The 72,089-nt window shown below is 39.2% G+C and overlaps 4 protein-coding genes across 6 annotated transcripts in view; all 4 read right to left on the reverse strand.

Moving 5' to 3' along the window:
• Positions 1-6,070: 6,070 nt before the first annotated feature.
• On the reverse strand, positions 6,071-33,697 carry hibch (3-hydroxyisobutyryl-CoA hydrolase). 2 transcript variants are annotated; one of them, XR_006106172.1, is made up of 15 exons: positions 33,571-33,697; positions 33,165-33,207; positions 32,031-32,162; positions 30,431-30,515; positions 29,032-29,112; positions 28,801-28,853; positions 19,448-19,526; positions 14,237-14,382; positions 13,310-13,396; positions 12,238-12,296; positions 11,671-11,752; positions 10,066-10,185; positions 7,915-7,948; positions 6,839-7,056; positions 6,071-6,358 (listed from the first exon to the last, which is right to left on the reverse strand). XR_006106172.1 is itself a non-coding variant. In XM_042494019.1 (14 exons), the coding sequence occupies exons 1-14, from the start codon at positions 33,600-33,602 to the stop codon at positions 6,941-6,943; spliced, it is 1,149 nt and encodes a 382-aa protein (XP_042349953.1). In that variant the 5' UTR covers positions 33,603-33,697; the 3' UTR covers positions 6,071-6,940. The 2 variants fall into 2 exon arrangements, 1 of the variants encoding a protein (XP_042349953.1); XM_042494019.1 differs by having other exon boundaries at positions 6,071-7,056.
• Positions 33,698-41,560: 7,863 nt separating this feature from the next.
• On the reverse strand, positions 41,561-44,443 carry LOC121949606 (zinc transporter 7-like). The gene is made up of 4 exons (XM_042495345.1): positions 44,371-44,443; positions 44,164-44,190; positions 42,403-42,584; positions 41,561-42,072 (listed from the first exon to the last, which is right to left on the reverse strand). The coding sequence occupies exons 2-4, from the start codon at positions 44,177-44,179 to the stop codon at positions 42,016-42,018; spliced, it is 255 nt and encodes an 84-aa protein (XP_042351279.1). The 5' UTR covers positions 44,180-44,190; positions 44,371-44,443; the 3' UTR covers positions 41,561-42,015.
• Positions 44,444-53,034: 8,591 nt separating this feature from the next.
• On the reverse strand, positions 53,035-69,319 carry lss (lanosterol synthase (2,3-oxidosqualene-lanosterol cyclase)). Of its 2 annotated transcripts, XM_042494903.1 has the most exons (22): positions 69,291-69,319; positions 68,313-68,481; positions 67,962-68,100; positions 67,310-67,418; positions 66,901-67,022; positions 66,227-66,323; positions 65,105-65,240; positions 64,067-64,175; positions 63,701-63,819; positions 63,340-63,437; positions 63,089-63,116; positions 62,719-62,775; positions 61,637-61,708; positions 61,367-61,417; positions 61,089-61,238; positions 58,557-58,653; positions 57,625-57,730; positions 56,395-56,460; positions 56,223-56,303; positions 55,894-56,064; positions 55,032-55,110; positions 53,035-53,952 (listed from the first exon to the last, which is right to left on the reverse strand). In XM_042494903.1, the coding sequence occupies exons 1-22, from the start codon at positions 69,302-69,304 to the stop codon at positions 53,815-53,817; spliced, it is 2,208 nt and encodes a 735-aa protein (XP_042350837.1). In that variant the 5' UTR covers positions 69,305-69,319; the 3' UTR covers positions 53,035-53,814. The 2 variants fall into 2 exon arrangements, 1 of the variants encoding a protein (XP_042350837.1); XR_006106221.1 differs by lacking the exon at positions 53,035-53,952 and having other exon boundaries at positions 55,094-55,110; positions 55,826-56,064.
• A 372-nt stretch (positions 69,320-69,691) lies between these two features.
• The window catches only part of LOC121949399 (minichromosome maintenance complex component 3 associated protein), a 21,609-nt gene continuing 19,211 nt past the window's right edge, over positions 69,692-72,089 (reverse strand). The window contains exons 26-28 of the mRNA XM_042495072.1: positions 70,843-71,028; positions 70,600-70,738; positions 69,692-70,399 (exon numbers count right to left, since the gene is read on the reverse strand). Coding sequence (XP_042351006.1) covers positions 70,232-70,399; positions 70,600-70,738; positions 70,843-71,028 — 493 coding nt within the window. The 3' untranslated portion in view covers positions 69,692-70,231. The remainder of the gene's footprint in view (positions 70,400-70,599; positions 70,739-70,842; positions 71,029-72,089) is intronic.

Genomic DNA, 72,089 nt, shown 5'->3' on the forward strand with positions numbered 1-72,089 from the left:
TCGACAGCAGTTCACTTGACCACTTGAATGCCATTACCTTGAGATCTCAAGTTAATTATTTTGTCATCTCAAGATAAGAAATCTAATTTTCTCACAATAACAGGGTTCATTTTTTTATTTTGAGAAATCAAAATATTGATTTCTCGAGATAATGATGTGATTCATCACAAGAAATTGACTTCTGTTTTCTTAAAATCACATTGTAATTATAGGCTTCAGCAGTCAGTGAGGCGTTATCAATTTTAAAAGAACTTTTTTCTCTTTTTCGAGAAACTATCCTTTTTGATTTTGAGAATCAACATGAATTTACCCCGTTATAATGAGAAACACATTCCTAATCTCTAGATTTTGAAATTAATAACCTGCGATCATGAGAAATAACATTAAAATAATAGCAAGCACAGCCGTTTTTGGCTTCCGTACAAAACAATGTCATTGGGATATACCCAAAATTCATGTCCCAGTGCTAGCTACAGAAATGCATTTAAGACGATACTATACTGCCACAATGATTTCCAGTGATAACAATTTTGAAGAGTGTTTAAGTAATGAAAGAACCATACCAGTACGGACCAGTAACCCTAAGAATACTTCAATACAAGCTGATAAGCCATATTAAACAGTGGCAGGGTATTTTTCTCTCCACTTGCCTTCTCCCTAGTTCTTCTCTTACGACACTAATTGTTTCAGTTGGCCAACACTAATGCAGGTCACACTGTATTGGGAAGTCTAACCAACATAGAAGCTGTTTCAGTGCTATCTGAAACTCTGCCCTTTACAGGGAAAAGTTGCATCATTCAAAAAGTCCTTGCTAATGGCATTATAAAGTTTACAGGCGTTAAGTGATGATTAATCGAAGGGCTGCTGACAGAGAGGTTTCTCTACAGAAACATGATGCGTGTAATGAAACACTTTCCCATCATGCTGAAAATCAACTCATAAAACAGAACTTGCACTAATCTACGTGGACAGATTAATCTGTCGGGGTCATCCAAAACATGTTGTGAACACACTGAAGATTAGAGATGACACGCCATATTCCTAATTCTTAATCTGGTGCCATTTGTTTAGTTTCAAATCAAATGATAAAGGCTAATCCCCCTGGCTGTGCTGAACATTGTTTGCTGTCAATGTTGGAATTCAAAAACAGCAAAAGGCCTACAGCACACGAAAGAGCTGATAACAGAGAATGTCATCGCCAGATTTTAGTCAGTTTATGCTATTAAACTTGCACATTTTCTTTATAGTCCACATGCCGGAGGATGAGTCGTGCCATTTTACATGTTGATTTTAGTGATATTGGGAATTCTGACCCCAAACTTGGTGATGGTAAAGTTTTTACAGATTGTGGTATCACCGATTTTTACAACTTCACAAGAGATCCAGTATTATAACTCATGTTGTCTAAAGAAAACCAATGCATTGGATTGTCTTTGTGCAGACAGCCATGGAGGGATCGTGTCTGCACCACAAAGAGTTAAAACTGGGATCAAACATTAACGCCTGTCTACAGCCAATCATCTGTGTCTTCCAGTTGACGCTTTTAGCTCTGACTGAAAGGTTGCCAATGCTCCCTTTTGGAAATCTGTAGTTTTTTAAAGGTCACTCATTTTAAATTATTTGACAGCAGCAGGTGTTTGCACAGAGATGGGAGATGCTGCCAAACTTGCCAACTACTGAAGGATTTATTCATCTCAAGGTGGACAGATTCCCTGGAAGGCTGTTAAGACCTTTGGTACAGATTAAATTAGGGCTGCCACTAACAATTATTTTCATGATCAGTGAATCTGTCAATTAAATTCTTGGTTAACCTTTTCATCTATAACATCTCAGAAAATAGTGAAAGGTGGGAGTGGGAAAAAGTGGGAGACAGTGAACGGGGAGGAAACAAAATTAAAGGCCAAAAGAAAAATCGCACTCGATACACACTCAAACTCAGAGTTCCACCCATAACAAAAAACACACAGAGCCAACTGAAGGTGCTGTCCCTCTGGAGACACACAACCAACTGAGAAGGAAAACCAAACCTCCCTATAAAACCTCTCAGCCTGGCTGATCACCAGCAGCTGAGGAGAACATCACAGTTGCACCCAGTCCCTCCTGATTAGCACACCTGGGACCTAGATTTTGGATCTCTGTGGATCTATGACCATAACAAAAGTATTTCAGTCAACCAAGATTTTCTTTGGTTTATTTAAAGCCCAAGTCTAGAACCCACTTCATATTGGAATTAACCCTTTGGAAACCTGAGCAAATTTGCTTGATTTCTTTTAAAAACATGGGAAGAAGGCAATGAGCAATAAAAGAAAAATAAATGGCCAAAAAATAAGACAAAGGAAAAAAAAAAACAAACTATAAACGAATTAATAAAAAGTACAAGACAATTGGGTGGAAATTAGTCCCAAAAAATTAATAAATAAATAAAAGAAAGTTGAAAAAGATCAATGATGATGTGGAAGAAAGTGCTTTGAAAAAATATAAATATATGAATATACTTTTTCATTAGCTTTTTTCCCTCTAGACATTTAGCTTTTTAAAACTTTTTTTCTAAAGTTACTAATTTCTTGCATTTTGATGAACATGTATCTTACCAAGTAGGTCATTGTCTTGTTTCCTATGTTTTTGAAAGAAATCAATACCAGTTCTCTCAGGGTTCAAAGCTTTAAATAATTGTGAAAGGTGTCTGAAAGCAGCACGAGAAAAGAGGTGTCATTTCAGGTTTCAAAGGGTTAAATGGCTCATTCTGAGGTAATGCAAACACAATAATCCTTAGCTTTAGGTGATTATATACTAATGAAATCATTTCTGAATAATATATTCATTTTCTGCCGATAAATGCCCATAAAATCCTTCACACTGACATGTAATTCCATAAACTACTCATTTTATGCTGCTTGGCAAAGTCAATCAAGTGAATGATCTCTCTTTAATTTTTGACAGACAGCACAGTGGTGTAAAATTATTCTGCTATAGAAATTGAAACCCCTGTACCCATGATGCCTCTGATGTGCCAGTGAGTGACAGCAGCCATAGATAGAAGAAGTCATAGTGCAGTGGAGTTGATGCATAAAAAGATGAGCTGACTTGACTATAAAGTGAAACCCAAGCAGCAGCCAGGACCCTCCTGCATTGTTTCCATGACTTCTCTGCCAAATAAGTGAGAAACGGCCTCCAGGAAGCAGCTGTGTAAGATGATACCTGTCAGCCTGTGAATACATCATCATCAAATAACATAAAATGTGTGACTTTTTGCTTATTCCTGTAGTCCAATATTCATCAAACTGTACATACAGTATGTGTAAAAACTGATGATGCCAATAAATCAGATTTATGCCTTCTATCATTATTGAAACACTTTAATATTTATTTCTTAATTACTGCTTCAGGGCAACCTCACACCTGTGCTTTTTAACATATTAGTGGCACATTTAAAAGGGACAGTTCACCCCAAAATATATATTTTTTCTTCTTACCTGTTGTGCTATCTATTAGTCTAGATTGTTTTGGTGTGAGCCACTGATTGTTGGAGATATCGGCTGTAGAAATGTCTGCCCTCTTTCCAATATAATGGAACTAGATGGCACTCGGCTTGTGGTGCTCAAAGCACCCTAAAATAAATAAAAATTAAAATATAAGAATAAGAAGTCATGATGTTACTCAAGATAATCCATAGGCCTTTTTGTAAGCAATTTCATGTACACTGTTAGGCTTACTAAAAAACAATTTGTTTTTACGTAAAAAAAAATAGGGTCTGAGCTGCCTTAGAATTTTAAGTTGACTGAATTAGAGAAGACAAGTTAATGTTATTTTATAAGGATTCAACTGGTTTTCTCAAATTCAGTCAACTTAAAAATTAAGAGCAGCTCGGACACTGACTTTTGTAAGTTAAAACAAGTGCTTTATTTTTACTCCATATGAAGTATTAGTATTAGTATTATAAGTCCATGAGTAGATCCATGCTTCTGTGGTGTGCTTCTGTGGAGCTCGATAGTAAGAAAGATCTACGGAAAAAATGAAAGTTTTGGTCACTTTGACCACCACAAGCTAAGTGCCGTCTAGTTCCATTATTGAAGAGAAGACAAACATCTCTACAGCCAATATCTCCACCACTCTGCAGGTCACACCGAAACAATCTGAACTGATAGATTGCACTACGGGTAAGAAAAAACATATCTATGTTTGATTTGGGGGTGAGCTGCCCCTTTAAAGTCCCGGTCAAACATGCTGCATCCTGTAAGAGAGCGAACACACAGCAGGTTTAAAGTTCAGCGGCATGAAGAACAAACAAAAAGGATTTGGAAGTGACTGCTGGCCAGCGCTTGTTTGAAGAGCCATAAAGCATGAGGGTTTATCAGTGACGCACAGAGAAAGACTCAGACGCTGTCCTCGGTGTTTATGGCAGTTTATTGTCTCCAGTACGTGGAGGTCGTCCTGTCTGCCCACTGAGACGGCTGAGAGCGCCTCAGACTGCTGTGACAGGCCTGCTGCTGCCTGATGAATGTGGCACACAAACTAGAAGAGGCTGCTGCAGAAATAAAATGTGTGTCACTGAGTCAGACTGTGAATGTGAAGGCAGGAAGAGAAGCCAGGCAATGTTATGAAAAAAGTATAAAAAAAATTGAAATAAGATGCAATGATAAGTAACCACCCATTATCATCTGAAGTAATAATCATAAATACACGTAATAAATTGCCATTGTTATTACTGCTGGCTCTATTACAGTGTACTGCAGTTGTGTGTGTGGTGAGAACACACTCCAGCAGAAGCTGTTGCTTGACTGCTGTGTGCAGGTGCACTCAAGGACAAACACTGTGTGCTGTCTCTATTTCATTACTTTCAAATGTATTAAAAGGTGGAAAACTAAAATGTGAAATAGAAATGTTATATTGGCTATATCACTGTCAACTGTTATAGTTTTTGTTAAGTGTAAATATCACCAAAAGTAGTATAACCTGTTAAAAAAAAAAAAGTCAATGCGTGGCCTTCAATCATATGATCCCTAAAATAAATGGAGATATATTTGTGTCAATATTATTTGTTTGAGGAAAGAGAACAACTTCTACAAATACAAAAAAAAGTTGTAAACTCACAATTTTTGTTCAAACATATCTGCAAATACACAAATTCCACAAATTTAAATAAAAGTAATTGTAAAATGCAAATCTGCAAGAGTAGCATCGAGATTCATGAATAAAAACTGGATTCACAAATATCTGTTAGAATGTTGTAAATGTAGGAAAATCATCACAGATGCCTTTCATTCATTTGTAAATTAACTGAATGTATTTGCAGATATATATATTTTTTAATTTCTGGAAAATGTTTGTGCTTTTGCAGATCAATTTTCTATTCACATTTGGGGGTTTTGCGCATTGTATTAGCAAACTGTGTTTTATATTCACAGATTACACTTGAAAAAACTGATTGTCGACCTCTCCACACAAATAACATAAGTAATCTAAATAATAAGTTGTAATAATAATAATAACAATAATAAATGCAATACATGTAATATAAATAATAATATAAGACAAATAAATCTCCATAAATATGGCACTTAGTAATAAAAGCTATGATAGGGTTTCAAAATGCTCTAAAATGGTCTGTTTATCTGGCAAGTTTTTTTTTTTAAATTTTCTGAGGGGAATTTCCCCCCCAGAACCCCCAAATTAAAGAAGTTGTGAGGTAAAGGTGCTCCAAATCACAAAAACCTGTTCAGAAGCCTGCTTCATGTGTTATCTGTTATTTGTAGATCCATCACACATGTTAGAAGTGCTCATTTATTTGCAACAGACTGCTCTGTAACGATCTTATAGACAGTCACAGAAAATATGTAGCACTTCCTGCCAACACTCGAGGTAAAACAGAGCAGTTTACAACCCGACATGCAGCTAAAATAAATATTTATTTTCCAGAGTTCATATTTGAGCAGCAGCTTAGTGCTGATAACAAAGGCACTTTCTAAAAACCCTGCCACTGTTTCACAAGAACATTTTAAGCAGGTCATAAAAGATCCTACTCTCAACAGCTGCAGTCCTTCAAAACATAAATGAACAAGAACACACAACATTTCAGATTACATTACCAACTCTCTTTATTGCCCTTTGTTCCAGCAATAATGCCTAATCTGACTGGTTATCTCATAAATACTGCAGCTATGAGGACTCAAGTTTAGGGAGGTGATTTGATACCAACTGAAAAACAGTGACGTGTCCATCAGATAAGGTAAATGATAAAAACACAAGACAAAAATGCAATGTAACATGTAAAGGCACTTAGAAGCAATAATGTTAGAAATCTGCCATTTGTCTTAGGAGTGTTGTGTGGAAATGTCAGAAAACCTTTTTTTTTATCCCACTGAAAAGAAAAGAAACAGAGACACATTATCGGAATTAGTGACCACACTGTAGAAATACAGATGATACTGATGGGTGTCACATCAACAAACACCCACAGGAAATGTATGAAAGCACTCAGCGGTGAGATCATTCTCCTCCCGTGTCCTCCTGTTAATGCTGCTGTGCGGCAGATTCCTTGCATTCGCAGCAGCAGAGTTACTGCTGTATGACTTATGTAAAATAGAGAAAAAAACACTCCACTTCCACTGCAGAGCAAGTTTACACTAAACATTTTTCAGGTGGGACACGCAGGGCATCTGTTAGCTGCCTCTTCTACTACTATTTTTGATATCTGGCTGTGATGAATCAGAGCTCCTTCTCCTCAGCAGCAGAGAAGCAGCCTCGATCTTCTTCTATAATGTTTCACTGTATTTAATAGTGCCGAGTCCAACTATATGACCTGTGGATGTGCGTGTTGTGCAATAACAGACTTTCTTACATCCTCAGCAGCACAGTGCTCTCACTGGCTGACCATTACAGGCTGTGGGAACCGCAGGCTTGGAGAGGGCTCAGTGGGGAGTGTGTTTAAAGGCGAGGAGCATCAGAAAGTCAGCTCCTTGTCTCCCAGCGAGGAGAAGCACTGCTCCACCGCCTGATCAGACACCTCCTCCAGTGTTGACGGCTTCCATTTGGGATTCTGGTCCTTGTCAACCAGCACTGGAAACAAAGAAAACTATTCATTATTTATCCTTTAACAGCACTTATTATCAATTTTTTCCCATTATGCTTTGTTGTTCATAGCTGTCTTTGCAATCTCTATTAACCCTTAGGGACTGTTTGGTGAATTTTAGATGCTTTTGATTCTTCTTTTGTTTGATAATTTTGGCTGTGTTCATGCAAATGGCATACATTATGGCAAGATTTTGTATTTTTGTTAAATCTTGGAATTTCCAGCTCAGCTCCTACAATAACTCTAAAATACACGCAAGTGCAAGAAATGCTCCATTGCAACCCATTCAAACAGACATTTTTGGTCCCAAAGCATAAAAATATGCAGTGTATTATTCTGGGCCTGGAATTTGTTTTTTTTTTTTTACTATTTTCCACCTGATGATGTTTTTTTTTTTAACCATATTTGGCATATCGATTTCCACTAGGTGCACTGTCACAATCAATGTTGCAAATCATTGCCATATCCCAGGCTGTGATAATAAAAAAAAACAACAAACAAAAAAAAACCCTCATTTGCACTTAGTACATTGAAAATAATTCCATCAAAAAATATGGTGGCATCATGACAAAACCCTGGCATTTAAAGGGTTAAAATTCTGAAAATTTACGAATATTTGATATTTATGATTAAGACTTGGTTAAAAGAAATGAACTCCACAAAAGTAGAAAACAATATTTTTGTATAATATTTTTTAAGCTTAATTTTGAAAAGTGCATTTTGTGCGCAGCGTGATGCGAGTGTGTGTAATATTCCAGCGGGCCTTAAGGGTTAATGATGCTACATCAGTGAAATTCACATCCACCCTTCTCCACTTTTGTTGACCATGGACTGCAGCGACTTACCTGCTCGTACACCTTCATAAAAGTCGTAGCCCCTCTGCAAAACAACAAAAACAAACCCATGAGATTAAAAAAAATCTCAGATTCCAGGTCACAGCTGAACTGAAACAAATGTGGCAGATAACACATTTAAGTTCCATGTGATATTATTGTTGGCACCACTGTTGCCAACTAGATCTCTTTCCATTTTCCTCTGAGCCTCAGCAACAAAGCTCTTTTTCTTTTGCCAGGTAGAGTTTCCACTGTTATTTCAGTTGTTCCATCATCCGCCATTCCTGCTACGAGGGATGGTAACGTACTGATACAGAGAAAACAAGAGTGCTAACCTCTTCCTGTTTTGGTTTTGCAGTGGTTAACGCACTTCTTTGTGTCATAGTCCAGCCTTCATTTTCCCGGGACATCGTACCCGTCGGCAGACAGAATTGCACAGTGCCAGGGAGCTAATTTAAACGCCAGTGGTGTCATTATTCTGCAGCCATGACACTGTGCAATCAACATTTACTTCATAATGATAAGTTAAAGCTAAAGAATTGCTAGAATTACCGATTCCTGGTTGTATGCCTTGGTGGACCACTAGTTATGATGTAAAGGCCAGAAAAGTGTTTTTGCAGTACATTATGATTTCACAGTGAAGCTGACCTTTGACCTTTTGGATATAAAATGTCATCACGTCATCCTTCCTTCATCCCATTAGTCGTTTGTGTGAAATTCATATTTAGTGTACGAGTTCCAGAGTTATGTCCAAAAACATGTTTGTGAGGTCACAGTGATATTTGACCTTCAGCCACCAGATTATAATCAGTTCATCGATGAGCCCAAATAGACGTTCGTGCCAAATTTGAGGAAATTCCCTCAAGGCTTTCTTGAGGTATTGTGTTCACAAGAATGACAGATGGAAGGTCACAGTGATCTTGACTTTTGACCTTCAAATTTGAATGAATTTATCACTGATTCTCGATATCAGTGGCAAATTTGGAGAAATTTCCACGAGGTGTTCCTAATATGTCACTTTCAAGAGAGTGAGACGGATGCAAAGTCACAGTGACCTTGACTTTTGACCACCAAAATCTAATAGGTTAATCTGTGAGTCCAAGTTGATGTTTTTGCCTAATTTGATAAAAATTCTCAAGGTGTTCTTGAGATATCACGTTTATGAGAATGGGACAGACGGTCAAACAGACAACCTGAAAATGTAATGCTTCCTGCCGCCACTATCGCCAGTGTGGAGGCATGAAAACACGCCTGTTTGCACTTTAATGATTCATGTAGGTTAATATGTTAAAGACTGTGCAGGACAACCACCGCTGGATTCATCTTGGCGCAGTGCTGAAAACATCAGCAACTTCCACACACTTCCATCTATGTAGCAGAGCTCAGATCGTGCCCCAAAAAAATCAGGCCCAACCCTTTATATGAACAACACACAGTTTCTATCCAAGGTCGACCCCAGCCTGACCTATGGCAGCAGTTTTAGGCCCAAAGTCAGTTAAAAAAACACATTTGTACTATAAAGACAGGCCTATAGTCTATAGCATTTTATATATTATAAAATGGAATTTTATACAACTTTTTTTTGTATTAAAACATGTATTATCATACATATATTCTCTCATTTTCCGTCCCTCTCTCGCCTGCGCTCTCTCCAGTTCTCCACGTGTTCTGTCACTTTCTCTCTCTCCTCTCTCTTTCTCTCTCTTTCCCTCTTAATTCAGCCCATTAAACCTCCTTCCGAAGTCCCAGTTAAGCACGGGACAGTTCATATCAGTTTCATTAAAAAAAATGGAATATTTAAATGGGCCCGATTCATGCACGAGTGAACAGTGAGAAATTACAGCCCGCATCAGGCGGGTTGGGCCAGGCAGAGAATCTAAGCTCTACTATGCAGTGATTCTCTTAATCCTGAGCTTTTGGTCAGTCAGTTCTTCATCAGAGCATCCATGAATCAGCCATGTTTCTCCACTGCATAGATGGAAATGTGCAGAAATCTTTGCTACCATCATGTTAAAGAAAGATAATAAGTTATTCTAAGCAACGGGATCCATATCTTGGATCCCGTTGCTTAGCATAACTTATTATCTTCCACATTTTGTTCAATGCAGATTACTAGTGATACTGATGGATGTTGATAATTTGAATGGGTGTGTGGGTTTTTACCATGCAGGCCTGGCTCAGTCGATACTCCATCGCCAACACATCCTGCAGGCTCAGAGTCGCACCCGCCTGCAGCTGCTTGTAGGTGATCTTCAGGGATGTGGGAGACATTCTGGACAGTGTCTGGAAGAAGAGACACAGAGGCAGTGATGGGCTGCTTTATTTGCCTTTAGATTAATAAGAAAATCTGCAAATGATTAAATAAAATTATGGATAAAACAAGCAAAGCAACATGCAAAAACAAAGACAGCTCTGTATTTTTAATGTTGGAGGCGAGACGGTGAGTCAGAGGTGTAGTAGTAACAGAGGAAGTGGGTTTATGATAAATATTTGATGCGCGAGCTGACCCCCCTTTGACTCTGATTCAGATCTTCATGGTTTGAAAGGATACAGGAAGTGTTTGCATGTTTGTTGGCTGCAGCAGAATGGAAGCAGCCAAGGAAATATTTGCTAAGCCTTCAATATGAAGCATACTTCAAATGTTACAAATCAAAAATAATAAACAGATTATGGCAGATAACAGCTGACTGCTGGTACAGTATCATAAATCCTCGGGGACAGTGAGGAGAGGGTGGGGCCTATGAGGGAGGGAGGGAGGTCTAATCTGGAGCATGTGCGCTGTTACGTAAGCTCCTTCCCTGGTTTGATCTTATTGGACCATCTGCATGGAAATGACAAAAAAAGATGGGAAAAAGTCACATCTACAAAGAGTCAGATTTTAGAATAATTAAGGAAAATTCGCAGAATGAAGACACCTTTCACAAATGTGCAAGCTACCCATGATGCCATGGGCACTCTGTAGTGATATCCTTTATATAATCATATTGGTTTATATGCAGTGCCACCTGAGGGGTCAAGGGTCATAAGCACTCATGTTTGGTTGTCAGCCTTGCCCCTTGAGCGCAGAGATTTATCCCAATCGTCTGAATCTTTAGATGATAAAATGGATTATAGATTGTAAAAATCAATACATTCCTTGCTATTGTGTGTTGGGAATAGTTGCTATCTAATTGTCAGACTGTTTTTCACAAAGTGAACATCCTGGCTTGTTAAGTGCTGAGTCTTTTAGGGACGCTCCTTTTATACTCAGTCATACTAAAAGTCACAGTAAAGCAGGTCGTCTAAAATAGTAAATAAAAAATGACATAGTATATAATACACTATACTTTATTCAGTTACAAATGAACCTTTTTACCTGTAATTTTTTTCAAACTGGTGTTTTTGAGTCTTCCACAACCTTTCCAGTCTTTTGTTGCTGAATGTCTTTGAAATGTGTTGAAGGCATCAGATTTAAAATAAGTGTATATTTAACAAAAAACCCCCCAAGAAAACGCATCAGTCCGACTATTTCATATCTTATCTCTGTGCTGTATTAAACTGAATGTAAGTTAAAAAAAATTACATATCAGTGCATTCTGCTTTCATTTAAGTTTTACACAATGTCCCAACTTTTTGGGAATATGGGTTGTACTTTGTATGGCCAGTAACTGTACACAGTTGATGGTTAAAACTGACAAACACTACATTCATGCACAATTAAAATGAGATAAAATGTCAGTCAAAGCTGGTTGTCAGTGATTCTGATAAAGCTGCGGGTCAAGGTCATACCTCAGCTTGTTTGTTGGCGAACTCTGAGCCATCTGCCTTCAGGTTCTGCACGATGCCCTCCACACTGCTGGAGCTGAACAGCCTGACGGGAGAGGAGGCCCAAAATGAGTTTTCAGGTTACGTCAGTCATTTAAACTGAGATCATAAAGTTGCTTCAAAAATTTCATTTTCTCTGCTTTCAATGCCCATCTTGTAAGGGTAAGGCTGGCAATATTCTATACATTTCTTGAATTAAAAAAACAACAACACATAAATAAACCAAAACTAAAAATGATTTGATTCTACTACGTGAAATGAGTATTTTTTGTGTGACCAAAGCTTGATATATTCTCTATATACTGTACTCCTGTTAGAGTAACATCTGCAAAAATGACACATTATAGTGAGAGATTGCAAGACGAAGTAACATATTGTTGGTTTTGGTCTTTTCATGGCATTAGTTGACAATAACAGAATCTAAAATATCAAAATCTTATCCTTTAGGTATCTAGCTGTTTACTTGTTCTTCTGTCACACCCATCAGATTAGGTTTATACTTATTTGGGGACACAAAGATTCAAGGCTTACCTGTCAATATCAGACATGTGCTTGTCCAACACAAAAGGCTTCTCAGAATCCAGACTGCTCTGTGGACAGAGAGAGAGCACAGACATACACTAAAACTGTTTACATGAAAACAGATGCCAGAGGGCAACTCACTGCTATATCTAAAGGAATAGTTCTGATTTTTTGCAGTGGGTGGTTGTATATGGTTCTTATCCATAGTCAGTGTATTACCTGTAGGAGATGTCAGTTGGCATGCCCCCAGTTTGGAGAAGCAGACAGGAGTACCGCCATTGAATCTATGTAATGTACTGCTGTGGATGGGGGCAGCAGCAAAATGTATTTTAGCCACCTAAAAAAACAATATCAGTTTGAGTGTTTGAGTGTACTATATTGGGCATGTTGTCACTGCGTCACCTTTCTGCAAGGCAGCACCTCCTGACGGGAAACTGAAACTTATGTGCTTTATGCTTTCTTCGAAGCCACCAGACTCCATTGACGAAAACGTTAATTTTACCTTACAGAACACAGGAGTTGCTGGTGTACAGCTGCCACAATCGGTTTGTTTGTGTTATTGTGTGACTTAAATGGATCCAAACTAAGTGCTCTAAAGCGCAAAGTCAATTAATAACACTAACTAACTTACTGATCATGGCAACAGTAGACCAGCAGCTCTTGTGTTCTGTGAGGTAAAATTACTTTTTTTTAATGGAATCTGGTAGCTTTGATGAGAGTATAGATAAGTTTCGGTTCAGATTAGCTCTACGTTGGAAAGGGCTGTCAGTACAATAAAGCAGTGAATATTCTAATATAGATTCTATATAATACACTTAAACTGATTGATACTGATTTTCTTAGGTGGCTAAAATGTGTTTTGCTGCTGGCCTATTCCATAAGGAGCAAACTGCTTATCTTCTATGGTGGTATTCCTGCCTGCTTCTCCAGACTGGGGTCATGTTGACTGTATTTATACACAGACTTTGGATTAGTACCACATACAAACCCACTTCAGAAGATCAACACTATCCCTTTAAACTGTTTTAGGTATTTCAAGTTTAGCATTAGTTGTATGGATCGCACATTTAAGGCTTCTAACCTGCTTCTGGTAGCTGTCTAGCACTCTGGAGACGTCTTCAGCAGAGGGAGACTTCAGATCCACCAGCTCCTTCTCCAGGTCTGGGATCTGTTAAACAGAGGGCTTTACATTCAAACTGGCCCTGAAACAATGGCTGTAAATCTGCTTGTTTGTGCGCAGTCGACTGTGAATTTAACAAGCCACAAGGCTCGAACTAGTCATTTTAAAAATAATCAAAATATTGAATGCAGGCAGTCTTTCCCTTTTGGTTCCACCAAGGACATATTCAAAGGACTGAGTAATCTGGATTGCAGATTTTTTTGACTTTATATCCTTACATCTAATAGTTTTCAAATTGTGGGTCTACTTTGATTCAATCTGAAAATAACACATGAAAAGCGACAGATATAGAGATATTTTTGCAGCCTTGTTTTCGGTCAAACTGCTGTAGAAGTTGTACAAATAAACTAACTCCCCCCCGCTGCTCTTCTGTCCTAACAGTCAAGGTTACAGTCTTGAACAAACTTTGCCGCCCACTGCTCTGACCTCACGGCAGCAGCAGGACAAACACAACCTGCCGCTGGACCAGCCAGGGTTTGTTGGCACCTTTAAACATGAGTGAGACACTCTGTGACTCAGCATCCGGCTTTCCAGAGGAGCTTTAACCTCAGCCCCTCCCCACCACCATGCTCCTGCCCTGCACTCGCCCCTGCAGCATCACCAACACGCACACAGTCGGGTGGATTAGATAATGAACTGAGAGCAATATACCAGAGAATCTTGACTGTTTGACTCATCACGTGTTTGTCTGCAGTCTTGTATAATACATGTTGTATATATAACAGCAGTACTCCTTCATAGCTCAGGATGTTGCGATAAATAAAAAGACAAACATCCCAGTACAAATTCCTGTGAGGACGCTGAGTTTAATCTCCTGACTCCAGTTACCTTCTTTGACTCCACAAAGTGAGTGGCAACTCCAGCTCTTTGCACGTCACGTCCCTTAAGACGGAAGCCCGTCAAGGCCAGAAAGAGTCCCAGCTTCCCCTGGAGCCTCGGCAGAAAATAGCCACCTCCCACGTCTGGGAAAAGCCCTGTCAAAATAAAACATAAAACATGGTTTTCATACAGATGCACAGCATGAAGCAACATTACCACCTGTCACTGTTCACCCTGTCAAAACACAAACCAATGAACAATTCACCATGTCATCAGAGCCAGAGTGACACTGGATTTTTGTGGATGACAATAATATTTCACAGTTGAAGATATTAAATATTATCTAGAGTGTGCTGGGTGTGTATGTGGGTTTTGGTCTTTTTTTCATTTCATTTCATCTTGTACACTGTTATCTATTTTGGTGTATAGCTTTACTTTTTATTTAATTCAGATTTGTATTATTTTTGCTGGCATTCTTTTAATTTAATTCAAATCAATTCAATTCAATTTAATTTAATGACTTAGGATATCGCACACGGAATAAATATATCAGACATGATAGAGTTTGGGGTGGGTAAGTGGTAATCTAGGGTGTGCTGGGTGCATATTAAGGTTTTGGTTTAGGGTAATGTTAATCTGTTTATGTATGTTATTTGTATATTTTTATGTGTGGACTCAGGAAGAATAGTTGCTACCCACGTAGCAACTAATTTCACACATTAACAAATAAACTAACTAAACAAATAAACTGCTGCTGCACAGTAACCATTTAAACCAGCATACTGTCGCATTTCTTTTGCAAATTATACCAGCATTGCCCTCCACATTGCCCTCTTTCTTTAAATATCCTTTCACCTCACCCAGAGGTGGTTTACGTCCAGTGTGATTAAGTACAGCCATTAACAAAACAAATGATTGTTGCACAGCGCAAAACATGTGGCTTATGAGCATTTATGGTTATGAAAAACACACTGCCTTAATCTGTAGAGAATCTATTCTGTATTCATTCAATAATATTTCCATTTGACTTCTGCATTTCATTGCTTATGTCAATGTTTCTGACAGGAGATGAGATTCCACTGGTCACAGTAGGTTTTCTGATGGCTTTTGTACTGTGGCGTGAGGCCGTGGTGGTGGATGCTGGGAGAGAGAGAGAGATTAGATGAGCTGACCTGATTCACGGCTGAAAATGTAATATCATAAATGCGGCAGATTATGGCTGTTGTTCAGAATGCTCGCAGGGGCTGCGTTCAATCTGTTAATCCCACCACAGGGAGGGGTTAATGTGTGTTTGTGTGTGGCTGAGAAAAAAGAATGGAATGAGAGTGGTAGAGGTGTGTGTATTCATTAAAGGATTCTTATTCTAAACTTTATCACAAGGGAGTAACTATGATCATTTTAAAATGAGTAATGACTTTATTTAGAGCAATGAGCCCAACACATCCTTGAAGGGTTTTCTGAGGTCGGCCACTGAATTATAAAGTGTTGCTGGGAGTGGTGGGAGGGGGGCATTAATAAATCATATCCAGGGTCTCCTAGAGGCCGAGGAAAGCCCTGATCACATGATAAAATCCAGCGAGAGACAATGGATCAGCGCTTTTCCATTCATCCATTTGGCCATCATGAGATGATCAGTGAGATGTGGAAAAACATGTCAATAACGTTAATTTGCCATGTTGAAGCCCCCTGTGCTGCTCACAACAAGGTCTGTGGATTATCTTGAGTAACTGGGTCATGCTCTCTAGAAAGAGACTTTGCTTTTGAGTTTTTCAAATGTATTTTTTTGGCGCTTTGAGCACCACAAGCTGAGTATAGTTCTATTATATGGCAGAGAAGGCAGACATCTCTAGGACCGATATCCCAAACACTCGTCAACTCACACCAAAACTATCCAGACTTATATATAGCACTACAGGTGAGAAGAAAACTACATATTTTGTTTTTAAGGTGAACTGTCCCTGTAATTTCTCTGCACCCCTTGATAATGTTCTAGTTTGAGGGAACCACACAGTAGGACCAGCTTTCATACTAAGATCTTTTCACATTTCTGTCACATTTATTATGTGCAAAGAACGGTTTAGTTTCACTTTCACTGCGCCTGGTGTTCTGCTGCTCCATCTGACTCCAGAGTGTGCGCTGCGCTCCTAGAATGTGGTTCATCGAATAACCAAACGGTAACAGAACAAAAGAAAAAAAAAAGAGATGTTAATATTAGCTGCATTTACACTGCCTGTTCATGGCGGGAATATCACGCCGTTATGCCGCCTCGCTGTTTTGCATATAGTGTCTCGCCTCTGAGCTGGGAACAGAGGTAGTAACAGCGCAGAAACAAGGTCTGTGTAAAACGTAAAACCGGAGAGACATGACCATGGGCGGCACAGGGGTAACGTTTTGATGACGTTTTGATGATGTTTTGATGATGTATTTGCATGTGCGACCAACCACAGGAGATTTTAAAAGCAGCATTGTGGCTAATACAAAGATTTGAATGGTGGCTGAAAATACCCACAAACTGGGAAAAGCAATGAGGTTAGGGGGCTCCTTGACCACTTTGCAGCGGATAAGATAAGCCGCCAAATAACAGAGATGGTAAATGATTGTGACTGTCATGCTAAGCCTTTGTTATTGTTTAGAAAGTTTTGAAATTTGTCTGAATTACAGATATTTTAGGACTTCTCCAACACTTCAAACTGGTACAAAACTGGCACACTTCAGTGATGAAGCCTGATTCCACAATGTGACTGTAGTTGCATTAAGCTCAGCACAAAAGAGAGGATCCATCCCTGGATTAGGACTAAAATAGGCATGTAGGGTCTCAAAGCAGCTGCTATCTCTGTGAAATACTGGTCCCTGATGGAAACTGTGCAATGTGAAGTCCAAGTGTCTGATTTCAGATGGGAGCTGCTGAATATTGACAGTGCAGAGGCCTGGAAACCAAGAGTCTTTAGTAAAAACAATAGAGACACAGCGGCTCTGCAGGGGATTATCAAAGATTTCCTGCCTTCTGGCAAAAGTGACTGGAGAGTGTAAAAACACACCACCAGGTTCTTGTTTAATTAATCAGCATTAATAATGAGGCCAAACTTAAATGTGTTTTATGGGCTACTTCCGCAGCAAGTACTGCACAACACAAGAGTGTATGTAAATGGATAGGATGAAAACAAGATGCAAGACACACCCTGAAAGACACACATAGTGAGCAGTACATCAATCCCCTCATCCAGCCGATCCTCCGCCTGCTCAATCAAATTGCCGTCCCATTTCCTCCTACTCTTCAGTGTGGCCTCGCCTTTTAAAGAGGATCCCACACACACAACAGTCAGACGGCATCAACAAGAACCTCTGCCGTTTCTTTCTGCTCCTCTCATTTTTTTCCCTCTGCTGACAACATAATCTTCATCCTCATGCTGCTCCAGACATCTGAGTCAGAATCCACTCTGCGCACCACCACGCAGAGTTAAGCATCAGCTCAAGATTTATCACGGAGCCCGAGCCCACAACGCTCAGGAGTAAGCTTGATTTGTGTGTGTGAGTGAGCACTCGTGAGTCTAATAGATGATGACGCGAGTGTCCTTGGAAGTTTGCAAGTGTGAGGGAGTGAGTGCACGCAGTCCATTTATCAAAAAAGGAGAAGATGCAACTGAGCTGCTTCTGAACAAAAAAAGCCGAGCATTTTTCCTGCGTGTCACGATTCCAACCCATGTATAATAAAAATTTGGTCTGAGCCGTTAAACTGACCGTCAAAGAGGCTCAAAGACTGACTCAACATCCATTCACCATCTTCATGAAGTAAATACACAGAGAAGACACTGAGAACATTAGCTGTCTAGTCAGTTTCTGGCCACAAACCCAGTGTGATTAACACTATGGTGTCACAGTTTCCTGCAAATACTTCCTATGTTCATATGTAATTATATAACTGTAATAAAGCATCTGGTTTTAAGTGACAACATGCTAGTTTTTGCCATAATGTCAGCTGTAATTCATTAGTTGTTAGAGATTTGTTAGTAATCTCCTCAGCGCCTCAGGAGACGGCCATCTGTCTACAGGGGTCAATTAGCTAAAGAGCGAACTGAAGCTTAGTGCCTGGCAGCAAAACCCTCAAATACACTCTGGATGATTTCTACACACAGTAAACCATTTAGCCACTGATAAAATATAATAATGTGCCATTGCATGTTTTTGGTGGTATCAGATTATGCAAGTTAAGTTTGCAACTTTAAAGAGCCAGACAGTCCTTTCATCTCATATTAACGTTAAATGAGAATGTGTTTTTAATTACAAATTGTTCAATTGTTTCTTTAGAAAACATGGAAAAATGGCAATGTGCATCTTGACAAGACACAACCCCAAAAAATAGCAAGAAATTAGTAAAAAGTTACAAGAATTACCTGGAAAGGAGAGAGAAAATTTAAAGTAAAAATTTAAAAATAAAATAAAAAAGCAAACAAACAAAAACAGGAAAAATGTAAAGAGAACTACATATATATATTTATCATAATTATACATTTAAAATTATATTACAGAAAAGTATTTATATATTATTTTAAGATTTTTTTTGTTTTATTTTTTACTTTTCTTTTTTGCTCATATTCAGGAAATTTTCTTGAAAATTGTACAAGACAAGTTCTTGCTAATTTTGGGTTGAATGCAACATTGCTGACTGCTATCTTCTTACTATCTTTAAAGAAATCAGGCTGATTTGCTTGGGTTTCAAAGGTTTAAAAGTACGGTTTTAGCCACACTTGCACAGTCATATTTAGAGATTGGTTTCACTGTGGATGAGCATGTACAATTGACATAAAATGATGTCAGTTTGTTTAATCTCTCCAACAATTGTTCTACATTCCAACTGCTTTCATTTTTCGAACCATCTTTTCTTTTCAATTCAGTATGTAAAGACGGATGACCAGAGTAAACACATATTTTGGGGCATGAGACATCCTGAGAAGTCTGCTTCACACCCAGTGGTATCAGGATGAGGTCATCAGTCACACGCTGCGCTAAATACCGCTCATCTATCCCTCAGTGTATTCCCTCTCCCAGCCTCTCATGCAGACAGACCTCATGTCTATGAATGCATATGATCTGGATCCAGCTGGGTCTGCAACTGGAATCACTGCTCCTACATAATTAATGGTCTGGAGATAGCCGCTCACACTGATGTGGGCCGACCCTCCCTCGAGGAACGCGGGAGCTGGTGCAGCTGGATGCTCTCACCTATGGCGGTCTCTGGCATGGCAAACAGCGTCTTCTCAGTGGCCACTCGGAACCGTCCATGAACTGACAGGCCGACACCCTGCAGGGGGGGGCGACAACAAGGTTACAAAACGATCAATGAAATGATGAAAAGAGGAGGAAACAGAGGCCAAGTGATGCGCTCAAGTTTGAGATGGAAAATGCTGAGTGAAAAAAATATAAAGTAAACCAGGTCGGCCCCGCTGATGTGTGTGTGTGTGTGTGTGTGATTTATGTGTGTGGCTCCCAGCAGGGAGAGAAGTGAGGGCTAATGAGCAGACTGGTCAGATGACATTTCCAGCATAGCTGGGTCTGTGTGTGTGTGTGTGTGTGTGTGTGTGTGTGTGTGTGTGTGTGTGTCAAATTATGGGGTTACCATGGAAACAATATCCCCTTGCACATGTACTGGACTTCTACAAATAAAACATGTCAATACGCTGAAAGGTGAGTTATGATGAAATCTATCATTTAAAGAATTTTAAAAGCTTGGAAAAAAACTCTTTTTAGAGGTGAAACAGCTTAACTGACAACAGTGTCAGTAGGCAGCAGAGATGAGCCAGACTTCAGATCACAGTGAACACAAATCAACTGGGTTGGCCCATATGGAAAAAAAAATCAGATGTTATATATATATTTGTACAAAAACCTCAAGGTTTGACTATTGGTGCTTTCACAAAATATTTACACAATAAGTTTTTTGATAAATTACACGACTTTCAGCTGATAAAATGTACAACTGACATGTATATCATATAAAGTTGATCAAAACTGCAACGCAAAGTGCTTCATACAATAAACCCAGAAGGTTTTACATTACGGAGAATATGCTGTGTTTGGACCGGCGACTGTACTGAGCAGCAGGGTCATTTACTGGTCAGGTCAGAGAAAAATCCAATACGCCAGTGAGGGACTGCTGGTGATAAATGACTGTGGAAGGTCATCAGGTAAATCCCCTGATGCTTCACATCCATACGAGGTGGAGGCTGAAATGAAACTGGTGATTAATTTCTCTGAATTTATCCGCGGGTCTGTGTCAAGAGGGCTTCATCATATCTCGTAAATCTGCTTCTCTACAGCTGAATATCACATAAGAAACATTTCTCTTTTCCCATTACACTTTAACTTTGTGTGGCTGATATAAAATATTGTGACGGTAAAGTAAAGGAGTGAAAATATTCTGAAAATAGCCTACACTTAAACTGAAATTGATTTTGTGCACAGATCAGGGTTCATTCACCATATTATCAATACATTTCCATGACTTTGAGGTAAAATTGAAAGACCATTGATACTCCTCATTGCCTCTTTTTTAAGACTATGTAATAGTTTTTTTTCTAAATGTACATTATTTAAAAAAAAACAACAAATTTGGATCATTATTTATGAGAGTGGAGGGGGTCAAATGACCTTTCAAGCACTGGGGAGGGACTTATGTTTGGACTTTGTTTTTTTTTTTGGCTTAGGGGCAGGGGCATACATCCTTAAAATGCTGTATTTTTTTATTTCCTGATTTTTATTTTTATTTTTTTTTAAGAAAACATACCTTCCAAATACAGGGGTATTTTTTTCTTCTTTTTTTTTTTTTTTTAAAGAAAAGAATGCTGCTCTTTTTTCCCTTTAAAAACCGTTGGTGACTTTTGCAGAAAGCAGGCCTTCCAAACGCAAACAATCACCAAAAATTACACCTTTTCTCACAGCCAGAAACTGCAAAAACAAAAACATTTTACATATTTTATCATTGGATTTTTGAAATTTTGTTGAAATTTTCGACGGTCCTTTAACACATCTTGGGTTATTATACAGGTTTGTGAGATAAAGCTCCATGACTTTTCCAAAACTGTCAGGGTATATTTAGTTTTCAAAAACTTTTCCAGGCTGCTTTTTGCATATTCCATGACTTTTGCTGTTTTTTTATGACTGTATGAACTCTGACATATATGTAAAGGAGTCCACCTGCTGAGGGCTGACTCACTGTAGACGAACTCTTAGTAAAAGTGTGATTACAGCCTGCACCGCGTCTTCACCTTGATCACCTTGAATGGCTATAAAGGTCAAAAGGGAATACAGTTAAACTTATTTCAGAATGTCAGTCTTTGAAGAGGAAGATGAGCTGGCTCTGAAAAGCGAGCCACAGGGCAGAGCTGCAGGATTCGCCTTGAGTCTATGTGACAAATGACCACAGAGGATTAAAAATATCTGATCACTGGAGACTAAACAGACCTCTGCCTGCAGTAGTTGCTCTTTTGAAGGTACCAGATCCCGAATGAAAAAACAAAAAGAGGCACACATCAGAGACAGACTGCATCAGTGATATGATGACTGTGCTTTGGAAACACACTTCAGGATCAGAGCAAACAGGAACTGGCTTCACTTTCTCACTAATAGAGTTCGCTGTGTTAAGTGTGAAATGAATACATGACATGAATGAAAGAGTAACACTAACACAGAGTGTGAAAAACTACACACTGTTGCACTGTTACATTTTCATTTCATGGGAGCTGTATAGAAGAGCTGCATGATATGAGAAAAACATGTAATGATGATGAATATCGCAATAATGATATCAATTGTGATAAACAAACACTTAATGGTCTAGTGAGTTAAGCCTTTGTTCTGCTTTCCGTATACTGCAAAAACACAGCAAACTGTTTGTTAAATAAAAAAAAACTTCTTTACTGAAGAATTTGAAATTTTGAACTCGACACAAAATGAACCAGTCTGACTATAAACAAGAAATCTCTGTCTGTCTGTCTGTCTGTAAGCGGGTTTCCATTACAGATTTGTGCAAACTTGAGATTCAGACACAGTTGTGAGTTGACTGTTTCTATTGAGTGATATTCTGCATCTTCTCCTCTGGCGATAACATTCCAAGAAGTGTGGTGATGGATGTCCAAACATTAGCAGGTTTATTTCTATTGCAGCCACCGCACTAGCTGTCAGTATTTCAATTTGAAAGTGATGCATGCGTGTTATGGAGCGATAATGAAAAGGCAAGCCCCTTAAACGTGGGAGTGGCCACATTAGAGGGATTTCTGGGAGGTGATAGTCCATGATTTCACAGAGGAATTGTGGATTCAAAACTTCCAGATGATCCGCTCAACTTTTGAAGAGTTATGTGATGCAATAACAGCTCTTGTAGCTCCTGCTGCATCATGAGGGAGCCAGTTCCTACTGACAAGCACATAGCCATAGCATCATGTGACCTACAAAAGTGTTTCCATTGCAGTTTTGCAAAACATGGCTTTTTTAATCGCCTAGAATACCACCTAATGCGAGCGTATAAACTTTTTTTGCAATAAATGAGGGTTAACCCTTTAAGACCTGAGCGAATTGCTGTGATTTCTTTCAAAAACACGGAATAAGGGTGATGAGCAGCTTAACTAGTGATGGCCCAAAAATGAGCAAGAAATTAGTAAAAAGTTACAAGAAAATTATCGGAAAATAAGCATCAACAAAAAGAAGTAAAATATATAATTCTAACAGTTATTATGTAGTATTCCTTTCATATTCTCTCTCTTTTTTTTTAATAATATGTAATAATCCCCCACTCCCCCAGCTAATCGTGAGGTTATTTCCTTGTCACTATTTATGTGACAAATTTCTTGTACTTAGATTTTTCTCGAAAGAAATTAACCCAATTTTTAGAGGTTTATATGCTTGTGGAAGGTGTATGAATGCAATATAGAGAGCAGTTCCATCATTTTTTTATCTAGGTCAGGGGTAGGCAACCTGAGGCTCTACAGCCACATGCGGCTCTTTAGCCCCTCTCAAGAGGCTCCTGTGTCTCTGACTAAAAATTATATGTAAATGAACTGCGATTATTTTTTAAAAGTTTTTATTCAATTTTCAATTGCAAAAATATGTAGCCTGTACACAGAATACGAAAATGTATTTCATTAACTAAAATATGCATCATATTTCTATGGCCTTGGTGCATTTTCTGCTAAATTTTTAAAAAAATTTGACCGCCCACCAAATTTAAAAAATGGTGGGCGGTCCTGGATCAAAAAAGCCTGACTAGCTATGGATTCCAAATCCAAGATAGGAGAAGTCTCAGAGGAAAATGGAGAAGTTATTGGTGCATAGAGATAATAACAGTGCATGGATAGATCTTTTAATTTTTACCACCAACACTGCAAAGTTAATGTAACAAAAAATAAGAAATAGTGGTCAAACATATTGATGAATGCTCATGTAGACCCATTAATAATATTGATAGGCTAGTTTGACTATATGTGTTGTGTTACCTGCGGCTCCAGACAGATTATTTTTTTTTGTTTTGGGCCAGAAATGTCTCTTTTGATAGTAAAGGCTGTCGACCCCTGATCTAGGTGTTAAAGGGTAAATGGAAACCTGCCTAGTGATTTCACTGTAACTACGTCCATACAGTCTATGATTTTATTGTATCTTTACCACTATGACTTTCATAATGTAGCTTACTGATACTGACCATTTTAGAGTTCTACATGTCTAATGTATTGTTTTAGCAAAATACCCAGAGTCCCTCTTGAGTCATGTAAAATGGAGTGCACTTTAAATCTAATCCAATAAATGAAGCTAAGCAGCCATCTCCTCCAAAATGTACAAATAACATAAACCGAAACAGCTTTTAGTGCCATCAGCAAAAAGGGGGAAAAAAACAATAAATGTTCTTCTTGCAATGATCACTGGGCGCTGTTCAATCTCACATGACCAGTTTTACCATAGAAGTAGTGGAACATTGTGACGTGCTGGTGGGCACCACCCGCCACCATATAAGAGCACGTCTCCACATCCTGCTGTAAACAATGGAAATGTGCTAAAAGCGTGCACACGAGCATGTTTATAGCTAAACCTTACAAACAGAACGGGCGGCGAAATTTACAACCCGGCTGGGAGAGTTTACGCTGTCTGAGAATATGGGGCGCTTCATGAAGTCCTCATCATGATATTTGCTTTACTGGATTACAAATATTGATAGAACAGATGATGAGAGCCATTAAAACGATGCCCTCTGCTCTCCAACAAGAGTCTAGATAACTCAACTAATAACACTGTCACGCTTTAGATCTGGTAAACAAGTTTTGCTAGTTGACAAATGATTAGTGACACTGTGTATGAGAGCGGGACGTGTGGATAATGCAGACGTCTTCCAGCTGGTGTGAAGAGACACATGTGAAAGACAACAGTTATAAACACTTAAAGAGAGAGTGATGTCTGTTTCCACATCACTCCTGCATAAAGTATTCGCTTTCAAAACAAGCTCTGCACAGGCTCTGGAAGATGAGAACATTAATGCAGGGATCAAAATCTGCCCTAAGGTCGTTTTTGGCTCTCGCCCTCTCATTAGATGATGTGGACATTAGCAAAACAAGAGCTCTGTTCTCCAGAGGAAAGGGATTATAGTCATACGGCTCCGGACAAATATCCATCACTTGGGCAGAAACCGCTATGGCGTGCATGTTATAGAGCGCCTTAAAAGAAGTGTGTTCTGTATGCAAGAGGCCAAATGTATCAGAACAAAAAGAACACTCTGCACATCTATTTTAGAGCAGGTGTGTAGGAGAGGGACGAGCAGGACACAATTTGCAGACAAAGTCCCACACACTGTCCAACTTGCAACACAAATAACAGTGCTGCAACGTTTTGGTGACTGGACTCAGGTTCCTACAGCTTAAGGCAAGTTAGATTTAATCAAACCAGCGACCGCTTCTGCTAAGACAGCGTTTGTACATGGGGAACCCGCTCTACCAGGTGACCTGCTGGGCGCCTCAGAAAATTCAACTTGATCTTTGAATCATTTTAAGTAACACTTTTGCTATTTTTGATGGTGATTGTAAATCATGTAGTAACCCTTAGGGACTGTTTGACACATTTTATGCACTTTTCATTCTTCATTAAAAAATAAAATAAAATAAAAAACTAACTGGGTTCATGCATATTGCATACATTTTGGCAAGATTGTGTATTTTGTTCAATCTTGGAACTTTCAGCCAAGCTTCTACAATGAGTCTAAAATGGCTACTTAAATACTTTAATAAAATCTACTCTGCATCTACTATAATGAAAATAAGCCCTTTTTGTGTGTATATATATTTTTTTTCAAACCTAAAACCACAGTGGCATCATAACAAAACCTGATATTTAAAGGGTAAAAATTCAGAAAATTAATGAATATTTGACATTTATGTTTAGGACTGATGTTGGTTATAGAGTGATATGAGTGTGTTTAATATTACATTGGGCCCCAAGGGGTAATTCATTTATCCTTTTATTCTGTTTATCGTTACTCTTCTATTGTCAGTATCTATCCTTAAATATGTTTGCTATCTTATTGCTCTGTAAAGCGCTTTGAATTGTTCTGTTGTATGACGTGCTATACAGATAAAGCTGCCTTTAACCTGCCTACACTCAATATTTTTTAGCTGGACCTTTTTTTTTTAGGTGTCTGAAAAAAGTTTTGTTGCTGACTCCTTCCAATGCAGCAGATTTCTTAGCCTCCATGTCGGACTCTAGCCTGCTTCTCCAAACTGGGAGACATGGATAAGTACCAGATACAACCCCAGTTCAAAAAATCCAAACTATCCCTGTAAGTAAGGAGTTGCTGTGAGTTTGCAATCAGTGCTGCAGCATCCTGTATGAAATCTTTAGAGCGGACTAAAACATGCTGAAAGACAGCAGTGTCTGCTTAAACGTAAAACACAGCCTCCATGGATTAATGACACTTCGGCGCTCACAGACCTCAATTCAGGGGATTTTAAACTTGGACAGCGATGAATAACATGCGGGAGATGAGATCCCGCTGATGTCAGAGAGAGTCAAACAGATAAACAGTGTGTGTGTGTGTGTGTGTGTGTGTGTGTGTGTGTGTGTGTGTGTGCGCGCGCGCGCTGAGGACATGCCTTTTACTCCCTGGTGGTTTGTTATCACTAACGCAGGAATCCTCGTGCTGCGTGGGAGTTCTGCCCTGAGCTCGGAGCAGATCTGGGAACAGGGACTCTGGTGCCTCTCGGACTTTTCCATATATAGAACGTTTTCAACCATCACACACATTAAACTGCAAAGGCCCTGAGGATGGTTTGTGTCAACATTAGTGTTGTCTCTGTCCTGATGTGACAGATAGGAGGTGGACTTCACATCACTTTATTCCCAGAGCGATAAAACCATTGGAAAAACAGTAGAAAAAGATTGTGTGATTAGAACTACAGAGGGGTGTTTTATGGTGTTCCACGGGGATGACGAAGGGAAGTGACTACAGTGTATCAGCAGCAGGCACTCAGCTGTCCCTCGCATCCATTACTGCACGCTGCTCCACCACATTGTTTTTTTCACTTTTATTCTGACAAACAAATTGCAGCTTGTGTCTCTCTTGGAGAGGAAAATGGTAAGTGGGGGTGTCACTGTTATCATGGCTGTCTAAACACAGCGAAAACAAGCAAACAAGAGATGATTGTTTTTGGTTCACAGCCTCTACGATTCATCCCCCTGTGAACTCACCCGTGTGAAATGTTTACTACGCTGAAATAACCAATATAAAAAAAGCTGCTTATTCTTTAGTGGGAGTCCACAGCTGCCCAAAAAACTAACTGGGCATTTTTTGGTGAAAACTTACACATCTGTAAATGTGACTCTAAGAAATAGAGAACACAACAGTTCTACTACTATCACACTCCAAAGTTTGACCCCTGCAAAGCCTCCCCTCATTTTATGAGCAGCCTTTTTTTAAAATTAAACCAAGTGGACTATTTTGGATCATTAGATCACTGCAGGCTACTTTGGAAGAGGAGAAACGAAATGTCTTTAAAGCTGCGCTAATCAATATTTTTGACTCCAAAATGTCGCCACCAGCACAAGATGGCATCAGTGATATTTTTCATTTTTGTAGAGTGGGAGGAAGCGGAGAGGCACTGCCCATCCCAAATAAAGCCACGGAAGTATGAAGTATAACAAGCAGTAATCAAACACAACTATAAAACCTACCAAGGAATGTCATTTGGAAACCAAAAATTACAAAAGCTTCACATGGCAAAAAAAATAAATAAAAAAATAAACATATAGACACCTGATCAAGATACTGTTCTGTACTACATGCTCAAGTAAAATTACTTCTAAAGAAATTTCAGGAGTACCAGAGTATAAAGTGCACCTGATGATGTTTGAACAGTGAAGTTCAAGGTTTTGCAAAAGGTCTTTATAGATCTCTGTGCTAAAGGGAAAAACACACACACGCACGCACGCACGCACACACACACACACACACACACACACACACAGAGGCGAGATGAGTAATGACCCAGTGCACACTGGTGGCTGTGAGCACCCTCAGTGACACCTCAGGAGCAAAATCACTGTCAAGGTCATGAGCTGGAGTAAAAAACAGACTCATCCACAATCCAGACATCATCTTCTCTGAGCGGGTATGAAACAATATTCATAAATTACAGACCTCTGTGATCAAGGTCACTCTGGATAAACGAGCATTTGCGCAGTTCTCTGTGAATTATGTCCCATCATGTTTTAATGTGGGGCAAACGTACCAATTTAAATTCTAAACATATCTGACACCTGGAGGGAAAAAAACAGTGGCAGCAACAAAGCTCTGTCACTTCAGATTTCATCCAATCAGAGGCCACCTTGCCACTGCCAGCAGGTGACAGGAGCAGATAGTTCTCTGCTGACACCTACAGGCTCGTGCAAGTATCACACCTCATAAAAAGAGTAACAAATCTGCACAGAACAAATCTTTGATCCCAGACACTGGGATTAAAGTGAAGAATACGGATACAGAATATGGTTTAACTGTATATTGTTGGCCTAAACATATAACCAGGGTTCCTACAGGTTAGGCAAGATACATATAGGACTTTTTGAAACATTGTAATGCCACCTGGAATGAAATATAAGACCAATTTCACAATCAAATAAAATGCAGGAAAAAACACGAACTGACATAAATTTCTCAGTGGTTGAGGGCAATTTTTTACCGTTTACTTTATCATAAAGTCACTTTAAAAAGTCAGATGATCTACTTTAAATGCTGAAAAAAAAAAACTTTCCTTCTTCTATCCTGATCTGAGTGAGGTTAATCTGAGAGGAATACGGTAAATTATTTAAAAACTAGATATTAATAATTATTTGGAGATTTTCAAAAGCAATATCTGAAAAAAAAACCAATTCACACCATCCTACTTCCTATGTCTTTTAAGACTTTTGAAAGATTAATTTAAGACATTTTATGCCAATTAAGGCCTTGTTTTTAGATTAATTAATTTAATGCCTTTTAAGACTATTTAAAGATCCACAGGAGCCCTGCATACAGTACATACTTAAAATACATTAAACATGAATGAACTCACCCCTCCCATTGTTATTCCTTCAATTAGGGCAATATATGGTTTCCTGCATGCTCCTAGAAAGATGAAATATAGCGTGTAAAAATGAAGGATTTTAAACATGCAAACGTGTAAAGTGGAGGCCTGGGCATTTGGAAATGTATAAAGTCAGATTATAACTGACTGTATACCCATACATAAGAGATATATACACATAATTGATAACACAAGTGTATTTGCACTTGTGAATCTTACCAATAGAATTGTTGAGAATGTACTCCTCACGGAAAAAGACCTCTGCCAGAGGGTCTCCAACTTTCCCTGCTTCTGTGACCGCTGAGAGAGGAAACAGATCAAAGCAGTGATAAAGCAACATGTAGTAGCTACGGTCACACTGTTGCACATAGAAACTCGCCAGATCAGAGCCCCAGTATGTGCCTCTCATGCAGTAACATACATTCAGATCACAGAAGAAACCATCCATATTACTAGATTAACTAGAATTTACAGCTTTACACTTACAGTTTACATCCACGTCTGTGAAAACATTAATGCTTCACACACATCGCCCCTTGGAAGCACAGAAGCTCTATATAAGCAGCGTTTTCAAGGTGGACACCCAAGATTAGTGCCAGCAATTCAGTATCTGACCAAATGTCTCCCCTTCTGTTCCTAAAATATGGTGTTGAATAATGGCTAGAAACGTGTTTTTGCAGAACACTATGACAATTATGAGATGAATATAATATGTTATCACTTCTTCATTATTATTAATATTATTATTATTGAATATATGCGTAAAATTTTGTCTTAGTTAGAGGACAAATTCTTGAGTTATGACCACAAACATGTTTTGTGAGGTCACAGTCACCTTTGACCACCAAATTCAAATCCTTTCATTCTTTAGTACAAGTGAACGTTTGTGCTGAATTTGAGAAAATTCCCTCAAAGTGTTTTGACGAAACGGATGCAAGGTCATGGTGTAGGTCATGGTGACCTTGACCTTTGACCACCAGTATCTAGTAAAATCTTCTGGTGATATTGTGTTCATCTGGAATTTCCCTCAGTATAAAATAAGTATCAAGTAAGTAAAGTAGTAGTATTAGAATAAGACAGAATATGGTCACAGTGACCTTGGCCTTTGACCTATACTGCCTAAATCTAATCAGTTCATTGTTAAGACCAAGTTTGAGGAAATTCCTTTAAGGCTCCTCATGAGATATTGTATTCACGAGAATGGGATGGACAGACAATCCGAAAAGTTAATGCTGCCACAGCTATCAGTGTAGATGCATAAAAAAGATTCATAACTCATTTCCAGAGTTGTGACTACTATTCTGATAGCAGGCAAGCATTTATGTCCTATCTTATGATCCAGAAACAGAAGCACAAATTAAGAAACAGGTGAAAATCTTTTTGTTTTATCTTTTAGTGGCTGGACTATTTTTTCATGCAGATGAGTCTTTGAAGATTTTTGAAATACCTTTAGAACAGCGGTGCATGTTTTTGAATGATCTATTCAAACAGCGGCGCTTGATTCTCTGTTAGACAAAGTGATGGTGACCTCTTTGATCTGAATGTATGCTGACACATGAGAGGCCCAAACCGTGGCTCCACAGACCCCAGGGACTGAACCTTCAAGGCTGCGGCTTACCTCTGATGTCTCCACCTGCACAAAAGGCTTTCCCACCTGCTCCTCTGATGATCACGATGTCAGTCTCACTGTCACTTTCCCATTTCTGCAATCACACAGAGAAGCAGCAAAGTTACAGGAAATATCATCAAAAACAAATCCTGCGTTGATGTCATGTGTCACAAGTTGAAACAGGTTTCTGAACTATTTCAGTGAAAGTTGAGTTACTCAAAACAGAAACTTAATATTGAGACCTTAAAGACAAACACCATCAGAACGTATGCTACACAGCAGGGCACACAGTGAATTATAGGATATTTAAAATAACAAATGATACAAGAGATGAGTCATCAAATTTGCTGATAAAAAGGGCATTTTTTTAAAAAATGGGAGGGATAACTGTAAAACATTAGAGATACTTTAAGTTTATCTTCGGGTTTCCAATTACATCAAAACCAGTGACTGTTTTCCAGGAAGTTAAAGCCAATACATACCTGAGCTTTTGCATAATTATGGCAGTTTGGTGTAAAATAATATCTGAAAGGGTTTACAAGCATGTAACTGTTAACAATACAAATGGTTTACTTGTTTTTTCTTGAATGTCCAACTCTATTCAACTCTTAACCCTTAGGGCCCACTTCAATATTATACACACTTAAACCACTCTGCACACGAAATGCGCTTTTTAAAAATCAAGCTTTAAAATATATTATACATTAATATTATTTTGTACTTTAATTTAGTTTTTTTTTAACCTCAATTAAATCAGTTTTAATCATGAATATCTAATATTAATTCATTTGGGGGAAGTTGAACCGCCTAAATGCCAGGTTTTTGTCATGATGCCACTTTGTTTTTGACGATAATATAATACATGCTAAATAGATTTTTTAGGGGGTAGGATTTGATAAGTATTTACTTCCTCATACTACTTTTCAGCCATGAAATACTTATGTTTGTTTAATGAATATGTATGGTGGGCACCTGATGTTTTTTTTTTAACCCATATTTTTATTTTATTTTTATTTTTTATATGATTTGATTTACCATGTTTGAAATAAAGATCTATCACAATCTAATCACAGCCTGGGTTATGTCAGTGATCAGCAGAAACACTGATTATGACAGTGCACCTTGTAGAAATAGCACGTATTTTCCCATATGCCAAATATGGTAAAAATGATGTATTCAGGTGGAAAATTGTAAAAATAAAGCCCAGAATGACACCCAGAAATAATACAAAACATATTTTTATGCTTTGATGGGATCAAAAATTGTAGTTTGAATGGGTTTCAATGGGGCATTTTTTGCACTTAACAGTATGAATGTAACAGTTTTGTTTCCACAGTGTATTTTAGACTCATTGTAGGAGCAGAGCTGGAAATCACAAGATTAAACAAAAATACACAACTTTGCCAACATTCATGCCGTAAAATGCGCCAAAAGAGTCCCTAAGGGTTAAAAACATTGTAACCTTAACCATATCAAACTAAGTGGGATAGTGGCAGCCGTTTATGATCAGTAACACACTTCTGTAACAAATGACACCTGACACACAAACAAGGCCTTGACATTTGACCAAGGTGAGGTTAGCATTAACCACGCTTTCCACATACTGTACCTTGAGCTGAGGGTAGATCTGTCGAACCATGTTCAGGGTGAGGGCATTCAGGACTTTGGGTCTGTTTATGGTGATCACGCCTGCGCAGCCCACCCTCTCCAGAAGAACCTCTGGCTCCACATGACTCGACATCTGATCCAAAACAGAGACAGCAGGACACACGTTAAATAGTTAACTTAGTAATAAAATCAGCAGTGGTTTCCAACCTTTTTCCTTAAGGGTCACCTTTTCTATCATTAAGTGAACTGATGACCTTAGTGACATATAATTTGGACTTTCATATATACTCAATGTATAACACAAACAGTACAGAACAACTGATCAACCATACAATTAACCCTCTATGCTACTCATTATGATGCCAGTTGATAAAAACTATAGTGTAATGTTTTATTTATCATGGAATAAACAAAGTAAACATTGTTTAAAGAAATTTTAAAAATATATGTTTTTTGGTGTGTACTTTTTGGTTATGCTACCGTAAAGCTACACCGTGCCATGATGGTAAGAAATGAAAAAGATGGGGTTAATCTTAAAATCTTATTGAAAATTATATACAAAACAAAACCCTAGTGGGCCAGATAGCAAGGCAGTTGCCCCCCAACATTTTTCTAATTCACAATGAATATAAATTGATTCACATTAGGATTTTTTTTTTTTGTACTTACAATGTAAATAAGGTGCCAGAGTGCATCAAAATATAACTTTTTTAAAGACAAAAAATGTCCTAAAATTCTAATAACACCCCTGTGTACATCATACCTATTTAGGGCTGCTGTGACTGCCCCCCTGGCCTCTTGTCATTTTGCAAAACTGTCCCTCAGGCAAAGCAGGTTGGGTATCGCTGGACTAGAACTTGTTAACCAAATCTGTATCCACACACTGGATGCTAACACTGCTGACAGATACTAGTTAAATGCAATACAAAAACTAACTCACTTTATATTCTACTGCCAATATCTGGATTTCAGAGGAATTTAAATTTTTTTGCATTTTCAGGCCAATATATATAAGTACTTTGCCTCAACACTGTCGTATAATTGCATCACTACAATCCTCAATATGCATTACTGAAAGCCTGCAGCAGCTACAACATGTATGAACATGTATGAACATGAGAGGGAGGTTGCTCACCATGTGGCTCTGGATTCGCTGCAGTCTGCAGAGGGACCTCAGTCTGGAGGAAACAGTCCAAACAAACATTATCTGCACAGGCTGGACACTAAGCATCTGAAAACACTTGATTTAACGCACTCAGAATCATTTAAGTCAAATATACTGATCACTTAATCTGCTGCCGTCTGCCGAGTTCAAACTCAAAACAACACCAACATAAAAAAGTTAACCTCCCACCCAGTTCAAGTTTAATTATAGTGACATTACATGTACGTGGAGCAGCTAGCATCATATACATAGAGCAGCTAGCATCCTGGTGACTGACTTCAACCTTCCAGCATATTTTAAGTACAAGCTAAGTTACATAATGTCAGCTAACTCGGAGGGCTTATACAGTAAAAGGTTCTCCAGAGTTACCACATACCTGCACGCGGACGTCAACACGGTTAAGGACATTATAATCTTTGACTTGTGCTCACTGGCTGCACTTTATCATCTGTTTTCTTTGCTTTTTCCTCGCTCTGCAGTTTCTGCGTTCACTTCCTGACAGAGACACCAAGCTGCCCCTGATTGGTCAGTGCGCTGACGTCACGGTGGGAGTAAACACCAACGAGGGAGTTTCGGTCCGCGCGCTGTTTAAGCCACACTGCCACCCCGCGTGCAGAGGAGGAACTCTCACTCGTGTGTTCAAATATAGGACATTCATAGTTTTGTCCACTCCTGGTGATAGTGACAAACAACAGTGAAAAGAACTTCTGGGCCAGCACTTACACAGTATGGCAATACTAAGACTGTGTTTATATAGGTAGAAGTCACTGCTGCAGTTATTTTAAGTAACTGTTTACTCAACTACTGTGTTTAGCTTTTGGAGGTAGCCTGCTCACACTTTACTAGAATATTCCATTTTTCATTCACCACATTTCACAGGAAAATATCATTGGAGTGTGCTAAAGTGGGCCACAGGCTGAAGTGGGACTGTTCAGATTAATCATTTTATTTTTTACATGTATAAACTTCTATTTCTAAAAATGATCTTATCATACATTAGTATATAATAGGAATAAATAAATAAAATAAAATCATAAGGCTCTCTTGCTATGACATCATTTGAGGAGCGTGGAATTCCATATTCAACAACTTTGCACTGAACAGCAATGGTGACAAAGGGTTTAAGGTAAATAATGTTAAGGTTTTAAAGTTTAAAAAACCCTTATCAATAGTTTGCAAGTGTTAAATATTTTGATATGGGATGTGAATCAACATTTTTAAAAATCAAGTTCATATTAATCTTTTGTTGTCGTTGTTTTTTTAAATGCGATTTTATTAGCCTACTGTCCCACTTTGCCTGACAATGCCTTGACAATGTGTTATTGGCAACCTGGAAGAGCTTTTCACATTATTTTAATAAGAGAAATGGCTTCTTTTTAATGTGTCCATCATTAGTTTAGTTAGGTAGCTCATTCTATTCGTCATATGTGTCAAATATTGTCAGAATTATTAATGTTTGGTGCATGTAATTTCTTTCTTGTAAAGCATGTTGGGCTGCATTTCTTGTATGAAAGGTGCTACACAAATAAAGTTTATTATTAGTGTTATTATAGACACGTTTGTGAAGTCACAGTGACCTTTGACATTATATATGATATACACTTTTGATGATCTTGCAGATATAAAATGGATTTTGAGTGATCTATCTAGTTTTTCTTGTGATTTAGTGGTAAAATTCCAGGTACTTCATTTTCTCAACTATTGAAGAGATATCATTTAGAGCTACTTTATGTGTTAGACAGTCTTTGAGTTTTTGTTGATTGTTGTGTGTTGTATTGGTGTTGGAATGTGTTTACACGTACTGTGAGTATGAATGTTATGGATGTGTATTTATTGCAATGTAATAAATTAAATACTGTTAATGAAAATAATAGGGACCCCTGGGAGAGTAGCTATTGTTTAATACAGAAGCTAATGGGGATCTTAGAAAACAAGCATAGCATAGCATAGCATACTTTTGCATACCATACCATACTTTTACTTTTACTTCAGTAAAATGCTAAATGCAGGGCTATGAGTATTTCCATCAAAAGAAAATAATCTTGATGCATCTTTTACCACCTGCAACAAATACAGAATAAGATTTTAAGATCAAGAAAAGGTAGCCCTCAAAGAGCAGTGAACTTGTAATGTAAAAGGGTGGATATCAGCATTAGTGTTTGATTGCACAAGCTATCAAAATGAGATTAGGGTGACTGCAGTGGCAGTTCCAGGGCGTGATCGGCTTGGTCAGCCTTCCCTGGGCAAACAAAGAGCACACCTTGGTTACATTTGTCAGAGAAGCAAATCAGTGTATTAAGAAGAATGGGGACAAAATACAATAAACAAAAGCCAGACACTGAATTTTTACTTCACTGGCATTTATTATGCACTGAAAGCATTTTTTCCCCCCTCACAAACACAATCAGGGATACAATAATGCCCATAATGTGTCTCTTACACCAAAGTTATGAAATATTAAGAATACGTTACATCATACCAAGTCAAAAAGTCATGACATGGTTGATCTAAAATAATTTAATAGTGAGTAAAGGACTCTGATTACATTTTGGCTACATAGCTGTGGAGAAACATTTCAACAATAACATTTTGATTAGAATACACGGCAGCAGGATGAAGGTTTACAGGTACCAACTTGTCTTGTTTCTCCTCCTGTCCAGGATTCTTTATTTAGTCAGAGTCGCTGCTGCAGGAGCTGCTGGAGTCCTACAGCAGATATAAACACAACACACAGTCATCAATAAATCACTTCAATCATCCACAAAACCAATTTGACTACAACTACTACAACTGTTTTTTCTACATATTTGAGAACATAAAAATGAAATTCATCTTCTTTTAATGATTTCCTAATAATAGACCATAACATTCAGCAGTTCTTTAATTTGTTTCGATCAGTTCATGTAAGTTTGTACTTCATTTCTGTAGCAAATTTAACCAACATGAATCATGTTTGAGAAAATGAGCGACTCTTACCCCGTGACAGTTCTTTCCTTTCTTGTGACACTTGGAATGCTTGTGCCCATGCTTGTGCTTGTGCTTATGTCCATGTCCATGGCACTGTCCATGCCCATGTCCATGTCCATGTCCATGTCCATGTCCATGTCCATGACCATGTCCATGTTCATGGCCCTGTCCATGGCCCTGTCCATGGCATTGTCCATGTCCTAGGCCGGGACCATAACCAGGTCCAGGTCCGTGTCCGTGTTGGCCTCCGGGTGGACCATAGGGCTGAGGAGGGCAGTGTGGTGGGAAAGCGCCTGGAGGATGTTGAGGGTATCCCCCTGGCATCTGCTGAGGATGGTTTGGGTAACCAGGGTACTGGTTTCCTAAACATCAGGAGAACATAGAAATCATTAAATAATGTATGTATTACAAATTCATTAGAATTGAAATTGGTTGTAGTATTTACCTTGGTTGTGTCCGTACATTTTGAGACCTCAGATGAAATTACAGATCCTGAAAGCAAAACAAAAGCGTCTTTCAACACAAATATTCGACCATTTCTTAGTTAAGCTCTTCAGAGCTGCAGATCCTCAGCAGAGCTTTAGAGGTGGACTTACTGCGTGCTGGAGAGCAGGTGCACAGACGCAGCCGTCACCTGCTGCTCCTTTTTATGTGCAGTCCACTTCACATCACTGTGGGCATTGCCTGAGCTCCTTGTGACCTAGATGGGTGTGTGTGTATAATTTTTAAACATAGTCAATATGAACTATATGCAGTCTAAGATATGGATACACACACACCCACACACAACTTGGACATTTTATCTGTTCATAAATGTGGTATACAAATAAGCTTTTTGTCCTGCAGACAGATGTTTTTTTTTTAATCATTGCAAATCTCGTAACACTGGCATTTTCATCTTGATTCTCTTTTTCATTGCTTGACTCATATTCAAACTCATGCTCAACACATTTACAACTTATTAATATGTGGATGACTCTTATCAGATAGAATGCAATGTGTACAAGTTCAAACACAGCACTAGTTAATACTGTATTGATAATTGCATGGTTCAGTGCACAGCACAAAACTCCAGTGACTGGGGTTGGACTAGAGGCACAGTTTGTTTGAAAGTTTGGGTCCATAGAAGGCAGTGCAGTAGCGGATGCCAATTGGAATTTGCAGTAATCCACAAGCATAGTTTACTTGGCTCTCCTTCCAGTTTACATTTGCACACCAGGCTTCTCCTTACTGTTATATGTACTGAAGAGAAGAGATGATCTAGTTGTTCTTTTCATGTTATACTAATTCTTTAGGCAAGAAAAAGACTTTTGAAAGTGCTTTAGTTTTTGAGATGCCCTATACCGGAGGTAGAACGAAGCAGAAAAAAATGGTTTTCATACTCTCTTAGGTTTCCCACATATAACATAGATTTGTCAATAGAATATCTTATTGCATAAGTGGTTAAACATGATGCATTGAGAAAATACAGCACTACAAACATGTCCCTACAGTAAACAGAAATTCTTAAATTTGTCATTCTGCAAAATCAGTACTTCTCCTTTTAATACTTCAAGTATTTCGATGCTCATACTTATGTACTTTTATTTAAGTAAAATTTTTGATGCAAGAAATATTGGAGCACTGGGACTACCTGTCAACAATGCTCAACCTGGAATTGTGCTGCTGGCAGGGTTAAAAACACAAATTGGTCATCATGTTAGTGAAATATGTGAAGAGCCTGCTGCTCCACCTTCAACCCACTACACTGTATGTTTACCCAGGAGGGTCTGTGTCATTTGCAGAGCCGGCTCTACTCATTAATAAAGCAATAAGCAGTTGCTTGGGAGCTCTGATTTGGGATAAATCAGAACTTGCAATTTAAAATTACTTGAGCTCCAGTGTATCACCTCCTGTTCAGCCTCACTCTATATTGCTTTTCTTTTATTTATGGAGATGTCACAATATTTGTCAGATTGATCAATTTAGCAGTAAAATATTCTTATACAACTATCGATTTCATATGCTGGAGTCCTAAAAGAATATAAAAGATGTTCTTTGTTCCATCTCAAGGTTTTGGGTCCCTTCCAACTAGCCTTCATGTGTCAAAGATTAAGCTGTGTTATTACAAGACCAAAAATAGAATAAATAAAAGATTCAGGTGATTGAAACTAGATTGATGTGAATGTTGTGGGGAGTGGTAGGGTGTGTAACAATAGTGGAAAACACTGTTGAACAAAGGTCGTTATTAAATGCTCCCTGGGTAAATAAAGATAATACGAATGCCTACTGAAAGATAACACAAACAGCGTAATAGGAAAGTACAAAGATTAATTAATGATTAAGGAATAAAAAGGCAGGGCACTGTGGAGATGACTTGCCAGTTTTATGTTTTTTATTACAAGGGAAAAATTGTGACCAGAGTCCAATACATCAAATGCAAATAAAAAAATCCTTAAAAAATTCAGCACTGTGGGTAACCTGTCAGAAGAGAGTCAGGGAGTGGAGCTGTGGAGCTGATACATGTCTGTAGCTTTTTTACAGCACAATCTATTGGTTTAACACCTTGTTGGCTTAATATATTCATGTATGACAGCTAACCAGATCAGAGTTTCACAAACCCCTTTGTTGCATGTATTGGCCCAACATTTGAAGAAAAAATAACAAAACTAAACAAAAAAACCCTTTGAAATGTAGGTGATCAAACTGGCCTCACAATTTATTATGATAAACTGTAAGGTAACAGAATGAAGGTTTCCAGGTGAGGAATTGTCTTCTTCCTTTCCAGACATCACCATCTAGTCTGAGTCGCTGCTGCAAGAGCTGCTGGAGGACTACAAAAGGGACACAAATTGCAATTTCATTTAATGATGACATGTCAGTCAGTTTTACAATTGAATGATATCAGTATATCAGTAATGCTGATATTAAAAATTAACAAATTTAACAGAATTAAATTGAATTGAATTGAATTGAATTGAATTGAATTGAATTGAATTGAATTGAACTGAATTGGATTGAATTTAACTGAATTGTTTGTTGTTGTTTTTTTACTGCCGTTTCTTTTTCTGTCTCAAAATGACTTTGTGTGCTGCATTTGTTTTTTTTTTGTTTTGTGTTTTTAGTTTGGGCCACACCAGAAGCATGCAGTTGGTCTGGCGAGTTAATCTTTAAAGTCGGATAAAAACTGTCTGTGGGCTCATCACTATAAATGACACCTTTGACATTACAGTCATCTCATGCATTGTTATTATAACAAATATTGCTTTGTGCAATTTTAATGGTGATCTATGATTAGGTTAAACCATGTTTAACCAAGTGGTGCTAGGAATGTAATTCGTAAATAAGCTGTTCTTCACTTTTTAACTAACATCTCTGATTTATTGGCCAGTCATTGCTATACAAATTAATCTTACCCCGCGACACTCCCTTCCTTTTTTGTGGCAATGGCAGTGCATGTGACCATGCTTGTGTCTGTGGCCATGACCATGACCATGCCCGTGTCCGTGATGCCCATGGCCATGTCCATGATGCCCATGACCACGACCCCGACCCCGACCCCGACCACGACCATGTCCATGTCCATGTCTATGTGGCCCATGCCCGTGTCCGTGCCCGTGTCCATGCCCATGATCATGACAATGATCATGATCATGACCATGACCATAACCATGCCCATGCCCATGTCCATGACCATGATCATGATCATGATCATGATCATGATCATGACCATGACCATGATCATGTCCGTGTCCGCGTCCATGTCCATGTCCAGGACCATGGCCATGTCCATGCCCAGGACCACAGCCAGGTCCATAATCTCCACAAGGTGGGGCTGGAGGATAGTACACAGGTGGACCACAGGGCTGAGGAGGGCAGGGTGCAGGGGTGGCAGTGCCTGGTGGACTCTGAGGAAAAAATCCTCCTGGCATCTGCTCAGGGTGACAGCCCGAAGGGTACTGGTTTCCTAGTCAAACAAAAGCATTTTAGCAAAATTGAAAAATACTGAAAATAACCAAAAGACAATTACGTTACAAGTTATTTACCTCTGTTATTCCCGTACATCTCAAAATTCCAGATCCAAACCCTAAAACTGAAAAAAGGCACTACAATAAATACAAATAGCCTCAACTGAAAAAACTAAATAAATGACATTTTAAGAAAATGGAGATATAAGCGATTGTAAAATACTGTATTATTTAGAAAGCCAATTGCAGTTGAATGTGACAGTGTGCTGTATAAAATCTTGTAAAACAAGCGTTGCATCATGTCAATATCATCTACGTCTAACATGATTAAAGACATGATCAACATATGTAATGCTATACAGTTAATAAAGGAAATACATGTAAGCACATAAACACACATAAATTTTATGGTACTTTTTCCTTGATAGTTACTAGTGAGCTTACCATGTGCTGGGTGCAGCTCCGCAGACACAGCAGTCAGCTGCTCCTTTATATGAAGCCACACCCACACACTTCCACTGACAACTTCTGTTTTGGGTGTATGTGTTTATATGTGTGTGTGTGTGTGTGTGTGTGCGTGCGTGCGTGTGTGTTTGGTATGTAAACATACACTTGAGGTTTTGTTACTATGAATAACTGATTTGTTTTTGACACCAGAGAAGCTTCAGTAACAATAATCCAGAGCAAACTCACATTATCATAGTAAAGTTTTGTTTCTTTTCTTTTTTTAAAGCTTGAATGATGTTTGGGTGAGTTATTACCTTCGCAAACATACGATAGACTTGTAATGTTGCACTTTCAGTTTAGAGAATGTAAAGACAGTTTTAAAAAGACATTCCGAAAGAGTTGCTGCATTGTTGGAAGACATCTGTGTATAAGGAACCTGTTGCCCGACAGATGGGAACGTCAGGAGGTTAAAGAACGCACAAAAATTCCCCATACAGCTGTGCATGTACAGTTCTGTCTCAGGGCTGTTTCCTAGACGTCTTATTATTCTTATTACGTCATTACATTTTTGCTATGTGCTGCGCACTGCTGTGAAACAGTCTTGTCTTTTGTCTTAAGTATTGCCATAACATAATCTGTCAACAGTAAAGGTGAGATATGAAACCTGTCCAATCTCTTGAAACCAGTTTCCCACATACTGAACTATAATGTCTGTCTTTGTAGTAATGAAATTATTGTACAGGGAAAAGTGCAGTCATTATGCATTTTCAATCATTTTCATCAAAACCTCATCTATATTTTACTTTAGAAAACTACTCTATTGACAATGTAGGAAAGTGTGTGTGTAAACAACTATTGTATTGAGATGTTCTTTGACAAAAATGCACTTATATTTCTTTAGATTTTAAAGATATTCAAGAAATGTACCAAAGTGAGTGGTGGAAACATAGTAATTAATTTGCAACATTTTTTCCTAACAAACACAGTGTTGGATGCACTCAAAGAAATGATTTGGTCTAATTTTATTTCTAAGTTTACATATTTCATTAAGGTATACAGTGTGTCTCTTTCTCACACAACTATCACACCTGATACCTCCCTCACATATCCAGCTGGATGGATGGTGAGGCAAATTTGTAATTGAGCTATGTAAATAAAACTGAGTTGACTTGACAAAATGACATCACATAATACATATGCTGTGACATAAACAAAAACTATGAAAAGCTATCACAACCCACCAAGTCAACATGTTGGCTGACATACAGTGACATTTCCCAAGAGAAAAATTCATCTCTGTTTTCACTATAAACTTTATTACCTAAGTATATGGCACACAGCCATGCAATCAGTTTATTATGAGAAAAGAATGCTTTTCAGTTTAACGTCAGATATGCGTCTCATCAGAAGTTTACATGTTGGAACTTGTCTTGTTTCTTTTCCCATCCAGCATCCTTCATCTAGTCGGAGTCGCTGCTGCTGCTGGAGCTGGAGCTGGAGCAGGAGCTGCTGGACGACTACAGCATGGACAAGAAAACAGACAAACAAAATCGTTCAGTCAGTGGTGACAGCGTATCATTCTGTTACTTAAAAAAGAGTCTCAATGAGTTTGTGTCTCGTAAATTAACTTTTAGTTTTGGGGCTGAGAAGAGAGCAAGAGTCATAGGTTGACTCCTGAGCTGACAGGAGAATTTTTGGAACTTGGTATGAATTTAAATACATCAAACATTTCCATAAGCTTTCACAAAGACAAAAGTTTTAAGCGTGGATTTAAAAGAAGTGGGAGACTTTTTGTGTTTTGAGTTCAGAAATTATTGAGTGTGGCAGCTTGAATAGCAAAATCTCACCCCGTGACTGTCCTTCCCCTTCTTGTGGCACTTGCCGTGCTTGTGGCCACGCTTGTGCTTGTGCCTGCACTTTTTCCCTTGAGGTCCATGTCCATGTCTGCCACCATGGCAACCATGTTTATGTCCGTGTCCATGCTCGTGACCATGCCCATGTTTATGGCCCCCTCCATGACAGTGTCCTCCTGCAATTAGTCATAAATACATATTTCATACGGTGAAGTCAGGTCATTTGTGGCATCAGGCGACATGGGACAAATAATAGTTTGGGATCTTTAAATATTAACAGCAAGTCACCAAACAAGCTCCTGAGTTGTTGCTGCAAATGTGCTTTATATGAAACAATTTTTTTTTTTTAAACTGATCTGAGGTAATTAGTATGTGCTGGGCAAAGTGTTTAAAATAATCGGTTGTCCTTGCAAGAACTTGCAAGAAAAGCCATGTGTCATGTTAAATTTAATTTGTGTTAGATAGTGACGGTATAACAACAAAAAATATATATGTTGCTTTTTTTTAAAAACTAATCAATTTTTTTCTCAACTCTCTTTACTATTTTTGGAAAAGGATTTTGAGTTATTCCTCAAAGGATACAGGTAAAATGGGACAAAAATGAAGATAAAATGGGACATACCTCTACAGTAAAACAAGCACGTTTTTGGGCTCAGATAAGGTGCCCTAAAATTATGACTTGTGCTATTGTGTGCCACTCTGGGTGGATTTCCATTACAGATTTGCACAAAACTTAATCAATATTTTCCAAATTTCATTAAAACATAATTGCAAAATGACTGCATTTCCATTCAGTGATGTTAATGCAACGTCTCACATTAACATTCCAAGAAGCATGGCGATGGTATGTGGGATTTCTGGGAGGTGATAGTCCACGATTTCACAGAGGAATTGTGGATTCAAAACTTCCGGATGATCTGCTCAACTTTTGAAGAGTTATGTGATGCAATAACAGCTCTTGTAGCTCCTGCTGCATCATGAGGGAGCCAGCTCCCACTGACAAGCACATAGTCCATAGCATCATGTGACCTATAAAAGCCGAAAAAGTGTTTCCATTGCAGTTTTGCAAAGTATGACTTTATCACATAGCCTGAAACAACACCTCATGCGAGCGTCAAAACTTTTTTGTGATAAATAGGAGTTTTTGCAATTTCAATTTGCGCCATTTGAGAGTTAATGGAAACCCCCTTACTGTCACATTTCAGACTTGTGGTATTCTTATCACTTAAATAATACTAAAAATGAGAAAACTCCAGAGTTACCCATAGTTATTACACACACATGCATGTCCTTTGCAGACAATGTGTCACCAAGGAAACAGACAGCAAAAGAACAGGGAAGGCAGGCCAGAGAAGCTAGACAGTATTTTTTTTAATGGATAGCCACAGGTTATATGATGATTTAATGAATTAATGACTGAACTGATCAGTGGATTTAACCATTTAAAAACAAACAAACATGATTTTCCTATTTTACCTATCAGCTGTCGCATTTTACTCAAACATGTCATTAGAGTGAGGTCAGAGTCCTGAACGTGTTTTAGCCTCCAAAGTTTCTAAATTATTTTACTTGACAAAATAATTTAAGAAATAGAACCATAACAAGTTCTAAAAGTAAACTTACGACAGTCAGAAGAGTTTTAGATAGTTTTTTTGGTCATGTACCAAAAAGTGACCCAAATTACCTGACTTCACCCCTATCAAGTACATACTTAATGCATTTGGAAAAAGGAGAGAATGAACCAAATTTATTTACCTCTGCGTCCAGACATTTTCAGATCACCTGAAGGCCAGTAAATACAAAATAAAATTTAGAAAGATACCTGAGTTGAAAATAAACTTCACAAAACATGTACACAATGCATGTTAAGGTGTAATATGTACAATTCAAAAAATGACCAAAAGAACCGTAACCCTCTACACATATTTATCTCTGTATATTGATGATTAGAGGGGAACTTACTGTGTGCTGGAGAGCAGGTCCACACACACCGTTGTCACCTGCTGCTGCTTTTTATATGCAGCCACACCTGAGCCATCCAGAGCAGTACCGGCACGCTAATCAGAAAAGATGCATTGTTTTGAGACGGTACAGTGAGCATGTGGCAGTGTGTACCATAATATGTTCAGAATGTGCATGTACATATGTGCACTATATGAATGCTGCAAATCAGCAGAAAAAGCAATTGCGTGTTATTTGGCATATTAGTGTTGCTGCAGGATGTCAATATTTACAGCTGAGATATGGTCAAACACAAACACACAGACACACACACACACAAACTAACAGTTGGGTAACCTGATGTGTTCCTCTTTTGTCCTCTGCAGCGAGTTTGACGAGCCTGTTTGTTTGGAACATTTTCTTCATGACCAAAAAGCAGTGTGTTGTTATCAACTGCTCTGAGAGGTGATGACAGACTTTTAGTTTGAGCTGCCTGTTTTTTTGCGTGCCTACATGCACACACACACACACACACACACACACACACAAACACAAACAAACATATCATGTGCAGTGTGATCACACAACACAATGCCAGATGTGACAAGTTGTAAGGAAGGGCATGCCGTGCATATTTTTTACACCACACATTTTGACTTATTGTAGTAAAAGCACAGGTGCATTTAATAACAATAATGCTGGCTGTAATCCATTTAGGGGAGGTGCTGGTATCGTCCATGCTGGCTCATTGGAAAAGCTTAACCTTAATGGAACTGAGCCATCATTAATGTCATCAATTTCACCTGTGCTTTTCCTACTATGAAGTCAAAATGTCTGCCGTCACAAAGGTCTATCAGCTGACTGCACGAACGTTCACCAACGTTCATCAACACTAAAATTATCGATTTGTTGTGTCGCGCGATTATTACTCAGCGTTTCTCTAGCAGCACTTATCAGGAGCATCTCTCATGCGTGTCAGCTGCAGCACATCTAGAGAAATGGTGGCTCGTGTTTTTTTTAACATGTGGCGCGCGCTTTTGTCAGCAGGAATAGACAATGAAGATGGTGTTTTGATGATAATATTGACTCTACACCACTTTATACTGCAGTTTAAAAGTCTGTCACAGAGATGAGGAAATACAAAGATGTCTGTTGTACTCCAATTTCCCTGCCTCCCTTTCAAAACAAAAGCCCTCTGACAGCGACTCTGGACACTGTCCCACTGCTATGGCAACGTGTTTTTACCTGATATAAAAAAAAAAAAAATCACTTCTCCAACTGTGACATCACAGGTCAAACAATGAGATCACTGCTCAATCCATGACATCACAGCTCAAACTGTGACATCACAGCTCAAACAATGAGATCACTGCTCAATCCATGACATCACAGCTCAAACTGTGACATCACAGCTCAAACAATGAGATCACTGCTCAATCCATGACATCACAGCTCAAACTGTGACATCACAGCTCAAACACAGCTCAAAAAATGATGTCATAAAGCTTTAATGGAATTAAAGCTTAATGACATCATTTTTTTAGAATGTTGGGAGTCTATGTATTTGGGTGATTCGGCTTACATTTTTAGTTCGAGTACAGTTCAGAGAAGAGATCGACAGCGAGATCAGTTTCAGAGAACAAACTTGACAAGAGGACACACGTCACAGAAGTCATCACATCACTTCACATACAAGACAAGACAAAGACAAGATGGAAAGACCAATGAATTTTTACCTCAGCACATTGGAGGAGCAGGTGCGGTGTGAACTCAGTGACAACGAGGCCACACTCACCCAAAGCTCAACTGAGGGGAGAGTCCTCCTGGACGTCCAGGAGGACATCCTCGCAAATGTTTTGGATCTGCTCCAAGACAAGAGGGACCGTGTCGACTGGAGCCAAGAAAAACAGAAGCTCCTGAAGGAGATTTGTAGCCTGAAAGCCCAGCAGAATTTGGCTCCGGCTCAAACTCACCAACAGGAGACACTCACCAACCATCAGCAACCTCCACAACCAACTGGAGCTGATGAAAAAAGAAAAAGAAAGGCTTGACAAGGAATTGGACATCAAGAGATCGTATCTCCGGACCAACGCGAGGTTGCTTAAAGATGCTAAAACCAACGTTGAGTTGGAGAATCGACTGAGATGTGGGACTGTTGAAGCTCAAAAATACTTTGAGCACCAGGCCCACATCATCAAGCAATTCCAGCACAGATTGGCGAAGGCTGAGGAAGAAAAAGGCGCCCTTCTGAAACAGTTGGAGGCAGCGAAGTTGGACACTGAGAACATACTGCAGTTTTGTGCAACAGCCAACACCAACATGGAGCTTGAGCTGGAGAGCCGCCAGAAGGCAGAGCAACTGCAAGCTCAGAAAAATCATGAGCAGCAGTCCTCCCTTCTCAAGGTCCTTCAAGATCGCTTGCAGCAGGCAGAGGACCAAAAAGCGGCCTCTCAGGCGCAGTTGGAGAAAGACAAAAAAGACAAGAACCAACTTGCGATTGCTTTGAGGAAGGCTCAGGAGGAGCTCAAGAGCAAACAGCTCCAATGGCAGGAGGAGAAGTCCAACCTCACTGCCCACTTCCACAGACTGCATGCGACACATTCGGCTGAGCTAAAGCTGCAAGAGACCAGCATTAACAACTATCTCGCCGCTCAAAAGACAATGTTTGATCACAGGCTGCAGCAGGAACATCAGGGATGGGAAAAGGAGAGGGCCGCCTTGCAGCAGAAAAACAACGACCTCACTGCTGCTCTAAAGAACGCACAAAAACAGTTGCAAAAACACCGCAACGCATGGCAGGAGGAGCGGTCCACCCTCACTTCCCAGATTGACCAGCTGCAGGAGAGCCATGAGGCCCAGCTGAAGCTGCACGAGACCAAAAGAAACAACTGTCTCGCAGCTCAAAAGAAGAAGTTTGATCACACACTGCAGAAGGAACATGAAGGATGGGACAAGGAGAGGGCCGCCCTGCAGCAGGAAAACAGCAACCTCACTGCTGCTGCTCTAAAGAATGCAGAAGACCAGTTGCAAAAACACCGCAACACATGGCAGGAGGAGCGGTCCACCCTCGCTTCCCAAATTGACCAACTGCAGGAGAGCCATGAGCCCAGCTGAAGCTGCAAGAGGACAGGAGCAGGAACTTTGCCTCTGTCCTCAAGAAAACATTCGAGGACCAGCTGCAGAACGACTACCGGCGATGGCACAAAGAGAAGATCTCCCTGCTGCAGGATGCTGACGAAGCTAGAGCTTCTTATGAAGCTCAGCTAAAAGACAAGAAGCAGGACAACAACGCCCCTCACTGCTGCTCTGAAGAATGCACAAGAGCAACTGCAAAGTAAGAGCAACTTGTGGCAGGAGGAGCGTTCGGCCCTGACTTCCCAGTTGGACAGATTGAAGGAAACTCATCTCGTCCAGCTGGAGATATCGGACAATGACCACCAGAACCTGACTGCTACTCTAAAAACGACATTTGAAGACCAGCTGCGGAGCGACCGTCTCCGTTGGCAGCAGGAGAAGACCTCCCTGCTGCACGACATGGAGCAAGCAAGAGCCGCCCACGAGGCTCAGCTACAAAATCGAAACAGGAACAGGACAACAACAGCACCCTGACGGCCGCTCTGACCACAGCAGAGTCGGAGTTGCAGAGGCACAGCAACATGTGGCAGGAGGAGAAAGCATCGCTCCTCCAGGCCACCGAAAGCCTCAGAGTGACTCTGCAAGAAAAGGAGGAGGCAGAGGCCGCCCTCACCTCCCAGCTGGAGGAGCTACAGAGCCAGATCAACAAGAAGAAGAGGAAAGTGGTACAAGCTCTTCTGATTCTTGGCTCAGGACACCATCTGACAGTACCACAAAAGACACTACGCATTAATTCTTGTATAGCTGTGTGGATTAATCTCAGTCGTATACTTAACCCCCAGAAAGTCACTTTTTGGGGATTAAGAATTAACATGACACTCGGAAAGTGAGTTTCCGCTGTAAAATTGGTCCCCACAGCTATATGATTACTAATGCATGTGTATTAGTTCTTCTTAACTTGTAAGGATTGCTCTTGACCCCCAGGAAGTGAGTTTCTGGAGGTCAAGACTCGATTTCACACTCGGAAAGTAAATTTCTGATGTAAAATTGGTCCTCTCATAAGCAAATAAGAACTAATGCACACCCAGCCGTCCGTGGAGAGGGGATCTCTCTTTGAATTGCTTCTCCCGAGGTTTCTTCTCATGTTCATCTGCTCATCCTGATGTTCATGGGGAGTTTTTCCTCGTCTTCATAGAGAGCTCGGGCTGGGCATCTGTTGCTGATCTGGGTCTTTAGGCCCAGCAAAACATCTTCAGCAACAGAAAACCTTTTCATTTCCTTATAATCAAACCTTTTCATTTCTTATAATTACCCCCCCCCCCCCCCCCCCCCCCCCCCCCCCCCCCCCCCAACAAAAATAAATCCCCCCTAAATCATTTCATGTTTATATGCCTATTATTGAAAAGTTGCCTTAAAGTCATGTGTAATACTGAATGCTTTTTAACAAATGAGACCAGCATTAATAATGATTTTCGTTTGCACCCTGTAGCCTGAATATAGAAATGTGCCAAATATGTTTTGGTTCAAATGTTGCTATTTTGTCAAGAGTTATATATTGGTCACTCAGAGAAAGTAATTATCTGTCAAAAGTGGTGAAGCTGCAATTTCAAGTTTTAATGCAAAGAAATGTATCACAATATTTGAAAACACAATGAAAAGAAAAATATTTATTTGTATAAAATATGGTCAAAATGATGACATTACCCCATGGTGGTTCATGCACTTATTCAAAAGGTTAACAAAAGGTTAAATGAGTGGAAAAGAGATATGTCTAAAAAGAAAAGAAAATATGAAAAGGGGAGGGAAGAAGAGTCAAAGAGAGAAACAAACATTGTTTAAGATGATAAGTGGGATCTTTTATTGTCAAAAAATTTAAAATAAGAATTATATGAATACTATAATATGTAAAATATGCTGAGTATGTAAAAAGTTGGTGGTGGATGGTGTTGCCGTGAAAAAACATGGTGGCCACCTGCAGGGCTCCTCCAAGATAGTAGTAAGCGCCTTCATTTTGAGCTGCAAAAGCTCATAATTAGGCATTGTTAACTACTGTTGGCACCACTTACTTAGCTGTGGTGACCCTGCTAACGGTGCTAACAGAGCTAACAGTAAAACTATAGTTTACAATGCTGAACGGGCTTTCATTAGCTGTTCGAAATGCTGTCCTTTTAATCACTGGGGAAGACCGAAGGGTGGGTACAGCGTTTCCACAGTACCCCTTCCCACCACCATAGAGTTAATGCAGTTTTGCATTTGTGCAAAATGTAAGACAATAAAAACACCTCAGCTTTGTGTTTGTGTTGCAGGTCCATTCTGAATGGTCTGCAAGTGACTTTATTTTGAAGTACAGTAAATTAGCAGCACAGAGCTTTTACTTTGAAGTGCGTAAAGGTTTTTTTTTTAAAGTAGAGTAACTATTTCATTGCACTGGTCTTGGTATTATGTGGCCTTTTTTCCCCCCAAAATAAGAGTAGGCCCACCAGACTGTTTTTTATTTATCAGAGGAGAGTGTGGCTGTTTTGTTTTACCCTCCCTTAAGCTACAAATATTTCTCCTTGAGCCTTCCTGAATGACTCGGGTAAAATGCATGAAGTTTTTGTCCCACGTGATATGTTCAAGGACCGCTGGAAATTGGGGATTCAATAATCATTTTTATTTTTAAAGTTTCTGGTTGTGATCAATAGTGTCATTTTTCATGACTTTTATTTTGGTGGACCCACAAGGTTAGAAAGCAGTTTTTTAAGATTTTTTTAAAAATAACCAAACATTTTAAAATATTTTAAAAACATCTGCAAAACATTTTATAGAAAAAGAAAATTGAAAAAAAAAATAGAAATGAACAAAAATTTAAGAAAAACTGGATTTCAGACTCAATGTTTTCAATTAAAATGAAATATTTCAGAGTAGGGCTGCAACAACAAATCGATAAAATTGATTTAAGCGATTATTTAATGTGTTGGCAAGAAACTAAAATTATCGATTTGTTGTGTCGCGCGATTATTACTCAGCGTTTCTCTAGCAGCACTTATCAGGAGCATCTCTGATGCGTGTCAGCTGCAGCACATCTAGAGAAATGGTGGCTCGCCGTTTTTTTTAACGTGTGGCGCGCGCTTTTGTCAGCAGGAATAGACAATGAAGATGGTGTTTTGATGATAATATTGACTCTACACCACTTTATACTGCAGTTTAAAAGTCTGTCACAGAGATGAGGAAATACAAAGATGTCTGTTGTACTCCAATTTCCCTGCCTCCCTTTCAAAACAAAAGCCCTCTGACAGCGACTCTGTGGACAGAATCCCATCAGTTGCTGATACAAGGCATTTTATTTTGAAATATTTACAGGACCGTGTTGTTGACTGTGCGGGAGCTTGCAGTTATGGTCCACTTATGGCCCTTCAGGTGGAGGGGGCCCTTAATTGTAGGCCCTTGTGACCCTTCAGGTGGAGGGGGCCCTTCATTGTGGGCCCTTGTGGCCAATTAAAGATGCCAGTAAGTAATTAATAGCCATAAATTGTGTGTGGCCACCCCCCCTCCTCCTCCTCACATACATTAGTGACCCTCAGCAGCAGGCACACTACAACATTTCTGCAAATATTTTCTAGTTATTATTGTTATTATTAGTAGTATCATTAGTATTATTATTAGTAGTAGTATCTTCTAATTATTTCTCTCTGTTGGAAATATTTTTCTTTTCGTAATTTTTGTTTTCTTTCCCTTTTTTCTCACAATTTTAGGGACATTTCTTATTAGGCTGCTTATTGCCATTTAAGCCATGTTTTCAACAACACAGCAGCAACAGCAACAGTCCGATTTGTTTGTGTTTTTAAAGATTTAAATGCATATGACAGGCGTCTGAACGCAGCACTAGAAAACTGATGTTGGCTTCAGGTTTCAAAGGGTTAAACCTGTGAATGGGAATGGGAATGGAAAACAAAAGCATTTAAATTCTTGTTCTGTGTTTATGAAGAATGTGGATCTGGACACAAAAAGCGAAACTAAAGTTGATAATTCACACAGAGAGGAGAGCAAAACAAACACTCAGACAGAGAGAGATACGAGTGGAGGCTCATTGTGCATAACCAAGACGTAATAAGTCAATATTCAAACGATGTGGCTTGACAGGATCCGCTTGTTACTTGAGAATTAAATGGTGCTGCTTTTGAATTTACTACTTTAAGTCTAAGGTCAAGTCTTTTGCAGTAAAGGTTCTTTTTTGAGTCAAGGACAAACTTGAAGTGCACACCTGTGGTAAATAACAATTTAACCCTTTGAAACCTAAGCAAACCTGGCTTCATTTCTCCATAAAACATGGGAAGAAGGCAATGAGCAATGAAAGAAGAAATAACTACAAATTTAGAAGAAATCAGTAAAAAAAGTACAAGAAAACTGAAAATTACAAAGCAAACACATATTTAAAAAAACAATACAAAAACCACAGAAATGACCTTGAAAAATGCTTCCAAATGTCCAGACAGTTTTTCCTAGCTTTAATTTTTTGAAAAAAACCCCATTTCTTGAAAACATATTTGCAAAACATTTATTATCAAATTGCTCATTGCCTTTTTCCAACATTCCCAAAGAAATTGCACCAGTGTGCAGGTTTCAAAGGGTTAATAACTGTTGTTTATGAGTAATCCACAGGAATATTTGAAAACATTTATATATTTTTTCTTTACCTTGAAATCCAATTCTAATTCTTGTTGCTAGAAGAATTCACCACAAAGCACTGACCTTCCAACATGTACACACTAGTCTTAAAAAGTCTGGAGAAAATCAGTCATTCTTTCGCAAACAAACATTAGGAAATCACCTCTTTGTCATCCAGAGGAGGACGTGTGAAAAAAGTTGTGGAGGTGAATTAAAACCTGCTTTCTGAACATGGGGTCACACTTAAGCCTCTGAACAAACAGTAGAAAGTACTGGATTAACCAGTTACATTGTGATGTCTTGTGTGTTGATGTTTTTTTAACCACAAGATTAAATCGCTGCAGTGAAATGTGCTTCTGTGGTCACCTGTCCCTACACCTCTACTGCACAAAGTTACTCCTTTTTTTAAATTTGTTTTTATTTTCTTCTTAAAAACATAGTGGCACACAAACACAGCGTTTAAATGGGTTAAAATTCTGAAACTCTATGAATTTGATATTAATGAAAGGGGCTAATGTTGGTTAAAAAACAAAAATCCTATTCATGTATAATATTTTTTACAGCCTGATTTTAAAAGCACAATTTGTGTTCCGAGCGTCAGTTTTGACACAGCTAAAAAAAAACAATCATGTATAAATATATCAATGTTGCTGCTAATCATTTAAATATCCTAAGCTGTGATCATAATAAAAACGTATTCTTAGCATGTAGTATATTGCAAATAATTTATTCTTTGTGTTGTTTTTTTCTCATCTGAAAACATAGTGGCATCATGACAAAAACCTGGCATTTATAATTCTGAAAATTAACAAGTATTTGGTATTTATGATCTCAGACGTATGTTGGTTAAAAAATTAACTTAACAAATGTAGAAAATATATGAATGTAAAAATATTTTTCAAAACTTGATTTTGAAAAGTGCATTTTGTGAACAGAGCGATACGAGTGTGTGTAACAGTTAAATGTGGAGCATATTTTATTTTGAACCAAAATGTTCATCGTTATTTACGATTCATATTTGTTGAAACTGTAACTACATCCAAACAGTAATACTACTAATGGACATAGTTACCATGACATCACCATCTGGCAGTTCTGAAGCCTCATGTTTGTTTCGTCCAACAGATTTGGGGAGGGCCCATTCACTGGACCTTTTAAGGGGCACTGTGGGAGGGCCTGATATGTTTTCAGGTATTATTTTTATTTATTTATTTTGGGCTCCCCAGGAATTATTGATCTAAATAGAAGATTTATTTCCATTCAGTTTAATATGTGGCAGTCAAGCAATGCATTAAAACAGTCTCATACAGATCAATACCACAGAAAATGATTTATTCTAAATGCTTATGGTAGAGATATAAGGCAACATGGATATAAATGTTTGAATATACTTAATAAACCGCAGCACATGACTGGGTGCTCTGGGCAGCAGCAGGTTATCACAACATGTTGTGAAGGAGTAGATGTTTTGGATGTGAAGTCCTGGAATGTCAACACAGAGAGAAATTCAAAGAATGAAATGTGTTACCTTATCTGATGGGCTCGACTCTGAGAACACAGCTGACGTGTTGACAAGTTCATAAAGGGCTAGACGTGGAAACTGCGTGGGACTGTTCAAGCGTCATCTACACAAAAGATAACACTTTCCACAGATCGGCCCAACATTGAGGCAGTTGTTGTAGCATGTAGTAGTTGTAAACACTGTGTGTCTGCACACAGTGTGCTTCATCGTGATGAAGGTCTTCACAGCTTGACCTTCCCAGCCAGTGGACTGCTGGGGTAAAGTGCTGAGAAGCGTCCGAGGGTCCAGACTGGGAAGACGTTCCTGTAGGAGGTGTAGCTGATGGCACAGCTCTTGTTGAACACACCGGAAATATTCTCCTGAAGAGTGGAAGAACATCACATATGAAAGCTCACATTACATTTAGGGCTGTAGTAAAACAACAAAAATACTGGTCGACTGAAATTCTACCTACAATTCAACCAACTGATTGGTCGATGTGGGAAATATAACCTGAATGTTATCACTAGAATAAATAAATCCCCACACAGCACTCAGTGACTCCACCTGGTAGAGTTGTGTGTCCACCAAAGCAATTTTTTCCTGTCACACTTGCCCGGTGCAAGTAAACTGTGTGTTCAGGAACGCGGAATGCTTCAAGTTAAAATGAATAAGAGAAGTATAATCATCTGAAAATAAACGGCACACTGTAATGCTTTTCCAGCTGAGCTGTGTGCGTGAGTCTGTCATCACTAAAATGAGAAAAATCTGACAAACTGGACACAAACATAGAAGTTCACTCGGGGCTAGACCTGTTATATACAACGTAATGTTACTAAATATCTTATGTGAGAGAGAGATTTGCTTTTTTTAGCCAGGAGGCTAACGAGCAGCAAGAGGTGTGAACATATTCCTTTCAGAAGCTTTGAGATCCATCCACCCATTTTTTTCCGCTTCTCCAGAGTCGGGTTGCGGGCCCAGACTTTCCTCTCGCCACTTCGTCCAGCTCTTCCCGGGGGATCCCGAGGCGTTCCCAGGCCAGCTGAGAGACATAGTCTCTTCAGCATGTCCTGGCTCTTCCCCAGGTCTCCTACCAGTGGGACGTGCTTTGAGATCTAGCCTTAAACTCCAATGTCTTTCCAAAGAGTTGGTCACATTAATTTATAATGATACATCCGACACTGAATGTCTTCTTTAGTAAAATTTTAAAATGTGAACAATTTTCGACTTTGGGTACAACCCTGCGCAAAAAACAAAGAGACCAACTGTCCTTTCAGCCTGAAAAATGAATACTTTGGTGGACACATAGCCTCATTAAAGTAACACCAGCAATTTTCCAACTAATGAAAATTTGATCAGACATGAGTGTATCGACCATTGCCCAGAAGTTTACAGCCCTTTAGTATAATAAGAGTATAGGACATGTAATGAATAAGATGTAAAGGACTCAGAGACTCACCTGCGGCCAGTCTCCGTTGGGCAGCTGGTTGTCAATCAGCAGCTGCACTCCTCTCTCAATGGCCCGCCTGTCAGGATGCCTGGTTTAAGACACAAAAGAGCTAACTAAAGACTTTTGTTTGGATTCAGTTTGATTAAATTTGATTTTACTAGCAGCAATTGGAATGTACGGAAGCCCTAAGCAGCCATACATTCATACCTGTTTTTTCATGTTAACGCGATAATAAAACTAAAACTATGTTTTCCCAAGATAATGACATAACTCATTTGAGACTGTGAGGTCCCGAGCCATCAAATTAGCTTGAAAGACAGCTGTTGTAATGTTGACATTCGTGTTGTAACATTCACTCATTAATTAATTTAAAAACAATTTCAGAATAGAAAACAGAAAAGCACAAATCAAACGATGTATTTGCATGAGTGTCCAGGGCATCCATCAGTCAGCATGGCATGACATGTCACATGTGACTGAAATCTCAGGCCTATCACATTTAATTTGTTATCTCGAGATCTAAAATTAATGACGTTATCATGGATAAACACAGTTTAGGATCTCAGGAAAATCATCCCGTTGTTTCAGAAAAACGGAGGAAAAAAATGTATGAATGTCTGGGCTTCCATAGAAACTTTCTTTTGTAGTCAGATAAACAAACTGCAGAGACTCATTAAACAGTACAGCACGCATTCAATGAAAGGCTACAACGAATAAATACATAATATAAATATACATAATTAATATACATGACACACTCCTAAAATCAACAATAAAGATTTACTCTGGCTTAAAAAACCCACAATCAGCCTGATCCCATCATATCCAGCTGCTCTGTGATCCGGCAGAAACCCCCTGCACACTGCTCTACCTGACAGCCATGAGGCCTAACAAAGCCCAGCAGGTGTTGTGGATCTGAGCGCTGCTGCTCTGGACGTAGCGCCTCTGCTCGCACGACTCAAAGTCCTCGCCCCAGCCTCCGTCTGCCATCTGCCGCTCCAGCAGGAACTGACAAGCCTTCTGCACCTCCACACACACACGCCTGTTTACAGAGGCACAGCAGAGGGATTAGGTGTGTAGGTGAGGAGCTCATGGATGCCATTAAAGGCTTGGAAAGTGAAGCAGAACACCGTTGTGGGTTTAAAAATGAAAATGAAATGAAAATTCATGGTTCAGTATCAAACTTCAATGATGTCTTACTCATCCTCGTAGACGTGACCCATACATGCGAAGGCTTCGAGGCCAAACCATATTCCATATGTGAAGCACACTCCCCAGGACCTGAGCGCGAGCACAGAGGGATTATTTCTATAAAACATAACCTGTCTGTTACACAGAATATCAGGTGGTTTAACAGCAAGTGCAGTCTCACCCTTCCCATGATCCATCAGGCCTCTGCACCTTCCTGCAGTAGTCCAGTCCTTCTCTTAGAGTCGAACTGAAGAAGAAAACCAACAGAAAACCTCTTGAGGTAGAGTGTAGGTTTATTGGTACTTCCCAACCTCAACAAGGACTGTAAAATTATTCAAGTAAGAATTATTTATTAAAACAAATTCAGACTTGGTCCAGTGAGTAGGATTTAGAGGTATATATTGGCAGAAATGGAGTGTAATATAATAAGTATGTTTCCTCTCGTGTATAATGAGCCATTGTAAATCTATATAGTATAGTCCCTGTCCATGGAGTTCAACATGTTGCATGCATGTTTCTACAGTAGCCCAGAATGGACAAAGCAAATACTAACTGTAGATCAAGCAGTAACCTCTGAGGCTGAAAACTGAAGCAAAAGCAAAGGTACCAAAAACTGCAGTTCCTCTAATAGCCACTTGAGGCTGGCTCCAAAACAGAGTCATAGATGTTTAAATGACAAACTTTACAGCAGAAATAAACATATTTACAGCCTGGGACAAAAAATGGTTTTGGACTTATAGATTGTTTCAACATCCATGACAACTGTAAAGGGGCTTAATTTTTCTATAAAGCAGCCGTTTACATTTTCTTACGGCTTAAAGTTAAGAGCAGGGCACTTTGAATGACAGACTGTCTGCTGACAATGTCCACTGCTTCCCAGTCAGGTCCAGCCCTCGCTCCTCCTCAGCTCCAGCCTATCGCCAGAATATGACCTCTTCTAGCTCCAAAAACCAAGTTCAAGTCCATCAACCAATAGGTGATGTAACAGTGGCTTCTTCCATTAATTATACCTTCTATGCTCTAGATAGTCATTCATGTTTTCACAGCTCCTCGGCGATAAGCCGTACAGTGTCGGAAAACGTTAACTTATTTTTTTTTTCAAGTAAAACTGCTCTATTTTGTGTAATTACCAGTTTAGATCATGTTTGTTTGTTTTGCAGAAGTGATCTCTGCAGATAATGTGGCTACCAGTAAAAAAAAATTACCTCGTCAACGAACACTGAAGGAATTCTAAAACCAGGAGCTCACGCTTAGCGCACGGGAGACGTTTCAGCTGGTTGCAAACTGCAAGCCTCACGTCCACTAAATCCTACTCACTGGTCATTTCAGTAATTAAATAAAAACACAATGACAACAAATATGATTTTAATATATGCAGTGAAAGCTACTTGTTGAGGGTTAAACAGTGTACCTTATCTCCTCAGCACGGTGGTCAGGGTAGGCCTTCTGAAAGTGCCTCAGAGCCTGCATTACTGCTGACGTACACTCCACATAGGTGTAATCTATCATGATGTCACCTGCGTGTGTGTGTGTGTGAGAGAGAGAGAGAAAGAGAGAGCACACAGTGTTCCTTATAAACACCCCATTTCACAACATTTACTGCATCCTCTTTTTTAACATGAAAACACAATGATCTCTTTGCCCTTCAATATTAAAAAGACCATCGTATTGCAACATATCCTGAGCGTAATGGAAAAAGTTTTTTCAGCCTTAAAATGTTGGAAAGGGAACATAAATGTCAGGTTTATTTTTGGCTCTTTGTTTCCCATTTTCACATCTACTTATTTTCAGGTTGTGTAATATTGACAGCGTGGGCATCACCGCACACTGAACTGACCTCCATCATGCACCAACATGTTGACTTTTCTGTGATTCCCAGAAATCATTTCAGTGACCTTTTATGTCATGCCTCTTTGTTAATTGGTAGCAAGCAACAATTATTGAATCCTCATATCGATTGTCAAATATATTTTTTGCATATATTCTGTGTATTTTCAAATGTAGAGACAGTTATTTATCTACATACATACTTTTGTTATAGAGACAAATATGTTTTTTGAAAATGCTTTTTTTTTAAACAGTATACATACTATTTATCCTCGCTATGTTTTATGTAATTGTTTATTTGTATTTACTACCTCAGCCAAGATTGAATGACCTCAGCTGTTTTTGAGTCACGTGATTGTTGACATGTATTTAAGTTGGCGACTCACTAGAAAACTTAAAAGTCTGAGGAAGAGCGTTTTGGCTCGAAACATCACTTATTTCGCAGAATAAAATCCTTTAAGGGGAGCTCTCCGGTGTGCGGACCTCTATCTTTTCACATGTGAGCAACAGACCTACCAAACACCTCGGAGGGGTTAAGCAGCTCCAGGAGTCTCCCGCCTCTCTTAGTTTCATACGTGGCAAATCCATGGTCAGAGTTTTTCATGCTCAGCAGCTGCAAGGAGAAGATATGCATCTGGTGAAGGAGCTGTAATACTGTGCCATTACGGTTGTTGTTTTTTTCAGTAGCCCAGGTGTACAAGAATGATTGTGGCTTTAGTTTGGATTGCAGTGTGACTGTGGTTTGTGTACTGATTAAACAAACAGGATAAGATGTATTAGAGAATAAGAATCAGGGGTACTGGTGGTGGATTTTGTTACCCTTGGATAGAACCAGGCTAGCTGTTTCCAGTCTTTGTGCGAAGCTTATCTAACTTACTTCTGGCCGTGACTTCACATTTATGGGCAGATATCAGTGAGATCAATAATCCATCCTAACTTTTGAGAGAAAGCCCATAAGCATATTTCCCAATATGTCAAACACAGATGTTATTACAATATAACGTCTGGAGCTTTTAATTCTACAATTCTACAATTTCATTTAGCAGATGCTTTTATCCAAAGTGACCTACAACACAAGCAAGAATTTAGACTTAAGGAAAAAACCCTTAGTAAGTGCAAAAAGTGCTTCAGGTGTGATTGGTCACAGGTATTGCCGTCTAGTGGCAGAAGAAGTGCTGCACCCCCCCTTACTCTACCCCAAAGGGCGAAGAGGAGAGTCAGGTCAAGTGCCTAGGTGTTCTCGGAACAATTGAGTTTTCAATTGTCTCTTAAAAGTAGAAAGGGACTCAGCAGAACGCACAGAGTTTGGAAGTTTGTTCCACCATTTGGGAACAACAGAAGAGAAGAGTCTGGCTAGAGATTTAGAGCCGTGCTGGGCTGGAAGCACCAGGCGTCTTTCGCATGCAGAGCGTAGTGGGCGAGAAGGAGAGTAGACCTGGATCAGGGATTCCAGGTAGGCTGGAGCAGTTCTTGTGATTGTTTTGTAAGCCAAGAGAAGTGCTTTGAATTTGATTCTGGCTGCCACTGGAAGCCGGTGAAGAGAAATTAGCAGCGGGGTGACATGTGCTCTTTTGGGCTGGTTGAAGACCAGACGTGCTGCTGCATTCTGGATCATCTGAAGAGGTTTGAATGAGCATGCAGGGAGGCCTGCCAGAAGAGAGTTGCAGTAGTCAATGCGTGAGATCACAAGAGCCTGAACCAGAAGCTGTGTGGCCTGTTGGGTCAGGAAGGGTCTGATCTTCCTGATGTTGTAGAGGGCATAACGACAAGACCGAGAAACTGAGGCCACATGAACCTTAAAGGTTAGCTGGTCATCAATCATGACACCCAGGTTTCTGGCTGAGTTTGTGGGCACAAGTAGGCTCGAGTCTAGTTGGACACTGATCCGAGGCTGAACAGATGGACAAGCTGGAAAGACCATGAGTTCGGTCTTAGACAGATTTAGCTGAAGGTGGCGTTCCTTCATCCATGTGGAGATATCAGCCAGACACGCTGATATCCGAGCTGAGACCGTTCTGTCATCAGGTGGAAAGGAGAGGAAGAGCTGAGTGTCGTCAGCATAGCAGTGGTAGGAGAAACCATGGGAGCGGATCACTGCACCGAGTGAGGTGGTGTACAGAGAGAAGAGTAGGGGACCAAGCACCGACCCCTGAGGAACCCCTGTCGATAGGCCATGTGACCTAGACACCTCTCCTCGCCATGACACTCTGAAGGATCTGCCTGTGAGGTAGGACTTGAACCACCATAGGACAGAACCTGAGATGCCGAGCTCAGAGAGTGTGGAGAGGAGGATTTGATGGTTCACCGTGTCAAAGGCAGCAGACAGGTCCAGCAGCAGTAGGACAGAGGATTGACCAGCCGCTCGAGCCAGTCTCAGTGACTCAGTGACTGACAGGAGTGCAGTCTCAGTGGAATGGTCACACCTGAAGCCAGACTGAAAGGAGTCAAGTAGGTTTTAATTAAGTAGCTTTTAATTAAAGATGGATTTGGGAAAGATGACAATTGTGGTATATTTCTATGCTTACACCATCAAAAAAAGACTTAAGGTGATGGGAGTACTGAATTACGCAAAGGCAAATAATCTTCCATAAATGTGGAGATAAATTGGCAACCTCCGGTGCTAAAAAACAAAGCCATCAACAAAGAGGCAAAAAATTACAGTTCATCAAATGGCTACTACAAAAAAAAAAAAAAAAATGGGTAAATCTCTATGGATGTTAAAATATCCAGTTTTACAGAAGAAATAAAAAATGTTTATAGCCTTTTAGAAAAAAATGGTTTGGTTTATTTTCCCATTTATGACAACTGCTGAAAGTTCTGCGTAATGAAGGGCTTGGCAGCTTTGAATGACAGGCTATCTGTGAGGCATCACACAATGTAGCCACCCCTCTCTCCTCCACAGCTTCACCCTCTTGTCCAAATATGGACACAACCCAAGATGGCAACGGCCAAAATGCCAATCTCAAGGCTTCAAAACCGTTGACCACAACCAATAGGACACATCACAGTAGCTATGTCCATTATTTTCTACAGTCTCTGCATACTCACCACATTGACAGCATCAAACAGGCGCTCTGAGCTGACAGGCTGGCTGATGGAGGGACAACACTCCTGCAGCAGCATCACTGACTTCAGGCCCTCCGCTGTGCAGTCAGCCACGATCCAACCACAGTCACGGGTACTGAAGGGGAAGCCTCCCTGACAAAGAGGAACACAGGGTTCAAAAGTGCATGCAAAGGCTAAGAAATGTACTTCTCAGTCTTTCCATGCAAGACTTTTATTTCATAATCATTTGAAAAGTGTCTCTTGTGTGTCATTATTTTCACCTTGTTCATCTGTCTGTAGTACTTCTGGTACTCAGGAGGATTCTCGGGTATCTGTTAGAGTTGAAAAAATAGTCATCACTTTCTAATTTTTTTTTTTTTTGGAAGTAGTTCATATTACAGTTTTGATCACTGGCACACCAAAATGTCCGGTAGTGAATAACAAAAGTGTAAATACATATTGCAAAACACTTTGTACCGGTAAAGTTATAACATATGTGTTTTGGTCCTGGCTCGACAATAAAAACTCTGTAACTGTGATGTTGGTGGTACCTGTGTGATGGTGAGAAACTGATGGGCATCTCGGAGACACTCTGCTAGTCTGGAGTTATCTTGGGCCCCTGCCTGAAAGGTCCCAACAAACAAGTAATTATAATCAGCTACTGCTTTGTAATACATACCAACCAGGATTTTACGGCAACCACAGCTCTTCTCAAGGTGACCAATGATTTTTGAATAAAATGGTGTAATTGGTGACATTTTAGTCATTATCATTGTCATCATCATCATCATCATCATCATCAGTATGTTAGATTTGACTGCAAAGTGGACACAGTTTATTACAACACCCTTAAAGGTTTGAGAAGTGGCTAGGACTATCTAGGAATTTTATACCAATCAAGTTGGCATGACATGTGGAGTCCCACAGGGGTCAATACTGGGCCCACTGCTGTTCAGGCAACTGGTACATTTTTTGTCAGGGCCACATGATCCAGACACACATTCAATGTTATGTTAATTGCTTTGTTAACACCCAACTATACATATCCTTGTCCCGTGGAGACCTAAACCATGTTAAAGGAATACTTTGTCATTTTGGGAAAACATATTTATTTTCTTTTTTGCTAATAGTTGGATAAGAAGATTGATATTACTCTCATGTTTGTATAGTAAATATGAAGCTTTCTGCAGCACGGGTTAGCTTACATTACCATAAACTATAAACCATAAACCAACTGGAAACAGGGAGAAACTTGGTCTAAAGATATCAAAATCTGCCGAACCAACACTGTTAACATGCTGCATCTTGTTCTCTAATCTGCAGAAAATCCAAAGTGTAAAAACAGTAATTCACAGTTTTATAGGGGGTTGTGTGTCATGTTAATAAATGACTTTGACAGGAGATGGAAATGTTTTCTTTTTCGTTACTGATCATCAAAAATGATCAAAAATCCTCAAAAATAATCATGTTAAAAAGGAGTAAAAATCTTTAAGAATCTTTTTGATTCTGCCTGGTGTCACTGGTCTGACTGAAATAACTGTGGACTGACCTGTTCTTCAATCTTTATAACAAATGCCTGCTTTCTCACTTGTGTTGACATCACTGAAAACATGAGTGGCAATTTTTGTGTTACCTCAAGGAAAGCCTGTACAGCAAAGCAAGTGTCCCAGAGTTGAGATCCATTGGTACCCTGCAAACAACAAAAGGATAAAACACTCAAACTCTCAGATTAAGTTCAATTGGAACTCACTTAGAAAATTTATGGTAGGACAAAATATAAAAAGTCTTGAACCAGCAAGTTAATTTAGTTTTAAGGTGCTCTGGAGTCCATCATCAAATTTCTGCAATTTATCTACTCAAAGCTCATTCTAGGAATCTGAGCTTTTCAACCATTCCAAAACACCAGCCTTTAGGGTAAAAAAACTCTTATGATTTAAGTTTGCACAGCTTCAAAACTACTACATCTCTACTGTGCATTGTCACTTAACATACAAACGTCTCACCTGCATTTTCATGCCATCTAATCCCAACCTGGAACACAGAGAGCTTCCTGTTAATGAGCTGTGTACTTTTTTTGCACATTTATCACAACTGAATGAACAGTTTTCAACATTAATACTTTGTACATTGGAATATCCTGCCCCAGTACTTCACAAGAGATTTTTTCTTTAGTAGCTAATTCTAGTCAATATCTTATAAATGATGGAACATATATTTTTTTGGTTAAAATGTTATTAGAGACAAGCAGACTGACCAGAGGTAGTCTGGGATCCTGGACACGTGCTCCTGGAAGGCTGGAGAGGAGGGACCATCCACATACCAACGAACCAGCATGTTGATAGTCTTGGAGATCTGCGGAAAAAGGACAATGTGTTCAGAGACTCTGTTTCATTTACAACATCACTTTGAAATAAAGTTTGTGAAATTCTCTGGGAATAAGTTGCAATGTTTCTTTATCCTGTGTCAAGTCAAGTCAATATTATTTATAAAGCCAACACATCATCACTACTATCATAAATCTAATTACAATGTTACTCAGTGGGCTTTACAGCATATATTTCTCTAAAACTTTTTGTTTTGGATATGTGCCATTTCTGTATCTGTGTGTACACTACCGGTCCGATGCTGATACATTTAGTGAAGCGGTCATCAGCCTGGATGTGTTCATACAGTTCTTTGACAGCCTTTTCTCTCAGTGTGGTGCTGTGATGGGCTTCGTACACGTTCAACACCACTGCAGGGCAACAGGACACATTTACAAGGTTAGGGGAGTGATTTACAGAGCAACTTCTAGGGAAACTCCAGGAAAACAGTTTTTTTTTTAAATCATTGCAAAAAGCCTCTTGTAGCCAGAGATACTCCTCATGTTTTTCTTTCATGTATTGTGTCTCACATTTTATGTCTAATTACAGAACACATTTCTTGTGAGTCTGTAGGTGGTGGTTTATCATCACGGTGCACAGTGTGAGGTGTGTGCTTACTGTAGGCGACGGTGAGCAGCGTGCTGTGAGGTGTGTACAGATCACATGCTGCCACATTGTTTCTCTGTGCGGGCCAGTTTATAGTAGCATAGTCCTGCACATAAAGCTCCTAAAAAAAACAAATAACAAGACAATGCTTGGTTATATGTATGAATAAACATGGTATATGTAATTGATATGCATAATAATTTATTGATTTTTCTTGGTCCTGTTTGTCTTGTATGTAAAGAAGTGGTTTGTGTCATTTCAGTCAAAGGTTGTGAATTAAAAGAGATACTGCTGTACTCGGCTGCTCCCTCTGCATAGTTTAATGGTGGAATCACAGAGGAGTAAAATTCACTGTAAACTCCTTCACTGATATGGAGGGGGGTTGAGGAAGTGGAATGCAGAGGCTTTCATAGTGCATGAGAGATCACTGAATGCATTTATCAGTATGACAGTTATGTCAATCAGATGCTATGACCTCCACAATCTCCAGATTTTAACCAAGATGAACAAGTCTGGGAGATTGTGGAGCAACCTGAAGTCTTCATCCAGTAAAGTTCATAAATTTAAAGTCTATGAGGAGCACTGAAGCTGTTTTAGAGGCTTATTGGCCCAGCAACTTACTAAGACACTTTATGTTGTTTGTCCTTATATTTGTCATGAATCGGTACGGTAACCAGTTACAATACCAATTCAAATGTATTGTTAACAATTTTGCAAATCGATTAACACTTAAATTATTTCTAAATTTGTTGTCAACAATTTTGCAAATTGATTTAACATTTAAATCATTTATAAACAAAAGCAAAAATGCCAAACATTTTCTGGCTGCTTTTCTCTGATATACTTCGTTGTAAATCACACAAATTTGGGTATTGGTATAATTGTTTGACAAAAAAAAAATCCCCTAATATTATAACATGTTGTCTATATTTAGCTTTGGGAATGAAACATAAAACCGACAACATAGCACATACAGGAAAGCCTCCCCTCTAACGGTGTTGACATTCTGAGTGTATTTCGCCCCCCTGTGGGAAGAGACGGTTTCAGCACCTGTCTGAGGCTGAGGACCAGTGTGTCCTCCTCTGCAGCGAGTCTCACAGCGTAACAGTAGCTCATGGGGAGGTAGACCTGGCGACAGTGACACCACAGGGTGGACGGGTGTGCTGGCATCCAAGTGGGGAACAGCCTAGGACACACAAAGTACAACCTTCATCCCCGAACTGGTATAGAAATTAAAAAATACCTTTACCTTCTTTGTGATCTCTCTAGCAATGTCTTCTCATGAATAACACAATTTAACATGTGGATGTAGTTTTAAAAAATGTGTATTGCAAATTGTGAATATGTGGAAATATCACTATGGGCTAAAGCCCTGTCTTTAGGACACTGTGTTTTTATGTGCATAGTAAATTGTTTTTAAATAATGGGTGGTATTTTACAAATTTTTATGTCTATGACTATAGTCATATATTAAGTTATCGTTACTATTTTTGGTGCTGTGCATCCCCCCCCCCCCTTTCCTATGTATCATTTTGTCATATGCTGTAATTTATTGTTCTTTACATCATTTATTGCCATCTTTTCGTCCTGAAGGAGAGATCCCTCCTCAGTTGCTCTTCCTGAGGTTTCAACTGTTTTTTTCCCCCGTTAAAAGTTTTTCTGGTGGGGATTTCTTTCTTAGTTGCTGTGAGGGTCCCTGGACGTATGGATTCGTACAGATGTCATATGCTGTAAAGCCCTCTCAGGCCAATTGTGATTTGTGATAATGGGTTTTATAAATAAAATTAGTTACATTTTGTGTCACATGATCTCACATTTTCTGTAGATATCGCCTGCCTGAAGAAGGTCATCAATAAACTCTTCGGGAGGCTGAAAATATTAGTGTATGGACAACCTCTCCTTTAACTAGATAGCATGAGCAGCAATATCCACCATAGCTGAGCAAAAACAGACAAGAGCACCACCCACAGAAATTCAGTGGCAAAAAATACAAGAAAAAAGATCAAACTAATATTTTAATGTCACAATGGCCTCAAAGTTTATAAGTAATTCCACTTTTACACACGCCTAATCCTATTAGCTTTAACCTTTGCTAAGATCCTGCAGCTTTTTCAGTGTACTTGAAGCATGACTAATGCATACATAAGGACATTATGGGATGTTAGAAATTACCACATCTCTGGCAGCAGTGTGTTCATTCCCTCCCAACTGTAGACGTTTAAAATAGCCAACCAGAATTTACCCCACGAGGGAATCCCCACAGCGCCACCTGAAACAAAATAAAAAATAACACACACAGCTTCAGTATTCCAAGTAATTGACATGGTGATTACTGTGCGCTCGGACTACAGCTCAAATTAAATAATGTGCTTTTACTAAACACAAAGCAGGAACGAATCCTCCATTTAAAAAAACTGTGTTTCACATTTGGACATTATTGGCAGTATGTTTGTCAGTACAGACAGATTATCAGAAATCAGTCTTGACTCTGAGTATGGAGGGAACTATGCCCATTTGAAAAATTCATACAATTTATTCCTATGGCCTAAGAAAGTACCAAAAATACAAGGAAACATGATCAACAACTGATCGAACATGATCAACTCAAACTAGAGCATTAAAATTTGTGATGTCATGGGGTTTTATGATCAGAACTTCTCTATAGAGTGAATGGTGAAATGTGACATTAGCTGCGTTTACATGCACAATTTACTCAATCTGATTGAAAATTTCAGGTCAACTGTTTACATGGGATATCCTCTACTACAAAATCAGGCTCCTTTTCTATGGAGCAACTTAAGATGTTAAAATAAAGTTAGAAATCATTTGAACTTGTTCTTTCCCACCTTTGCTGTGCAGGTTGTTCCTGGCTCGAACCATGTCTGGATCATCAGGCTCTACTCCCAGGATCCTTAGGGAGATGTAACTCAGTGCTGTGCCAAAGACGGTAGACTTGTCCTCAATATGTCTGAAGAGAAACAAAACACATCCATGATGCTGCCATGAGCAATATTTCAGACGCTGCATGTTTTTGGACCTGTCACCTATAATTATTTTGTAGAGGTGGGAGTGAACAGACATTTTTAGTGCACCCGTCTTACTTTATTAGCAATTAAATAACAGTCATACGTAGATGCTTTTATCGCAATATAACATTTTACTATAAATAATGACTATCATTTCTGAAATACAATGAAAAAAATGCTTGTACAGCAAAAGTACTGACATTTTTCAGGAAAAAAAAGTGTGACTTACAGACCCCAGCCTCCATCTGGCAGCTGCACAGAGCGCAGGTACCTCACCATCTCTTTTTTCCAGGCTTCAGCCAGAGTGATCTTTGCCACATGGCATGTGATCAGGAGACCTGAGGTACAGAGATGACTCCCATTCAGTGACAAATGCAAACACATGCACAAAACCATTTGAAATTCTCTGACTTCTGTTTCATTTTGCTGCTATTGAAATATTGAACAAAGACAGCAAAAGATGATGCAGCTGGCACTTAAAGGGGTTTGTCATGACATTCTTAGGAGTTCTTCTTTTACTGTTCTCATACTCTGATACTATTTAAATACTAAATGACACTTGCTTTTATGTATTAATGCATAAATGTCTTTTAATTAATGTCTTTTAAACCTGTATTGTTATGTCTTGTTCTGGATTGCTGAATTTCCTGACTGCACAACAAATTGACCTTTGGATACAAATAGAGAAGCCTTCATCTCCTGCATATCCTCGTATCACCATCATCTGTTATAACATACATAAGGGTTATTTTGTTTTGTGCTCTATACTTTTCAATGCTCATTTCACTAAAGCAGCTGTGCATTTCTGGCTTTAAATCAAATTAATTTCTTAAATGGAAGGTGTCAGATATGAGGACACAGAGGAGGATGATTTGGCTGACCTGGGAGCAGGAATAGAGGTCCGCCGTAATCCCCGGCCCAGTGACCGTCCTCTGCCTGCAGGTGGCTGTAAAAGTGCATTCCTTTAAGAGCTGCATCTACAGCTGTGCGGGCAGCTGGGGAGCCAGACACAAACTTACTCTGTGGAGAGAATGGAGTGACTGGATATAAACATCAAACAAATGTCAGACACTTCTGGGGTCTACCAGCAACTTTGTGTCACCTTAAACAGAAACAGCTAAAAGTTTCAATTCCAACTTCTAAAGTTTTTGTACATAAGAATAGGTACATTGAAATAATCTAATAGTTTCAAAGCCAGATAATGGAAATTTTAAAAAAGACTGAAAGCCTACTGTGTCCAAGCCTAGAGAATGAGCCTCCAGCATGGTCTGTTCTCTGTCTGGGGAGTCCTGGTCCTCCACATAGCGCCAGGTCTGCCTGCCCTCCACATTAGTCAGCCTCCAGCGGCTCAAGTCTGTGGCTGGATCAGTCTTGTACGGCCCCCCTCGCCTCCGCAGGTGCCTGACAAATACATGGCAAGTATTTTGATGTTAGATAATCTGAAATTTATATTTTGTTTTATTTACAAGATGATGAATAGGATGAAATATTTTTTTTTATTGGTGGTGTCTGTCTTGGTTTGTTTTGTATTTTTATCTTGTATTGCATTATGATATATAGTTACCGGCGGGACACTGCAAGATTTTGTTTTCACATCCACAAATCACTTTATTCAATTTTATTTAATTTTTGTGGTGGTTTTAAAACAAAATTAACAAAAGGATACACAAAAAGATCCTAAAGTACTAGCAGTTTTTTTTAATATAAAATAAAACCTATATACATGCATACAAACATAAACATATTTATATATAAACAGGAGAAAGAAATTGTGTTGTTCTTCTCCCGAGAATAAGCTAGTCAAATAAAATTATTTTTAAGTGAAGTATTTGATTCTACCAGACGTATATGTACATGTATCATTTTCCACTACTGCTGTTGATATACGCAATTATACTACTGACTAAAAGAAGAGGTACATTTACGCAATGTTCACTTGTAATGGGTATTTTCCACGCAGTAATGACATTCTTCTAAATTAAGCCATTTTGTTAAAACAGAGTCCATTTTCATGTACTTTTCCCCACCTGACAGAATACCTAGCTCACTGTAAACCTAATACGCCAATTTGCAAAGTTTCTGTCAAACTTTTAACGGAATAATTGCCTCCTATCACATCTATATTTAGGGGGGAAACACTGAGGCGAGTAATTTTGACGACATTATCCATTTAAAAAACGACAACAAAACAACAACAACAAAATACTCACGTTCCCTCCGTCATATTTGTGTTTGACAGATAGAGTTGAATCCTCCGCTGAATCATATGAATAAACTTCTTTTTGGGTGCTCTGAAAGCTCTGCCCCCTCTTCTCTTTTCATGGGAATTGTAGTGCTTTGAAGACTGGATAGGTTACTGTTAATTATGGTTCAAACTTCATTTCCCAGCTACCATCGCGGTGCCGTCCGAGGGGTTCTCTACATGGAGAGACATGAGCAGAGAGCCGGCCATCCAATCAAAAACCGGTTGGGCGGAGAAGTGGGAGGGTCCGCTGAAAGTTCCTCCAATCAGAGCGCTCTTACGACAAATACTACACATGTGCTCACGCTTTGATAAAGATTTATGCTCCAGCCAAACTACTGAATGAAAACTGGGCTCAATATATAAGTTTTATTTGAAAAATAACACTTTTATTCAATATTAAAGCCGTTAGACATAACTGAAATATACAAAAACTGGTTCAAACATCACAAAAGCCATTCTATAGTTTTAGGCTGGTTTTACAAATACAATCCATATCATTCAAGATGTGTTAAGACAGACAAGGAAAGCAGCTTTTCCAGAGGTTTTAACACACTTCAAGAGAATGCATCAGGTTTGTGCAAAAACATACACATCCAAAAATAGACACTGTATAGACACACACATCAAGTTATAAATGCAAAATTTACAGTACAAAATTAAACTGAGTAAAAATCTTGTATTTCTTTCTTCGTGTACAAGACTAGACCTTAAAATAAAGACAAACATGGTTGCAATCAGTTAATCTGATCTCAACAGACTAAAGGATGACAAAGTCACAACAACGTAAACTCCACAGTGCCATGAGCTTAGCAAAAATAAAAGTAGTCTCTTGCTACAGGCAAATGTTGATTTTTGTTCTCATTTTTCAAACATTTGCATAGCTGTAGAGTTTCTTTCAACAGTTCATCAGTCATCAACGATGCTCAGCAGACCACTTAGCTTCAGTCTGCAAGCAAGCTCTTCCTCTTTGCTCGCCAAAATCTGTCGCTCGAGCTCCTTCAGTCGCCATGACATAGAAACAGGCACGATTTTAGACTCCTCTGCTTTGTCCGACAGATCATCGGGCTCCGGCTCCTGGAAAGCCAAAACAATGACAATGCACAATCACTGCAATTCACTATTGCAACATTTAGAAAATACTGTTGATTAGTGTTTTTTGCAGTTACCTATAAGACACTATTTTTTTAGGATTTGTGCAACATTTTTATCACCCAGATTGGCTGTGAAATAACTTGTCATGGTATCACAGAGTAAGGTGAGGGGACATGTCTTACCTGTGTGGCAGTCTTTGCTGTGGGTGCATGAATTATGGTTGTGGGCATGGACAAGAGAGTGGAGGAAGGAAGTAAAAGCGGTGTGGACAAGTGGTCCAGGGGGTCGCCATCAAGCCAGCGCTGTAGCTGCTCCATGCTCCTGTAGATGAAACACGCATATTAGAAATTACTTTTGGCAAATAATAAATGCAAAGAAAAACCATTTTGTTTTGTTTTCAATTAATGCAACCAAAGAACCCAGACCTTTTGCTTTCTGCTTTCTCCTCCTCTAGGGTCTGGAAGACTTTGTGGGCCAGTAGCTCTTGTGCTGTCGGAGTGTGTGTGATGTCCAGAGGGGCTGTGGGGGCCTTGAGAGGCTCCACCAGACTGTGGAACAACCTCTGTCTGAGGGACAGACTGCTGGGCGTTGCACTGGCAGCTGCACCCGCCCTGAAGATGTAGGAGGATAGAGACGAGAGTCAGGGGGAAAAATTAGAAAAAGCACAGCAAAGGAGGAGTGCTGCGATTGTGTAGCTGCATGGTTTTGACAATGTGATGCCGAGTGGCCAGTCAGACCAGAGGGGAGAAATAAAACTGAAAGCGCCAGACAGAGAGAGGGAGTAGAGTCGGCATCAGGGCGAGGCTGACCTGACCTGGACCGAGAGCTGCTCCTCTACCAAGCTTTTTTTTTTGGCTAATGTCCGGTCGCAGGAGAATAAAGTGGATGAGCTCGGATTGAGGCTCACTCAGCAACAGAATATCAGAGACTGCTCTGCGCACATCTTCACAGAGACATGGTTAACCCCTAACATCCCGGATCAAGCTGTTGCACTGGATGGGCAGACGTTGTTGGGAGCCATAAGGACACAAGACTGATGCAAATTCAAAAAATGCACTACAGGAATTGAATGATGCCACCAGCAGCAACATGCCCAAAGAACCGGATGGAATCTTCATAGTAGCTGCTGATTTTAATCAACTCATGCAATTTTGTTTTTTAAAATTTGTTTAAAAAATTACTAATAAATCTACCTTCTACTTGCTTCTATGTTCTTTGAAAAATATGAGTAACTTCAGTAATGTCTTGTTGAAACTTGAGTGAGAGGAAGTTGGTTTATATGCGCAAGATGCAATTTGACATAAGTAAGAATACATTTTTATTATAAAAATAGAATTTCCTGTGATCCATTGAAATGTTAAGAGACCTCTGGGTAATTTTTTTTATTTTATTTGACACCCCTACAGCACATACTGAATGTGCAGACCCCATCTGCTCTGTGTTTGTGTAATAACTGCCTAACCAGCAGTTACCTTGGCCATTAAGTGAGGTGAAGTTAGTCACCACAGGAAGTAATGGTTGTTGTAGGATCGATGGAGCTTAAGTCTGGAAAACTATTGCTCCTTTTAAAAGTTGTAAGTGTATATTGTCACAGCAATGTTTTTTATTTTACTGCAGATTGGCTGGATTATTTATTTGCTTCAACACAGGGATTGACACTAGCTTTTTTTAA

This window comes from Plectropomus leopardus, chromosome 10, assembly GCF_008729295.1.
Source record: "Plectropomus leopardus isolate mb chromosome 10, YSFRI_Pleo_2.0, whole genome shotgun sequence".
Classification (NCBI taxonomy): domain Eukaryota; kingdom Metazoa; phylum Chordata; class Actinopteri; order Perciformes; family Serranidae; genus Plectropomus; species Plectropomus leopardus.

Excerpts from the sequence above, each read along its gene's own strand:
- hibch (XM_042494019.1), bottom strand. The coding sequence starts at position 33,602 with ATGTCCTTAACCGTGTTGACGTCCGCGTGCAG. Across the intron at positions 14,383-19,447 it reads CATGCCAGAGACCGCCATAG|GGCTTTTCCCAGACGTGGGA; the intron begins GTGAGAGCATCC and ends TTATTTTGACAG. Across the intron at positions 13,397-14,236 it reads ACTTTGTGGAGTCAAAGAAG|ATCCCAGACCTGGAGAAGGA; the intron begins GTAACTGGAGTC and ends TCTGTTTAACAG.
- LOC121949606 (XM_042495345.1), bottom strand. Across the intron at positions 42,073-42,402 it reads AGGGGAAGGACAGTCACGGG|TCGTCCAGCAGCTCCTGCTC; the intron begins GTGAGATTTTGC and ends TCCATGCTGTAG.
- lss (XM_042494903.1), bottom strand. Across the intron at positions 58,654-61,088 it reads TGTTTGATGCTGTCAATGTG|CTGCTGAGCATGAAAAACTC; the intron begins GTGAGTATGCAG and ends TTCTCCTTGCAG. Across the intron at positions 55,111-55,893 it reads TTAGGCCTCATGGCTGTCAG|GCATCCTGACAGGCGGGCCA; the intron begins GTAGAGCAGTGT and ends GTCTTAAACCAG.